The following is a 72,089-nucleotide window of genomic DNA, read 5'->3' on the forward strand; positions in this document are numbered from 1 at the left end:
TGGTAGGGAAAACGCATTCAATTCTTTCTCTCTCAACTCTCCCCAGAATCAAAGAATCGAGGCTTATTGGTCGATTTTGCAACGTGACAGAATTGGATGGTTGAGGAAGTTTTTAAACGATATTATAGATTTAGATTTATTTTCAAATTTAGATCCTGTTCAAGTTGACTGTATCAGATTTTTCTTCATGAATCTTATTCGTCAATATCTTCAATCTATTCCAAAAGTGGAAACGGTTCTGCCACAGGTAGACCCGATTCTCTTTACTACCTTCCACATCTTCGAGGAAAACAGAATTATTCTGGTCAAGTGGATACTGACGATATACTTTAAGCGTACATATTTTCGTGAACAGAATCTTTCGCGAGATTGAAAAACGTAAAATTATACTTTTGAAAAACGTAAATCTGCAACTTTGAAAAACGTAAATTTGCACTTTTTGAAAAACGTAATATTATACATTTGAAAAACGTAAATTTGCACTTTTTGAAAAGCGTAAAAATGTATTTTTGAAAAACGGAAAACTTCACTTTGAAAAGCGTAAAGGTGGGTTTTTCATTGTCAAACTATATATTTATTTTTGCAACATACGGCACGTCATAATTTTAGACGTACAAACTTTCGCAAGCAGAAACTTTCGCGAAATTTACGACTTTTACTTTCGCGAATTTAAGGAAAATAAATAATAACTTTCGCGAATTGGGTGATAAAAATGAAGATTTTCACACGGAAAATAGCTCAAAAGTGACAAATGCTTCTTGATTTCGATTGAAAACTGGTATTATATGACTTCAATGGGGATTTTAAGGCAAACAAATGCCAAAACTAGTACTTTTCATTTTGATTTCGAAGTTTTACAGATTTCGCGAATCGCCTTTTTCAGAATTTTCAAAGGCAATTACTTTCGCGAAAATTCTCGAAAGTTTCTGCTTGCGAAAGTTTGTACGTCTAAAATTATGACGTGCCGTATGTTGCAAAAATAAATATATAGTTTGACAATGAAAAACCCACCTTTACGCTTTTCAAAGTGAAGTTTTCCGTTTTTCAAAAATACATTTTTACGCTTTTCAAAAAGTGCAAATTTACGTTTTTCAAATGTATAATATTACGTTTTTCAAAAAGTGCAAATTTACGTTTTTCAAAATTGTAGATTTACGTTTTTCAAAAGTATAATTTTACGTTTTTCAAATAGTGGAAATTTACGTTTTTCAAAGTTGCAGATTTACGTTTTTCAAAAGTATAATTTTACGTTTTTCAAAAAGTGCAAATTTACGTTTCTCAAAAGTGCAGATTTACGTTTTTCAAAAAAACAGGGATTGGGGGTCCACCGTTTGTCGTATCCCGATTTTTAGTATTAGAAAAAGCAGACCAGACATTGCTTCATGACATTAGGACATGTTGCAATTTATCGCCGGTCTGTATTTTTATCGTTGCACGTTGTTAAGCGTATTTTATATTGTTGACATAGATGATAGAGCACATGGCTTTCAAAAAAATTATTTCAACATGGCTCACACTGACAAACAAAGTATTGCTGATTTTTTCAACTATCTTTATCATTTAACAGAGGAGAGTGACAGAAGATTTAGTGAAGCTAACATAGAGGTGTGTAATTTATTAATGAAGGGTAAGTTATCGACTGTTCTAAATGCCCTAAACCTCCTTAGTGTGGCCAAAGAAAATGGATTTCAAGACTTGAATCACATTGGTTACGATTGTATACCCTCTTTGTACGATGCAGTAAGTGTACTATTAGCAGAATGGAGTGAAATGCTAACTAGAAAAAGAGATGAAGATTCACCTGCCGACTTCTCTTCATATCAATCTGAATTAAAACACTTGAAAAATAAAGGACGTCCAGCATATGATATCAATATTGAAACTGTGTTGAACCTGCAAAGCCTCTGTTTTAACTGGAAAGATATCGCAAATTTGATTGGAGTTCACCGGTCAACACTGTGGAGATTCCTCAATACCAATCATCCAGAAATTCTTGCCAACAAATACACCGATATTTCTGATAATGATCTGGACTGTATAATTTCTTCGTTAAAGAAAGAACACCCTTTAGCAGGGGAGAGAATGATCATTGGTATTTTGAGGTCAAAGAATATAAGGTTGCAACGTATCAAGATCAGAAACAGTATCCACAGGGTCGATCCTGTCAACACTGCTATAAGATGGATAAAAAAAATCCGAGATGGGCATATTCAGTTGCAGGACCTAATGCCCTTTGGCACAATGACAGTCTCCACAAATTAATTCACTGGAAGTTTGTTGTACATGCCTGTATTGATGGATATTCCAGGTTGATAACTTACCTCAAGTGTGCCCCCGATAATCTTTCAAGTACTGTTCTCGAAACATTCTTACATGCAACAAAAAAGTATGGTGTTCCAGCTAGAATGAGGGGTGATCATGGTGGTGAAAGCTCAGTGTAGTGTAGCTCAATACATGAGAACAGTTAAAGACTCTCATTCAGCATACATTCAAGGTCCTTCAGTACACAATCGACGCATTGAAAGACTTCACTATGATACCACCCATTGTGTCCTTAGTCATTACATTTCTTTATTTAGATTCATGGAAGAAAATGAAATCCTTGACAGATGTAATGATCTTGACTTATACTGCTTACACAAGGTGTTTTTACCTAGAATTCAGTCATCTCTTGATCAATTTGCCAATGGTTGGAATCACCATCAAATCTCAACGGAAAGAAACAAATCTCCATTTCAATTATTTACATGTGGAATGATGGACAAGAAAAACAAAGATCAGCCTGGCGTATCAGCCTACTTAAATGACAATATGTATGGTGCTCAGCTGATTTCAAATTCCTCAGAATTTCTTAATGATGAAGCTGTTGAAATTGAAGAAATTGATGTACCGCAAAGTGTCTTGGATTTTCAATGGGGTTTTGATTTTTTGCAATGTTTATCCAAAGAACTATTGAACAGTGGAGCACGATTTTAAAAGATTATTATTACAATTTTATAAATAATTAAAAATAATACATAAATAATTCTGAATCATTAAAAAAAAGAAGCACTTCGAAGAAACCAGATGATTACTCTAGGGTACCTAATAGCCAGGGGCTTAAGGAGGGATGATACCTTCCAAAAAAAGTGAAGAAGGGGGGGATAAGAAATTTTCATTAAAAAGGGGGGGATAGCAAGGAGGGGGGATCGGTTAAGAAGGGGGCTTACGTATATTGTAGATATTTTTTCCAGCGTTGTTATGAAATTTGGTCTACATGAAAGGAAGTTTTTCTGTTTGAGTATCGGATCACACTATACACTATATATTTTCGAAAATTTAGCCCAAAACCCTAGGGGGATAGGCATTTTTAAAGGTTGGGGGGTTGCCAAGAAGGGGATCAGACCCTTTCCGCACTATGCCCCCCACTTATTCGAAACCCCCGGCTATTAGGTACCCGAGAGTACTGGCCTAAGTTTGAGAAATAAAGATAGGTTAAATAATTGTTTAACATTGGTAAGATTTCTCTTTGATTATTGAATAGTCCATTGCTAGGGCAAATTCTCTCCTAGGACTGACAGTGATATCCAATTCAATTCTTTGCAATATTTGTTTAGGTATACAGGTTGAGTTTAATCCATAGACCATGATTATGGCACCTTTAAAAGTTTACATTTGCAGGATGCAGAATGAGGAGGCAGAATGGCAAGAGGTTGAGTTCAAGGGGGGGTTATCAAAATGGGTTAAAAATATATTTGAAGGTGCCAGATCAGCTACCAGTATCTCAATGGCAGATCTTAAGAGCATCCTCGGTGAATTGGAAAGTTTAAAAAAGAGTCTATCAGTGAAACTGGTACAAAACCCTTCTAGTGGGATTTGTTTTTGGTTATTGTAAAATGTCCAGTCATTTTGCCTTATTTTTACACCCAGGTTGTTTCTTGTAGCCTTACCCTTTCTTTTGAACCTTTAAATTTAGCAAAAAGGCACAGGTTTTGCACTTTTATCCGCAGGAGCCTGCGGAGTACCTCGTTTCTCTTTAAAGATAATAATGATTTCCTCGTTTCAGAAATGTAATGATAACAGCCCCTGAAATCATGTTCCGCCGCCGCCTGCGGAATCGCGGATATTCGCGGATATCCTGCGGATTTTCTCGTTTCAGAAATGTAATGATAACAGCCTCTGAAATCATGTTCCACCGCCGCCTGCGGAATCGCGGATATTCGCGGATATCCTGCGGATTTCCTCGTTTCAGAAATGTAATGATAACAGCTCCTGAAATCATGTTCCGCCGCCGCCTGCGGAATCGCGGATATTCGCGGATATCCTGCGGATTTCCTCGTTTCAGAAATGTAACGATAGCAGCCCCTGAAATCATGTTCCGCCGCCGCCTGCGGAATCGCGGATATTCGTGGATATCCTGCGGATTTCCTTGTTTCAGAAATGTAATGATAACAGCCCCTGAAATCATGTTCCGCCGCCGCCTGCGGAATCGCGGATATTCGCGGATATCCTGCGGATTTCCTCGTTTCAGAAATGTAATGATAACAGCCCCTGAAATCATGTTCCGCCGCCGCCTGCGGAATCGCGGATATTCGTGGATATCCTGCGGATTTCCTCGTTTTAGAAATGTAATGATAACAGCCCCTGAAATCATGTTCCGCCGCCGCCTGCGGAATCACGGATATTCGCGGATATCCTGCGGATTTCCTCGTTTCAGAAATGTAATGATAACAGCCTCTGAAATCATGTTCCGCCGCCGCCTGCGGAATCGCGGATATTCGCGAATATCCTGCGGATTTCCTCGTTTCAGAAATGTAATGATAACAGCCCCTGAAATATGTTCCGCCGCCGCCTCATGCCAAAAATCTTGATATTCTTTCAAATTTGAATTTGTACAGAAATTATTTGAATGAAGGTAAGCCTTTTTTGATGTTATAACTTCTTGATACGAAATTTTTCTAATTAAAAATTGCATAAATTTATCATCCTTCATTATCCTTACTCCAGATATGAATTATAGAAAAGATTTAATACAACTTAAGTTATATTTCCAAGTAATCTTTTAATGTTTTTTCATAACAAGATATACTGATCAAAGCTATTTTTATAAATCATAAATCACAAACATTCAATAAATAAATAAACTCTACAAAACCAACGTACAGTACAACCGAAAGTTTAAAGTTTCAGAATGCATACAACTAAACTGGAAAAGAATAGAAAAAAGGAAACCTAAAAAACACAAAAATTCTTAAAAACTTTAATTAGAAGGTCTCATTTCAAAATAAACCATTGTTCAAATGACATATCTAATTTATCATAAACATATTTATAAATCAATATTTAACAGTCTATATTTCTTTCTGAGGTTCTCCTTATCGGGACATGTTTCATCGTCCAACGAATAACGTTTGAATGATTTCGATTGAGGGGACACTCTTCCAAATCCCAGATACTCTATAGTCCGGCAACAAATTTCTTTCCAATATGTGACCCAGACTCGTTGTTTATTTGAGGGTATACTTTATCCCTGGATATGTGTGCAAGAGGAATTGATTTGTCTCGTAAAACTCTTTTCACTTGCTTGTGGAATGGCTTTAAGAAATCAATCGTCATGTTTTCACCTTCAGGTACTGGCTGTGATCGAATAATTTCGTTAGGATGTGTTGTCTTGGAGGTACTTTTTGTAGGCAGAAGAGCAAATGACGTCTTTACTGATAGATCTACGATATTTTGTGCCATTTCCCAATCCTGTTGAGTCACAACATTTTCGTGGACGTGTGAACTATCGTTTAGTTTGGCGAGTGAGTTTCTTAAATTGTTGATTATCGCGGAGATTCTCATCGTCAAACCCAAAGACTTGCTCTTAACACTCAACTTACATTCCTCAAAGCGATCACTTTTATGATATTCTAGGATCTCTAACTGGTAATTATCATACAGCTTAGATGCCTCTTCATCCAATGTATAGGTATTGATCTTACCAAAGTTATAATTGTAGATGTACTGGAGCAATTTTTCCATGTCGACAATTTGTACATTTTTGGATAGATACTCCTTCTTCTCGGCCATGTTGATGAAAACTTCATCAGGAAGAGCAATCAAAAATCTTTGCATAAACCCGTCATGATTACTATTATGCAAAAACTGGACTGCATAGTATGGCTGGGTGAACGCAATCAAATTAAATCTTGGGTCGGACATTTGGGTGCTTCCGCATGTTTTAGTGTCCTTCTGCCAGTCCGTAGCTAAAAGAGAAAGTATAAGATCAACTTGTTATGGAAAAGATAAAATATTTAAGGCGCAAAATCCGTGTTATAACATCATCCATTTTAGACTATTACCTTCAAAAAATCATAGAGATGAAATTGATTTCAGATATCTACAAATAATTATCGCTTCAATGGAATTAAACACAGTTTACATGGTTTAAAAGATTGCTTACCTGAAAACAAAGAAAGAAATCTTGATCTTTCACTGGAGCCGGAAATTCTCTTGTCTATAGAGTCGTTGAATGATGCAAATTCATCGTGGGACGCCAGAATACAGCTGTTATTCTCACGAAGGCGTTTGAGAAGACCGTCCATCGTCCCTGAGTCGAATGTGTGTGTGTGGTCACAAGATTGGTTTTGTACGTTGGATAATAGATTCATGACCGTTTTTAAAGCAGACGATTTATTCGTTCCGGAACGGCCAATTACGAGTCCATATAAAAGTACCGGTTCGCTATGAATACCCTCATATTGTACTACCGAATGCTGCATACAATACGATACTGCGGTTAGTAGCGGGATTGAAATGTATGAATTTGGTACACCTTGAATCATACACTGATGATTGATCCATTTCGAAATGTCAACGGGGAAGGACGGCTTGTCACTTCTGAGCTTCCATGCGGAGAGTAATATTTTCTCGTAAACGTCATTTTCGATTGGAGGGTATTTCGACATCCTGTAAAAATGTTAAAAGAAATTATTAAGAATAGCAATGATGTTGCAAAACAACAAAACATTCAAACAAACAATTATACAAAGAAAAAGAAAATGGCAAGATGAAGACAAAGCCTAGAGTCAGGTGTGGTACCAAGAGTAAGCACTCTCTGGCGCCCGCGAGCCACCCGTCATCTTTACCAAAGAAGAAATAGTGTTGATCAGACACTATTTCGTACATAAAAAACAGAGAAGAGGGATTAAAATAAAACAAATTGTAAACAAAAAAGTTTAAAATTTCTGACCATACAGTGAGGTACAGCAGAAAGAAAGAGAAAATGACGTCAATTAACGAAGACACTCCATTGAGAGTGGAAAATAAAGTGACGTCATTTTCTATCATTTTAAATGTCGGTTGCATTATTTTGAAGTTCATTTAAAAAAAAGTGTGTACAAGATGAAGATCAGCAATAATATATTATACAATATTCTTAGTTTTAATGAGAAAGTTCCCATGAGAACTCCTCATCGCTTTCAATTAATATTAGAATACACTCACCTTTTATGGAGTATGTATGGGCAAGACCAAAAGAGTGGCTTGATAGACATACTAGATGTTGAACCTGATGTCTTTTTTTCACTATGTGAATCAATGTTATCAAAAATTATCGAGAAATCGCATTTGTTATTGGGACAATTAATCAAGGTGGTGGACTATGATTTGATTTTTATACCTACCAAAGACTATTGTTGTGGAAAACTGGTAAAAATCGATGGTAGACACTTTTCATCAGCCACAATATATACTGAAGATGGTGTATTGATAGCACGATCATTTAGAGGTTATTGCAAATGTGGCAAGATATTTCACCACGGCTACGAAGAAAATAAAAAAGGTGATACCAGAATTTACGATGATAATTGGCAGTACTCCATGGTCAGTAGTGTTACAGGATTTTCAAAGAAGGTGTTGCATACCACCGATATGCAGATTTCTATTGGAGTGGTTTCGTTTGAAAGTGCATCGTCTATATACAACAATGTCAATGATGTTAAAGAAAAACCTTTAATGCCTGACAGGTAAATGTTACTTTTTAAATGCCTGCCATGTAATACTTTATTTACACCTCTCATAGAATTGAGCAATTTGTAATAACATGGTGAATTATGCGTTTTGTCACGGTTCTCAATTTTTGATTTATTCCACTATTTAGGCTTGAAACTGGATGGTTTGTATATGAAGCATCGACTTATATTAAAGAGTTCAATACTTGGCCACGAAAACCTAAGACTAAGGAATTCGACTTGGAGAAATTTTGTGCAGATAATTACGAACAAATTCGTAGAATCGTTGACTCCAAATGGTTGAAGCATGTTTGTAATGAGACAGGATGTAAGGAACGTCTCATAGTGATAGATGGGAATGAAAAATGTTACCGAATGATTTGATCTGCGAAGAAAGAAAGAGTAGAATCCGCTAAAGGTGAGGTAAATTCTTACAAGGTTTGCATTAAAAATCCAAAAAGAGGCAACCAATACACTAAGGCATCGAAATATTGCGAATTACATCAAAATGGGGAATCAACTGTACTTGACGATGTTGTATTAGATTTACGTCCTCGCACTCGGTTATTTTGTAAGACCTTTCATGAAACTGTGACGTCCAATGAAGGTTGCAAAAAGGAAGAAAGTATCGATAGGTTTTATGATCGCACAGCAGGCTTGTTTTATGTTTTCCGATCGTGTGGGATAAGACTTTCACACTGGGAAATGTATACACATGAAAGTTTGAGTAGTGTTTTTACGTATCTCGTCGATCTATTTGGCAATGAGCCTTCGGATCATATTTCTGGTGTTGTTTATGATCGTGCGTGCGACTTACATCCGTTCATTCATCGATTGGCAACCGAAGGTAATCAACACGCAAAAGTTTACGAATTACTCAATTATGTCGTGGACATTTTTCATGCTGAGAAACATACCCAACCTAAGTGTGTTCTTGGAAATGAGCAGTGCTTTTATCATCCGCACCTTGAGAAATTTGAACATTTTCGTAAAATGAACACAGAGATTGCCGAACAATCATTTGCAAGGATAAATCCATTTAAATATATCACGAGAAAAATGTCTTACGCAAAACGACTAATATGTTTTTGAAATTTATAGACGATAATTCTAATGAATTTAGGGTTATGAATTGTTCTATCTGAACACATGATTCCAGCTGGTTTTTGATTTTATAATTTCCGTTTAATTAAAATGTAAAATTTTTTATTATTGTTAATAGATTTAAATTTTTGATAGTAATTTTTAAGAAATTGAAATTGTCAAATAATTAGTTGAAAGAATTTTATTAACTCGAATTTCTTCAGTTTGAGTATGAATTTAAATATCTGAAGAATGGAGGTATTTAGAATTGCAAGTTATGATTTTACCTCGGCCGGGCATTTTTGGAGCATAATACGCTGGTGGCGAAAAAGCATCATGTAATCTGTCAAGGATATCAGGCGGATGATGATTTTAATAGACGTTAGAATTTAAGGATATCCGCCGGACTTCCGCGATTCCGCAGGCGGCGGCGGAAGATGATTTTAATAGACGTTAGAATTTAAGGATATCCGCCGGACTTCCGCGATTCCGCAGGCGGCGGCGGAAGATGATTTTAATAGACGTTAGAATTTAAGGATATCCGCCGGACTTCAGCGATTCCGCAGGCGGCGGCGGAAGATGATTTTAATAGACGTTAGAATTTAAGGATATCCGCCGGACTTCCGCGATTCCGCAGGCGGCGGCGGAAGATGATTTTAATAGACGTTAGAATTTAAGGATATCCGCCGGACTTCCGCGATTCTGCAGGCGGCGGCTGATTTAAGTACTTATGTATCTATTCCGTAATAATGAATGGAATGATAGTATCATTCGAGGATATGTTAATTTCCGCCGGATCCTGCGGAGAGGAATGAAAAATCTGTGCCCTATCACCAATTAATAACCAATTACCCTACAATTCCTTTTCAAATGAAGTGTAAACTTTAAAGGTGTCATCATGGATTGAACTCAAATTGTATACCTAAACAAAAATTGCAAAGAATTGAATTGGATGTCACTGTTAAAATCCTAGGATAGAATTTGCCCTGGTACTGTAATGGACTATACAATAATCAAGGAGAAATCTTACCAATAATGTCAACAATTCTTAAACCTGTATTTCTCAAACTTAGGCCAGTAATCATCTGGTTTCTTCGAAGTGCTTCTTTTTTTCAATAATTCATAATTATTTGATAATACTTTAATATCGTGCTCCAATGTTCAATAGTTCTTTGGATAAACATTGCAAAAAATCTTTTGCAATACAACCCTTTGCAACAGTTTTCTCAAAATTCTCATTCTTTCCTGTATTGATCTTAGTGGTGAATAGATATTCCAACGCTTTCTTGGCATTTGGTAGAACATCCAAAGGTTATCTTTCCAACATCTCAAACTTAACACAGGTATTACAATCTTTACATTCATCTGTCCACTCATGTGGCTTGTGTGATGCTCTTTGCAATTGAAAAACCTTTTATTCCTATGTGTTTGTTTTGATTTTTTACTTGGCAATTTCTGGCTTGATAAAATATCTTTTGCTCTTGTTCGAAGTACCTCAGCATCTCTATCCTTGTCTACGTTCATAATCCTACTCTCTAAAGGAACTAAACATTTTTTGAGGTCATGCTTTTTTTGTCTCCAAGAACTACACAACACAGTATAACTTCGAAAAAATATAATTTCCACTCTCAATGTCTTTCCTAATTTGTATAAAAACTTCTTTTAAAAACGTATAATTTGTTTAAAATGAACCCCCACTTTACACATGTTTTTGACGTCATATCGTTCATATTTTCTATGAATTTTGTGTATTTTCATCAACTTTAAAGCTTCATATTTCGCGAACAAGAAATAATAGGAAGATAGTAAAATCATTTTTGATTTCAGGAAGGATTCAGTTTTACATATACTAAATTTGGGGTTTTCAGCTTATTCCAATAAAAAGTTCAATTTTTTCAAGCGACTCTAAAATCATTTTCACTCGCTTGTTTTTGAAAGTTCAAACATAGTTTTACTCCGCTCAAAAATGGCTTTTTAATGAATTCTGTCTCTTGGTTATACCATTTGTGGATAAAAAGTTATTGCTACACTAAAAAAGTTAAAAGTTCTCTATCAACTAAAAGTAAGAGCTTTTCCAATTACTTTCTGAACGTGTTTACGTCAAAGAGATGGCTCGACCTATTCCCCTAACAAAATACGCATTGCTTTAAAAAGATTAGATTTTCTGTAAACATAAATGGCTATATCTTTCGATAGAGAAGTTTTTAGAGAAAAATATTTTCAGAGGTCATTCCTTTTATGTATGTGATGTTATTTAGGCATTTTCAAAAAAATGTTTAGTTCCCCTTTAAATAAACCTGAAAATATCTTTATATCATGAAAACAGTTACATTCAATTAACCAGAATTATGCCAAAGTTGAACTACTAACTACATGAAATATTAGTCATAATCAAGATTTTATTCGAATTTCTTGGGAATTATGCAATTTAGTCCAAATCTGGTCCAAGATATGGTCATAACTTTTTTTAGCTTTATTTCTGACCTCTACTACTTATGTTTTTTGGAATCAGCATTAAATCTCTGATAATTTGATATGCCACATGACTATGTTTTAAGAAAGTTGGTGTTAGGCTATTTTCGGTCCGGGGTCGCGCTGAGTACCCCACAGAAATGGGGCCCCCAAAATTTTTGATTTTTTTCTTCTTTTTATATAATTTGGCAGCTTTTATACATATGCCACTAAATTCTTTCTAATTTTCTTTTTCTAAGTCCCCTCCCTATATACTACACACAGATTTTGTGTCTATATCACAAATCTTAAGTGTTTGTTGTATAGCTACTGGTTGTGCCACAAAAAAGTTTCACTCTTTAAAGTTATTTCTCTCGACTTCTTTAAATTTTTGACAAACAAAATCTTTTGCATTACAAAGAGGGAAGATTAAATTAAAATTTGATGGGTCATTTTATCAAATTTGGTTTCACTGGATCAAAAATTATATGTCAAACTATAGTAAATAAAAAATGTTCTTTCAAAATGGCTCAAAAACGTCCAAATTCGACCTATCAAATTAATGAGAAGTTATGCACCATATATCCAAAACCCTTTGCTTAATTAAAGTAATTAAAACAATTATATTAACTAAAACAATTATTGATTGTTGAAATTGGTGGAAGCTCTTAAAAGTGTCAATTCTATACTTTTTTGACGTCAAAAAAGGACAAAAGCGTTGCAGAAGTGTCACATTTGATGTCTTTGACATCATTTTTCTCAAGTTAGGTTGAGAAATCAACTATGTTCGCTTATGAGTCCTCTATATTGTTTTTCCAGAGCTTTCTGTTAGTATAAGTGGTTACATAATTTAATTTGTTTTATTTTTCGTCAATTTTCTGGGGTTTGCAGGGCTTAGAGCTTTGTCTGGGAAAAGTGACTTCATGTTATATCTCGGGACCCAAATGCAGAAAGAAATGGCACCATATTTTTTGTTCTATTGTTTAGACCTTCTATCATCATTATCAATCAAAAATTTAGCTCTACCCCTTTTCTACAAACGAAGCTAAAAACTCTTACAATTCCACCTACACTATTATTTTTTATAGAAATTTGATAGGTCTAATTTGGACGTTTTTGAGCACTTTTTGAAAGCAAACTTTTTATTCAGGCCAACATAATTTCAATCTTCTCTCTTTCCAATGCAAAGGACTTTGTCAGTCAAAAACTTATAAACTCAAGTTACTTTTAAGAGTGAAACTTTTTTGTGGCCCACCCAGTAGTTCAATTTAAGTTTTATTGTTTATTCAATTTATGACTTACAAAAGAAAAGAATCTTAAAAAGTTTTAAAGAAAAATTTGTCGTCAAAAAATTTGGCAATTGCCAATTTTTGTTAATTTTGGCAGGTATTTAAATTGGCGCTCGATCGATTTTGAAAATTTTGACGAATATTTAATTTAGCAAATTTTGCTTAAAAACCGCCAAATCTGCTAATATTAATACACGCTAAGGTAGTCTTTTTTTAAACACATCGCTCTATTGAATAATTGAAGTACTTGAAATACAATAACATAAATAACTTTTCAGTTTTAGCTATATAGTATAATATATCGTTCTATCAAGAGATTGGGTGGCAGAACAGCATATGCATTTCTGAAATTCCCACTTCTTTTCCACTCTTTTTCCTCTTCCTTGACTGTAAAATGTGTGTGGCAGACACAGGGTGGGATTTGGCAGTCCACTCCAGTTAAATTTCTTCAGTGGTACTTCTACAATGTTCGTGGCAGGAACCATGTCAAGGGTGTGGCGACTTTGGCGAGTGGACTGTACTTACTTTTTCATTTTGATAATTTAACTTTTTGAGCAGGTTCTCAAATTGCTTTTTTCGTTGTTTTTTATTTAGTATGCGCGTGTTTTTTATTTTAAGGAACACATTTTTTATCCTTATCTGTACGGTGGTGTCTCATGAACACTGCTAGGCCTACCTGCATAACCCTATTTCCATCATATAGGAGGATATTTTCGTAAATGGCCAAAATCCTATGTAGGTTGAAAACTGAAGAACAGATTCTGTGTTTCCTAGAAAATCTACTTTTTACTCATATTGAGTTAACTTCTTCTTATGGTCATTATAAGATCAAAGTTTTGACGAGAATGGATCTCTATTTCATCATTTTCTGTTTCCTTTTCCTGCCTGATTAACCTATCTGTGAATATTCATTCTGTTTGTCTGTCTTGTTCTTTCGTTTCGCATATTTGTTTGTCTGTCTTGTTCTTTTTTGGTTACCCATTTTGAATAGTTCGAAATTTTTTGTACTTCTAGACTGAATTACTAGAATTTCTTTTCTATCATGACAATTTATGTAAAATAGCCTCTTCAACACATTCACGCATGCTTATTGTGAGGGTTTGTTCATGAGGCATTCCATGATCCAATTCTTCATACTATTTTTATTTTTCATTAGATCAATATTATAAGTAAACAATGTCAAGAAGTGAAGAGGTTCGAAGTATCATCAACTCGAACAATTTAACGCAATACTCTGACAAAAATCAAAATAAAGAGTACAAATCAGCATCTGTTTAAAACAAAAAATCAACTAAAGGCCGCAAAAGCAAAGGAGACAAAGAAAAGAAAGAATATGGTTACAAAGTAACCATTTTTGATGGACTCAAAAAGCGCATGACAAATAAAGATGTTGTTAATTTAAAAGACCTGACAAAATTAGCTTCTGGAGACATAACAATAAATGAAGATCTCACTGAATCTGAAATCAGAAGAGAGATTTTGTCTGTCGGAAAAGAAACAATTTTAAATGACATCAAAGATACCATACAATTTGATTATTTGAAGCGAGAGGGAAAAACAAATGATTTCAAGAAACACTAGCATTCAGATCGATTTAAATACAATTTCACTGGAATTAAAACATACTTGGGAAGGGACAGCAAGAACATTTATATAATTTTAATAAATAAAATCTCAAAGAAAGGTACTTCAACAAAAAAGCTCCTTCAAACAAATAATAATACTGTGTGTATTGCATCTTCAAGTGAAGATGGCTTTAGTAGTGATGACAGTTCTGGTTTTACAAGAGTTCTTACAAACAAGGTTAGTATTATTATTATCAGGTGTATTAAAATTATTTGGTCTTACAAAGAGACATTTATGTCACTATATTGGAACATTTAAAATGGAACCCTGTCCCCCTGGGCTTAATATTCTCTTCTTGTGAAATTCTAAAAAAATACCCTCAATAATATTTAGATCAGTTTAGGTGCTTTTCTTGCCAATCTTGATGAATACATGAACAAAATATCTTTTTTTTATAGGATCAATCAAATACTCGTTCAGTGAAAAGAAAACAACATTTTGGAGATGCACCGTTACCTTGTGCGAAGAAATCCAATTCAATTGATGGTGGCACTTTGCTTGATTTTTTTATGGAAAAATGTTATTCTTACTTCTCACGTATGTCATTTGTTGTTATTTCAAATATGAAAATTTACATAATTTTGTGCCTTTTGATGGAGCTAAACACTCACTAAGACAAGAAGAACTAATAATTTTCATGATCTGAATAAATTCCTGAAAATTCTATTAAAATAAAAGTAAGTTGCACCTTCTTTAGTAAAAAGAAATAGACTAAAGTTCTCTGATTGACACTAAAAAGCACGAAAATAGCGAAAAACAGCTTATTTTAGAGTCAATCAGTTGAGGACTTTGTATTATGTCTTTTGATTGACTAAATATTTTTGAAAGATTCTTTCACATTGATGATGTTCTAAGATCAAGGAATCACCCCTGAGAAAATGGTAATTATAGAACAATTGTACCAGAAGTTGATTTTCTTCTTAATTTTTCATTTTCATTTTTGAAATTTTTTGGAATTTTTTTAATCCATAATATTCTACTCATTGATATCTTTACAACGAGCATAAAATCGCTATCTAATTCAAATTCTATCAAAAGTTACAGCCTTTTTTAACTCCGTTGTCAATTATTTTGAGACAGACTTTAGTTCAACTTTTTTTATTTGTCGCGCAGTCTTTACGTCACTTTTGAACAATGGAATTGCTTCTTTTTTCGATTGACCAATGACGTGCCGTCAAGTTAGAAAATCTGTCGTTCATGTCCCACAAAACTGGACACCAGCCTTGAGTTTCTTCTTAAAAAAGTTATCAACTTTCTTTAACTTTTTCTAGAACACTTTAACTTAAAAATCACGGAAACTTTCTGTCTAATAATTTATTTTCTTTTTTAATTATTACGCACGGAGCGAGCGTTAGCGAGCGGAGTGCGACTCTTTTGGCAAACGCATGCGCGTAAGCAAAATTTACAAAATTTCAATGATATGCGGGTGCTAAAAATGGAAATTCACCTTTTTTTTCGTCTAGCCGCTATTCCACCATGTTTAGCCTCTGGAATGTTTCAACTTTGAAAATTTCGTGAAAATTAGCGTTTTTTGAGAAGAAGTCGTTGCAGTGTCAATCTTTCGCAAATTTAAAAACCCATTTTCCCTTGGAAAAAATTGACGTTTTTTGTTTTTTTGGGACCCTTGGGGCATAAGGTACCTGTTGACCGCAAAAATTCCAAAATTTGCGAATTGACCGTTGATAACATTAGGGGTAAAGGGACCCAATGACGTCACGGGTTTGGGAAAAACTTCAAAATGCGATATCTCGAGTTTGAAGAGGAGTTGGGAGGTCGTTGACCCCTCATTCTATCGGGAATTTTATGGGGAATGAGATGAGAGGGTTTATAAGGCCTGAGCAGGACTTTTAAATTTGGCTGAATTTTTAGCCATTTTCAGCTGATGACGTAATCAAAATAGAAAACCTGCGATATCTCGAGTTTGAAACGGAGTTGGGAGGTCGTTGACCCCTCATTAGATCGAGAACTTTATGGGGAATGAAATCAAAAGGTTTATAAGGCATAAGTAGGACTCTAAAATTTGGCTGAGTTTTTAGCCATTTTCAGCTGATGACGTCATCAAAACAAAGAAATGCGATAACTCGAGATTGGAAAGGAATTGGGAGGTCGTTGACCCCTCATTCTATCGGGGATTTTATGGTGAATAAGATGGGAGGGTTTATAAGGCTTGAGTACGATTTTTAAATTTGGCTGAATCTTTAGCCATTTTCAGTTGATGACGTCATCAAAACAAAAAAATGCGATAACTCGAGATTGGAAAGGAGTTTGGAAATGGCTAACCCCTCTTTGGATCGAAAAATTTATCAAGAATGCAATGAGAGAGGGGTGTTATGAGGCCTTAGGACGACTTTAAATAGAAATTGGTTAACATTTGGGTAAGCAGCGTGAAAAAAATCAAAACAAAACAGCCGAAAAGAACTGAACTCTCGGAATAAATAATGGAAAAACGTAAAAAAACTATTTTTTGATGAGCTCTTACTCCATTCTTTCAAAAAAGTCACAGTCAGTGAAATTAAAACTGATGAAATACATAGAAATTATTACAAAACTACTCGACACACACGTGACACGATCCAAAGCAAATAAATTCAGCTTTCGCCACTTTCGTTCGTTTCGTGAGAACTGTCGTATAATTTGTAACCCGGTATATACTTATGTGAGTTGCCTACTCGGCGCACTTTGTACTTATGCAAGTGTTTATACTTGAAAGACCAGTTCATGATTATACTTTATACAACATGGTCCATACCGAACTGGATTGAACTCGTTTTTTAAAATTTTACAAATTGGAATGCCACTTGGGGCATTTGTGTTTTGGTTGTTGGAAGAGATACAGAAAACATACAACAACAACAAATAAGAAAAACAAATTTTGATTATTTGATTATTTGGTTATTGAGTTATTGATTTAAAATGGCTGAGAAAAATTCAAAGAGACAGCGTGCTGGACTTGTCTCGTATGTTAAGAAATTATTAGAAGGAGATATCAAAGAGATTATGACTACTGAACAGTCAAAGTTAGTGAATGACAAAATTGAATATCTCGTTGTTTTGAAAAACACTGTCAAAGAAAAATTGAAAAGTATCATGGAGTTATACCAAGAAATTGCAGATGAAGAAACCGAGGATGATGATTACAATTTGATTATGAATGACGCATTGGATTACGAAGTCAAAACAAACTACGAAATACGTAAGATTGAGAATTTTGTTACCAAATTTTCTAGGGGAAAGAGCACTGGTGGGGGGTCTTCAAATGTCGAGCTTTCTACTCCTGTAAGTTCTGTCCAATCTGTCGCAAAAGCAAAAACAAACGTGAAACTTCCGACTTTGAAAATCAAACAATTTTCTGGGAATCCTGCTGATTACCAGTCATTCATAGAATCGTTTAACGTTGCTGTTCACAATGAAAAAAGCATCCCAGATGTACAAAAACTTAATTATTTGTTGGGTTACCTCGAAGGAGAGGCAGAAAATTTATTGAAGGGATTTCATTTATCGAGCGAAAACTATTCAAAAGCTCTAGAACTGTTAAAAGAGCGTTTCGGCAACAAAGAAAAACTTATATCGTTTCATATGGGGAAAATTATTGAACTTGAATCGGTATCTAATATCAATGATTTGAAAGCTCTACGAAACCTTTACGACACCGTTGAAACTCAGCTACGAAATTTAGAAACCTTTGAAATGAAAAATGAAGAATATGGGCCACTTTTGATCCCACTTTTGATGAATAAGATGCCTGGAGAAATGCAACTTATTATCTCAAGAAACATTTCGAATGAACAAAAATTTGATTTATTAACACTTTTAAAAACATTCAAAAATGAGCTTGTAGCTCGCGAAAAAATCTCTTCAAGTTGTTTACAAGAGAGTAAATTTACTGGAAGTTCATTGTTAGGTCACACACAAAGATCTAATCGTCATGACAACGCCTCCTCAAAAAATCTCTCTACGAAGACAAGTGAGCGAAAACAATGCATCTTTTGTAAACGAAATCACAAAGAACAATATTGTGATATAGTAGAGAATAAAGAAATCAGAAAGTCTATAATAATAAAGGAAAGACGTTGCTTTTGTTGCTTCAAGATCGGCCATTCATCAAAACAATGTCGAACGAATATGAAATGTTTTGTGTGTAAAGGAAAACACCACGTCTCGATTTGTACAAACAATGAACAGGATAAAAACATTGAAACTCTCACGAAAGAAAAAGAGAAAGACAGTTCAAATAAAAAGGAGGGAAACGATGAAAGTGTTTCGTGTGTAGCTGGGTCAAAGAATAATAATGTATTTTTACAAACTGCTACTGCTACCGTTTCGAGTAAAACGAAAGAACAGAAAATGAGAATTCTTTTTGATTTGGGGTCACAGATTACGTATATTACACCGAAAGCTGCTGAAAGACTCGAGCTAAATGAACCCATCGCGACTAAAGATATATGTATTAAAAGTTTTAATGATAACTCTACAAACAAAACTCTGAACGTTTTCGAAGTTACCGTGAAAGGAAAAAATTGTGAAATTCCAGTGACTGCTTTGTGCAACGAAATTTGCCACCCACTGAAGAATCAGAATATTGAAAGTGTTTATGAAATTCCTGAGTTTGCTTCGTTAGATTTTGCAGATTCGAATCCAAAGAACTCTCCGTTAGTCGTTGACATGCTGATTGGTGCTGATAATTATTGGAGATTTTTCAACGACCACAAAGTCAAAAATTCCAAAGGAACTTTGGTTGCTATTGATACAAAGCTAGGCTATGTTTTGTCCGGCTCTATTAACAACAATCCGTTAGAGTCAAACGTTTTGACCACGCATGTTCTGGAGTGCCAGTATGAGATACGCGAACCGAACACAGATTTACAAAAAACTTTGAACAAATTTTGGGACTGTGAAAATGTCCAAGAATCGAATGACGAAATTAAATCTACTGCTATTGAAAATTTCGAAAATGATATTTCTTTTAATGATGAGGCTAAACGTTATAAGGTCTCCCTACCATTTCTCGAACAGTACGAAATTTTGAATGATAATTTTGAAACCAGTAAACGTCGACTCAGATCAGTGCTTCTGAAACATTTCAAATCGAATGAGGAACTTTTGAAAACTTATGATACAATTATCAAAGAACAGATTGAATTAGGTGTGATTGAAGAAGTTCCAACTTCATCCGCCCCAGAGAACGCGTTTTATTTACCGCATCGACCAGTGTGTAGAGACGACCGTATAACTACAAAGGTCAGAATGGTTTTCGATGCTAGCTCTACAACTTACGGTCCTTCTTTAAATGACTGTTTGGATCCAGGACCTTCGCTCACGACGTCATTATTTGGCATTCTACTCCGTTTTCGTGCCAAGAACATTGGTTTAGTTGCAGACATCGAGAAAGCTTTTTGGCAAATCATGTTGAATGAGAAAGATCGTGATTTTGTTCGTTTTTTATGGTTGAAAGACACCAATGATATTGATTTTCAGAACTTTGATAACAATCAACTCGTTACTTATCGTATTTGTCGCGTTTTATTTGGAGTTACTTCTTCACCGTTTCTATTAAATGGAACACTGAGATACCATATTAATAAGATAAAAGATACGTCAGTTCGTGACCTGCTACTCCGCTCCTTACACGTCGACGACCTTACGACAAGTCTAGACACTGAAGCTGAAGCCTGTGAATTTTATACGTCCTGTAAAGAACATTTTGCTGAAGCCAATTTCAATCTTCGTAAAGCTCAATCGAACTGTGAATCGCTCGAACGAAATCTGAAAAAACTTTTTACAGGAGAGAATCAAGTCCTCGACAAATGTGACCTCACTAAAGTGCTCGGCCTCCCTTGGAACAAAGGTAATGATAAGTTCTTTCTTAATTTCCAAAACTCTTTACACTCAGCTGAATTTTCGTTACCTACAAAGAGAAATGTTATTCAATTTACGTCGTCAATTTTCGATCCTCTCGGACTTATAAATCCTCTTATCGTGAAATTGAAAATTTTATTCCAAGATATTTGTATTTCCAACACTGATTGGGATGAGACTATTCCCACTGAATTAATTTCTGTCTGGCAGCAAATTTTACTTGATTTGAAGGAAATTAAAGATATTAGTTTTCTGAGACCGTATTGTTATACTACAAATGATGATCCGGTCGTTTCTCGTGAACTTCATGGATTCAGTGATGCTTCAAAAAGAGCATATGGTTGTTGTGTTTATCTAAGAACTGAATTTGATTCTGGTCTTGTAAGCACATCGTTAGTTACAGGCAAATCTCGTATTGCACCCATAAAGGGTAGTACTGTCCCCAAATTAGAACTGTGTGGGGCTCAAATTTTAACTATCATCATCAATCAAGTGAAGTCTGAACTGAAAGATACACTTTTTATTGAGAAAATTTATGCTTGGATAGACTCCACCGTCGCTTACTGTTGGCTCAAAAACGAAAATAAAGTTTACAAACAATTTGTTCAAAATCGAGTAAATGAGATAAGAGGGAAATCAAAAACTTTTGTTTGGAAACTAATTGACACTTTACAAAATTCTGCTGATGATGTAACCCGGGGTTTATTGTTATCTCAAATTGTACAAAATAAGAGGTGATTGAATGGCCCCGAATTTTTATCTCTCTCACAAGAACACTGGCCAGACCTAAAGCCAGGTGATAACTTTTCGAAACAAAATGAACATTCTACTACAGAAACTGTTAATCTGTTTGTTGGAACTGAATTTGAATTCTCTGACCTTGATGATGAAGAGAAAGTTACTTGTTTAGCTACTAACACTGCATTTAATCTCGTTTTATTTAACAGTTACAATATTGTTCGTGAGTATCCTGATCCAGATTCGTGTGAAATACCACAATCTGATGAAAGTCATACAATTTTTAGTGATGGGGTCGAGGTCCCGAATTTACTGGGAATCCTCGATCCAAGAAGATTCGGTTCGTTATCCCGTTTATTTCGGGTGACGGCCAAAGTTTTAAAATTCGTGAGAAACTTAAAACATAGTGTTCAAAACACTAGGCACGATGCCGAAGAATCAATCAATCATCTAGTGAACGCAAAGAAGCTGTGGATCCTTGAAGTACAAAAAGAATACCAATCACCGCGATACGAACAATTGAAACGAAGTCTGGACGTTTTTACAGACGCTAATGGTATTTTACGATGCAAAGGACGGCTAGGAAACGCACCCCTTCCGTTCGACACGAAATTTCCAATTCTTATACCACGTGATTCGAGATTAGCTGAACTGATTGTACTCGAATGTCACCAAACCGTTGGACATAACAAAACGAAAGATACCTTAAACGAAATTCGCTCACAATATTGGATTCCAAAAGGCAGACAACTCGTCAAGAAACTGATAAACTCGTGTTTAGTTTGTCGATTATTCGAGGGTAAGCGATGTATTTACCCTGACCAACCCAAGTTACCATCAGAACGTGTCGATCAAAGTTACGCGTTTGAGAATATCGGTATAGACTACGCTGGTCCGGTATTCGTTCGAAACAATTTTGGTGATCAGAAAACTCTTTACAAATCGTGGATTGCTTTGATAACTTGTTACTCTACGCGAGCTGTATACCTTGATCTCGCTACAAGCTACGATTCAGACGCTCTAATTCGTATTTTAGAACGTTTCTTCAACAGATATAACGCTCCGAAAGTTATTAACTCTGATAATGGTTCGAATTTCACCTCTAATGCTACACAAGATTTTGCAAAATCTCGTTTTATCCGTTGGAAATTTAACATTGAGGCTGCTCCCTGGAGTGGTGGAGTGTTCGAGAGACTGGTTCAGTCTACCAAACGTGTCTTACGCAAATCTCTAAGAAAGGAGATACTGACGTGTGATGAACTTTCCACACTACTTAAACGTATTGAGAATATTCTAAACAATCGTCCGTTAACGCATATTTATGATTCCGAAATCACACAGCCATTGACCCCAAACCATCTGATTTACGGGAGGAAGATTGAGACTTCCGTAAAGAACACGGACGAGAACGAGAACGACAATGAAATAAACTGTGGCGCTATAAAGCGTGCCTTGTCATACTTTTGGGAACAATGGAAAAGTGAATACCTAACAAGTCTACGCGAGAGGAATGTTAAACCCAATCGCAACATGAGAACTGAAACTCTAAATGTTGGAGACGTTTGTCTCATTGATGACCAAGGACCAAGGGTCAAATGGAAGATGGGAAAGATCGAAGAACTCATCAAAGGTAAAGACGATAAAGTACGTGGCGCTGTCGTTAAGACAATGAATGGACAGTTAAAGCGCCCTATCAATAAACTCGTTATTATTCACAGTAACAAAACTGATGAACTTGATTATGCGGGTATCACTTTTGTGCCCAACGCATTAGAAGATATACCGTCCTCTTAAATCGTGTTTTGTTTATATTTTGATAGATTTATGACATTTATTTGATATTTTTAGGGTCTCTCACTTCTGTGGGGGAGTGTCGTATAATTTGTAACCCGGTATATACTTATGTGAGTTGCCTACTCGGCGCACTTTGTACTTATGCACGTGTTTATACTTGAAAGACCAGTTCATGATTATACTTTATACAACAAGAACCAAACAGTTCTTTTTATCAATGCATGCCATAAAAACTTGAAATTCTTTAATACTTGTCAAGAATATTTTCCTTAACAAAACAAGGGAATTTCAATGTCTTTGATTAAACCAGGTAACCAAAGAGGGATTTTTGTAAAAAATCCCTTGTGTCTCTCTCAATCCTCCACAAAACTGTGTCTTTGACTTTTCAGCATCAACACTGGGCGAAATTAGAGCTTTCCATTTTGGAAAGATGTTGGAATGTTTATCTTTAACATCTTTCCTCAATTAGCGAAAGACCATTTTTACAATTTTGTGGAAATTTGTTGAAAGATCTCATTTCTTCATATTTCAAATTTTGGAAATTTCATCTTCACTATCTTTCCAAAAATTTGAAAGATGATATTTCTATGATCGTGGAAACTCGCTGAAAGGCGGTCTTTCTTCACTTTTCCACTTTTCAAAAATATGACTTTTACTAAATTTCCTAATTTTAGGAAGAGTGAAAATACCAATCTATGGAAAGTTGTTAAAAGTAGATTTTTTCCAATTTTCCAATTTTCGAAAATATGACTTTTACTAAATTTCCTAATTTTAGGAAGAATAGTGGAATTTCCAATCTATGGAAAGTTGTTTTCTTCACTTTCAAATTTTCAAAAATATTTACTATCCCTGGAACCGGATCAAACGATTCAATTAAGCAACCCTACTTATTCCTAATATCCCTTAATTAAAAGCTTCACTTTTTTGGCATAATCTATTCTAGGCATATCAGAAAATGAAAATTTGTCAACCCACTTTTCAAAGTCTAAATGTGTGCGCGCGCTTTTTTGGTTATGGCGCGTTGGCCATCTTGAATATTAATGAGTAACATAAGATTTCTGGGGGTCAAGAATAACTTGTAAAAATATCCTTTTTTCAACTACGTTCCATTCATGATTTATTTTCAGAATATATAAAAGTCTAAAATAAATTTAAAATCTCTATGCACCTAGCAAAGTGTAAAGATTGTGCTAAACGTGCTAAATAATTAAAAACGACTTTAAGTTGTTCGGTTGTAACCCCCGGTTTTCATTTTCGTCTACAAATTCATAACATTGGATAAAATAAGTCTTTCAAAATTCTGGTTGATGAAAGCAGGAAGCAAGCCAAACCAAGTTGTTGGAAGAAGACTGAAGCAAGACCTGATTTCTCCCCTAAGCCTTTGTAAGTACCAAATTTAGCTACTTTTCAGAGTTTAGCCACTTGAATATTAGAACTGAAAATGTCCTTTTTGTCTTAGCTGGAATAGTTTTTCTGAGACACTCTTTCACATGATGCTTTCTTTCTGGCACTTTTTCAGCAGTCTGTCACTTTTTTCTGAGAGATGCCTCTGGCAATATCACATTAATGCCTTTTCAGGGGACTGTGACTAGATATTTTCTTTCTTTGATTGTTGTTTCAAGTGAATGTATTGCAACAATAAATACTGTATTTCTAAAATTCTAAAGAAACAGACCGGAGAAAGCCAACAGACCTATACATGTTTTACAAGACTTTTGTAAAGTTTATTCAAATTAAATAAATAGATATAGAAATAGGTTCAATGGAAACTTGAATAGCCGTCCTTTATTGGGGGGGTTGTACTTTTACGGTGTGACGGGACGGGGTTGGCCATTTTTAAGTCGAAAAAAAAGAAGGGAAAACGGTATTTTAAAATAAGACGGTGACGGTATTTGGCCTTATTTTTTTGTCATTAGCCGGTATATTTGAACTTGTACAAACCGGTGTGACGGTGTTATTATTTTTTTCAATTTTCAAGATTCCGGGATTTAGCAAAAATTTAGACGTGAAAACGGGTTACGACATAAGTTGGCGCCCCAAAATGGTATACCAAATGGCACACCAAATGGCATAGCGAATTTATCTATGTATCTACGCATCCATGTATCTATGTATCTATGTATCTATATATCTACATATCCATGTATCTATATATCTACGTATCTATGTTTCTACATATCCATGTATCTATCTGTCTATGTACCTATGTATTTATGTATCTATATATCTACATATCTACGCATCCATGTATCTACATATCAACGTATCTATGTATCTATGTATCTACATATCTACGCATCTATGTATCTACATATCTACGCATCTATGTATCTACATATCTACGCATCTATGTATCTACATATCCACGTATCTATGTATCTACATATCTACGCATCCATGTATCCTTGTATCTATGTATCTACGCATCTATGTATCTATATATCTACATATCCATGTATCTATGTATCTATATATCTACATATCTATGTATCTACATATCTACGCATCCATGTATCTATGTATCTATGTATCTACATATCTACATATCCATGTATCTATATATCTATGGATCAACATATCCACGTATCTATGTATCTACATATCTACGCATTCATGTATCTATGTATCTACATATCTACGCATCCATGTATCTATGTATCTATATATGTACATATCCATGTATTTATATATCTATGTATCTACATATCCATGATTGTATCTATGTATCTATGTATCTATATATCTACATATTTATGCATCCATGTATCTACATATCCATGTATCTATGTATGTGTAGATAATATAGATACATAGATACATGGATGCGTAGATACATAAATACATAGGTACATAGATACATAGATACATAAATACATAGGTACATAGATACATAGATACATAGATACATAGATACATGGATATGTATACATAGATACGTATATATATAGATACGTATATATATATAGATATATAGATTTATAGATACATGGATATGTAGATATATAGATACATAGATACATGGATGCGTAGATACATAGATAAATTCGCTATGCCATTTGGTGTGCCATTTGCGGTGCCATTTTGGTATGCCATTTTGGGGCGCCAACTTATGTCGTAACCCCGTGAAAACGGTATTTCGAACCCCTACAACCTAATTTTTCCTTCCAACCTACCCATCTTCAAAATCTAGGGTTTGGGGATTGACAAACCAACCTTTTTTAAGTCCAGCCTGGTCCATTTGTTATGAAAGGGTTGTGCTCCATATTTTTTTTCAAGATTTACAGAACAGCACAAAGAAGTATGAAATCTATATATTGCATCAAATTGTCTCTTGAAAATTGTAATTAAAACAAATTAGCTAAACTAAAATGAGAATGAATTAAATTTTTGGTTGTTTTGGTTTTTTCATAATGATAGAAATAATTGTTAACTCTGATTACACAAAATGTTAGGCATTTTAAATGGGATGGATAAAAGAATAAAAAAGTTTCAGCTTTAAATGCTTTTAGCTTTTTTACAGCTGGGATTAGATAATTCTTTAATTCAAGCTGGTGTGTAAATATTCTTTACTCTTCCTCACCTCAGGTCACAACGTTCGACAATGTGTTGTTGTGAACATGGATAAAATCATTGTCATTGTTCTGCAATATATTTTATATTGTAAGTATTTATTTTTCTTCAAATTTCTTTTGTATTCAACACAATTAAAATCAGAGAGTATCCTAATTAGTTTAACTAATAAGAGCATTACAAACTGAATTCGTACTAGAAACTCTTCTCCTTCAGGCATCAGGGAGATGCAAGCAACAACTTGACTGCTGGTATCATGTACCAAAGTTGATAGTTTCTAAGATTTCTGGCAGACTTGATAAATTAAATGTTTATGTATTTACTTATTTTGTTCAGGAGAGATGGTCCAATCAAAGTGTTGTAGGATGCTGTGATTTTCAATATCGATTAAATCGACTTATGAATTTATCCCAGCCATTCAAATGATTGCTGCATACCAATTTTTATAGCTATATAGTGGAAGCTGACTTTTGAACAATTATCAAATGAATTTGATGTACTTGGTATCCTCCTTGGAATATATACAGTTTACCATTATTTCTAGTTTTTCATTTAATTTGAAATCAATGGAAATTAGATTATCTTGGCAAGAGTTTTTTATATTATTTATTTATTAGTTTTTAGATCCTCAAAATGATTCATCATTATACTCTAAAGCTTTTTAAGAGTGTCCAGGCAAGATTGGCAATGATTTTTTTTTGCAACCTTAGAGTTTTCTAAACATTTTAGAAAAAATAACCCTCAAGATATGAAGTTAAAATCTGGTTTATGGTAGCTGAATTTAATTTCTCAAGCTTTCTCCCTCGCCATTATAAGATTCGCAAGACTCAAATATTTGCAAACTTTTAAAAATCATGCTGAGCCTCCGAATATTTTTCAGTTAGAATTTTCTGTCTTCCATTTTTAAAATAAACAAGGCTTAAAATTATTCTTGGGCTCTTGAAATTTGAAATTATTAGTTCTTGTTTCCTTCGACTCTTTTTCTCACGTTTGAGACAATACTTGATAGTTGAATAGAGAAAATTTGAGGCTTTCCTGGATTTATGTAATTCTTATGAAAAAAACTGTGTACTCTAGATTTTATTTCCATATCACATGCATGATTAAGTGGCTTTTAACTTATCGATGTAAAAGCATATAATTATGAAATATTTTACTCTTAGATTAGTAGCATTAAATGCAAGAAACGCAACTTGTCACTAATTATATAACTTCTAATTTCTTGTGGGAATTAGAGCTTTCAGCTGTTTGGAAAGAACTTCAGATTTCAAACCTTTGTAACTTTCCATTATTGTTGAAAGATCAAATCCCCAATAGCTTGGAAGATTTAGAAATAACGTAAATTCCATGTTTTTACAACCTTTAGAAAAAAGAATTTTCAAATGCTTGAAGATAGCCTAACTAAATTTCCAATCAATGTGAAAATATAAAATTTTTGAACAGTATGGAAAGATGTGGAAGATTGATATTTCCTCGTATTTCCACTTTTTCGAAATATGGACTTTCTAATTGTTGGAAAGTTAGAAAGATGATATTGTGGAAAGATAGAAAGGTAACCTTACAAACTTTCCAATCGGTGTGGAAAGATGAAATTTTTGATCAGTTGAAAGATGTAGAAAGTTGACATTTACGTATTTCCACCATTTTGAAAAGTGAAATTTCTAATAGTTGGAAAGTTGGAGTAATGATCTTTCCACTGATTGGAAAGTTAGAAAGATGACCTTGTGGAAAGATAGAAAGGTAACCTTATTAACTTTCCAATGGATGTGGAAAGACCATCATTCCACTCATTGGAAAGATGTGGAATTGTCACATTTCCACGCCTTTCCACACATTGGAAATCTCTTTTTTCGCCCAGTGCAATTCTTCAACAATCAACACTTCATTACTTCGAAAATTCGACACGTTTACAGCTTGACGATAGTTGAAAGTCGAAAAGCTCGCCCCAATTAGTTCCTGTTGCAAAAATGTTGTTTCAGACTATTTAATTTATTTTACAGTAATATATTTCTCAGGTCTATCGACCTCTATGAAATAATCATGCTTAACATTTTACAATTTTACAGTTGTAGGCGCACGGTGGGCCTCTTAACCAGTCGTCTTTACAATATTTCATTTTCAGTAACGGGTTTGTTACAGATCTTCTTAAAGTAGAGTTTTGTCCGAGGACTTCCTCTAACCTTATATATCCAGCTGCCATCCTTTTGTAATTCTGTTTTCTCCTTTGCCTTCCTATGCCACTCTTTGATGGTTTCGCGTTCTTTCTTCGAAAAATCGTCGGATACTCTAAATTCGTCTTTCTCTAATTTGTGGACTGATGCCAGAATATGACGTTTCTCTTCTTCGTTCTTTAGCACGACTTTCAAGGGTCGCCATCTTTTTGTTTTGAACATTTCGTCCTTCCGAGCTCCTATTCTTTCTGCGCTGGCGATGTTTACCTTTAATCCCATTTGGTTTTGTACAACTTCTTCAACATAATCCTTATCACCTACACGTTGTTCTTCTAGGTCTTCATGTTTGTTCTCTCCGAGGTTGTGAACAATGATATTGTACTTTGTTAAGTTTAACCATCTTTCTTCTTCTTTCTCTTCTTTGATGAAATTCTTGATCGTTACCTCTTGTTTCTTTAGCTCATCTTTAGTAATGCTAGCGTATGTCTGTTGTTGCTTTGATTCTATATCGTGGTCTTTTTTCTTTAGCTCATCTTTAGCGATGCTAGCGTATGTCTGCTGTTGTTTGGATCCTTTAACGACATCATCTTTGTTTACAAGATCGTCGATCTTCTTCTCCAGTCTATCCAGTCTAGCGAAAACACATTGCTCATCTTGATCTTTCTCTTTACCTCCAGTATTTGTTGCCTTGTTATTGGTCGTTCTTTGTTTACTTGTTTTGAACTTCTCTAATAATATTGGCGTGACCGTGATGCATTTCGCACATTCGAATCTCCTTGCTTTGTACTGAAGGCAAATCTGTACTTGGTAGGCTGGAAGCTCCGAACAGGCATAATGAACAAATCTTTGACACTTCCTACACTGCAAGACATCGTTATCCCGTATTATTTCATTTATAAAGCATTCATTTGGGGTGCAGGATCCATATTTTGATGAAATTTCCGTGTTAAGATTTTCAGAAGTTTTCGCCATTTTGTTGCATTGTCACTATTAATGGCTTATAAACCAGTATGCATTTTCTCATCTATGCATCGAAACAAAAACATCGAAAAGTGTTATCAATCTGATAGAGAAACGCAATAATGAAGAATTTCTTCTCAATCGAAAAATACAATACATCTTCTTTTTCTGTGTATAGTAATGTATAATCATTTCACATCTCTGAAAAAGCTGCTGCATTTATTTTGAAGCTTCTGGATGACAAACTTTTTCTTTATTTTGATGTGCATAATTTCAGCGGGAACTTCAGTCGAATGTTTTTGTTCGAATCTTAAATTCGAATCTAACAAGATTTTCGAACAAAAACATTCGAAATTATCTAGCCCTATTCGTACTAGGGGGGGGGCTCTTTCTGTTCGGAGGTCAAACTATTGCTAATAGCTCCTGAAATAATAGAGCTTTTGCCGTGAAATTTTCTGTAAATTCCTAACTTTTATTTAACTTCAAAATAATAAAAAATTTGACACCTAAATATTTTCACACCTTGAGCATGATGACTTTTCTGACAGTAAGGTGTCACAAAAATTGACACTTTTCCAATACAAATTTATTTTCATTGTCAAATATATCGTTTAAACCTTAATTTATTGAATATTTAGGATAAAATAAGCATTTTAAACTCAGGCAACTTTTTTCTAAAGCCTTTGTTAGAATACAATAGCTATTTATAAGAACAAAGGAAATTTTCGGTTTTTGCTCACTTTGGGCATGATGAGTGACGTCATCAAAAAATTTTTTTGTCAAAAGTTACCTTACGTCACAATGATTTTGTGTGCCAAATTTCATCCAAAAAGACCCACTAGATCAAAAGTTAAGGGGTGGTACAGGAAAAGCCCCCCCCTAGTTCTGAACCGCCCCTAAAAGCCTAGTATGAATAGGGCTAGAGACCCGGAAGTTATTTTTCACTCGATTTTTCATTTTTTAACTTTGGAATTTTTGCTTTCTTTAGCTTTCCGAGTTATTTTTGATTTTCTAACTCGGGAAATTGTGCTTCCTTTAACTATCCGAGTTATTTTTCTTTTTTAACTTTCTGTAAATAGACTAAATCTATTAAATTTTACGTTGAATAAAAAGGCTCGCCTCGCTCGTAAATTATTTCTCGTATTGCACTCAAAGTCATGCGATAACTATTACTTATTGAGTCTTCATTGGATTGGTAATCATCGATAGATAGAGGGCGCGTTCACACTGGAAAGTTTACTTAATTAAATCTATCAAAGTTAAACAAAGAGATTTACGATGGATGAATACACTGGTTTATTACAGTTCTTTGTAGGTTCACGAGATCTATTATAACACGGTAATTGATTTTGCTTAAGGCTTCTCATTGGTTGATTTTTTATTGAGAGTTTCGTATTTCACCTGTGATTGGTTGATATTGGTATCCATACATCACTTGAAATCCGCAAACATATTTGTTCTAATGGTTTTACTCAATAACTGCATTCATCTTGCACATCAACAACACCGTTTGCACTATTTCTAATTTTTTCCTCAGTTCATTCGTTTTTGAAATCGTAAAACTTTTTGTTCACTGCGCGCATTCTTTGTTTATGCTTCCTTAATAAAATCTTTTGTTTTAAGGGAAGCCTCTACCCTACCCTTAAGACAATAGAGCTTACGACTCTTAATTAAGGAAGATCGATTAAAAATTACAATACTACGCGTTCGACTCTTTGTTAAATGCACGTTCTGTATTGTAGTCAACAAAAGATTCTCCTAACTACATTTTTATTAAGGAAGGTCTGTAGTGTGAACACGACCAGAATCTATCGGATCAATTAGAAACCGATTTTATTTCAGTAAAGTTAAAAATTTATTACCCTTTCGCGATGACGACATTTAGGGCTAAAATGACGTCCTCGTCACAAGATTCACAGTATTTTGAGTTTTGATTTGATCCGTTTTAAGTTGTAATTTTTAGATTTATGAAATTTTGGATTTTCGGAATTTGTTTGGGGTTTGGGATTTTCGGAAAAAGAGTACGTACGATATTCTTTTGAGCAGCGGATTGATAGCCTTCACCTCTTCTTACATAACTAGTGTGGGCTTGAGGCGTCTATAGAATCATTTCGCTTTGCGAACACGAGACTCGTTCTCCGTGCGTAACCCCTTTTACGATTGATTTTTCTTATTGCATTAAAATTGAAAACCTGAAAATTCTTTTTAAGTAGATAGTAAATTTCTTCATTTTTTGCTCAAAAATAAATGTTTTCATTACGGCTGAGTGACTATGAAAAAACTCCAACAATTTTATTTCACGGAAAGTGTAAACCGTAGGCATAGTTTCTAGAGGGGTCAAGTAGCAAGCAAGACCCCCCTTAAGTGGCAACCCCCCCCCTTTACGTAAATCAGGAAAAATATAAATACCCCCCTCTCCCCTTATGAAATATTCCTCCGAGTGTAGGGTTTAAAGTTGCATTGTAAACAGTGTCCTCCCCGATATATTAGATAAGATTGGTAGAATACAAGTGCAACACTTCAGCATTCATCACTGATAGGAAATTGTGCCGCAGGCAAAATTTTTTAAATTTTCCATAAAATTACTGAAAATTACCTGTTTGTTTGTTTTTATTTACTTGTAATGTGTGTGATATTATATATTTTATCTGTTCTGTATTATACATGGCGCAAACTGCGAAAGGTCGGCAAAACAATATGGTTTAATTTTGACCTTTAAAAATCATCATATCTTGACAAATTACCTTTAGAATGATATTTTTGACGATTTTTCAAAGTGCTACATTAATATTATTATTCTGATTTACATTGATTATAGTTGACTTGTCATCCTAACCTGTGACCTATAACCTGTAACATGTGTTTAACACTAACTGTTCATTTAATGAAACAACATCAAGCGTGTTGAGGTTCTTAAGAAAAGGGAGACTTATTTATATGGATTTTATGGACAGGAACCTTGAAACTTTTTTTGATATTTACATTTTTATAGGTGTACCAGTTGATCCAAAACTTTATTAACTGGTTGAAGTAAAAGCCGGTCAATACAAGAAAATGCGCTATTTTGATTGGTTCTCTAGCGGTCAATATAATACGGTAAAGACAACTTCAGTGCTTTGGTCAAACTGACGATGATTTAGAAAAGGGAAATTTGTTTTATAGAAAAGTTTCGTCAGTTTGAACGTGATTTAAAAAACCGACGTTGCAATGACTTCTCATAAGAAAGTGACGTCAGAATAAATCAAAGAAAATATTGCATTGGGTAAAAAAAGAAACGAAAAAATCATGGAAAATGAGTGGAAAATGCATTTTTTATGGCGAGAAACACACAAAGAATGTTCGCCAGTTAATAAACACAATAATGTAACTGTTTTCTCGGTCAATACATAAAATATTGACCTTATCCTGCGCACAGACCTCGCAAGCTCGGTCTGTACTTCGGCTGCGGTCAATATTTTACCGTATTGACCTCCAAACCAGTTATTATTGTATTGAGAAATCTTGAACAAGTTTGTATTTTGCTTAAACATATCGATGAGTTCAATTGTGCTGTTTGCAGAGTATTGACAAACAAATCAACCAATTTAAGTGGTGCTGAACGTGAATTGTGTCAAGTAAGTGAATTATATACACTCCCAAATGTACTACTTGATTCAAGACAATTGCAATACTCTTTTGCTCCAAATTGCAAGAGAGGTCATTTTCCATTTTTTAGGGAAATCTAATTAAAATATTTGAAATTTCTTTGAAAACTCGTTTTAAAACGTCTTCAGCTAGAGCAACATGTTTAAAATACTTTAATGCACCTCCTACTACCTTGGGACTTTTTTTATCTCTCCCTATTTGATTAGACCGCCTACAATTATGCACAAAAGAGTACATCATCACAAACCCTTGCCTAAGGTTTATACCTTGTAGCTTATATATTATACTTTTTAGGGCCTACATTATGAAAAATGAGACATATTTTGAAATAAAGTCTTAAATTCGTTGGAAATTTGATTTGACAAGTGACATAACGAAATACCTCCTTACAACCAGTGTTACAAATTTTTTACACTGGCCTAGAAAGCAGCAAAATAATTTTAAGCAACTTGGTTTAGCAAATTAGCCCTGAAACTAAAAGCAATCAGAAATACCTTAAGAGGCGTTTCAAAGGCTTTATTTGGTAATAAATATAATGTGTACTGTAAAGTATAACCTAATTTGAGGTGAAAAGTCAAAACTAGTTATTTTTGGCTCAAAATTCAAAACCAGCTTCTAGGCTGACAGCAGCTGAAAGAGCAAAAACTAACATAAAAGGGGTTGCGGAACGACCGTTCCGTTTTCGCAAAGCGAAGAAATTTCGACACTAAACAAATTATTTTTATAAGTCAAACTTTTATTGATAATGTTTTCCAACTTAACTCTTTCTTTTTTATAAGAATTTCATAAGAACAATACGAGGCTCAAAAATTAAATACGCCGGGTTTTGAGCAATTCAAAAACAATTTCAGGCTCAAAGTGCAAAAAAGGACAGCCAAACCTTTAAAAAAATTTACTGGTTCTTATAAAAAATAGTGCAAGTGACAAAAAAGAACACACATGTTTCTTGTGCAATGGCTGAATGACCAACAACAAAGATATTACTTTAGGCTTTAGGCTGGTAGTTTATCTGAATAAATTGAAAGACTTTTATCCAATCTTTTTGTGACTTTTTGAAACAATTACTTAGCTCTCTATAAAACTTTTACAAAGACAAATTTATCAACAATTCAAAAATTATATTATACATTTCCCTTCAAAATTTAAAAGAAAATAGTGCGTAGTTTGAAAGATGATCTTGAGCTTTTCAGCCATTAGAACCTAGTATACAATCTCTCAAAATGTGCTACCTCTTTATGATATCATTCACTTCAAATGTAGTATCAATTTTCCGAAATAGAATCAGCAGCCTAGCAATAATTTCCAGTAACTTATCAAGACTAGTGAGATTTTTTGCGTGATGAAATTCTCCTTCACCTGAACCCTGAAGCCAGAAGAGATGAAAATAATTATAGTTAGAGTAAAATGAAATAAACACACGACCCATATGAATAAAAATAAGCCTGTGGAAAGAAAACATGGCCATGTGATATCCATGAAACACATGGGTCATGGCCGAGAAAAAAACATTTTGTTTTGTGAGATGAAATCCAATTTATACAAAAAAGTCAACACAAAGAAAAAGTACTAATATAACATTCCAAAGGTAGTTGAAACTATAAATGTGAAAAAAGATTTACCTTTCAATGGGCCATAATCAGTCCAAAAGTTAATGCATGCACCTTAAAAACCGAAGAGATTCGTTGGTTTTCAGGGCCATCTTTGTTGTTTTGAAATTAAAAATTCATTGGTTGATTTTGTCGAAGATCAAAGGACCCAAAATTCTTGATTGAAGCAAGCAAAAGCCCTGGTCATAGGTCATATGAAATAAGTTTAACCTATCCTATGGATAGATACATAGATGGTAAAACTGTTTGCAGAGATGCAGCTTTATAATTTTGCTAATTTGGAAGCACATTTAGCTAGGCTTAACCTTTGAAGGAAAGGTCCAAGGCTCGAAGTAACGATTTCAAGTGGGTCGGACAAAATGTCCGATCAGGGTGGTTGCTTTAGCTTGAAAATTATGATTTTTGGGTCGGACAATGTCCGATGTCCGACCGTTATTTCGAGCCCTGAAGGTTCTTCACAGAATCAAGAATTAAGTGTCTTGGGGAGCACATTTTATGTAAAATTTGAGGCCAAAAAAGTAGTTTTGCACAATCTTTTCAAGATTACCGTAAGTTGGTCTAATCTCGACATCCGTCTTCTAATTTCGACACCCTTCTTTAGAGATAGGAATAATATGAAAGTCGGAATCTGTGATTGAAAAAAGATTTATCCTCCCTTACCACTAAGCAAATAAAATAATTTCGACCTTTTTTTAATTTTTCAGCTCTAGAAAAGGGTGTCGAATTTAGAGGAGGGATGTCGACATGAGACCAAGTTACGGTATCAGGGATTTAGAGTTTAGGAAGACATTTTAGCTTGACCCAATCTTTGAAGGAAAGGTCAGGAGGTTTAGTTCTTGGTCAAACTTTGCACTATACAAAGGATATATACTTTTCCTGTTCCTAAATCAAGAATCAAATATCTTCGAGAACTCATTATGTGTAAAAAATTCAGTCAAAATTGTGTTTTAGCCCTCTTAACAAAATTAAGGTGGTCAGCAGAGTTAGAAGTGGTCTTTGAGTGAATTTCTAGCCTCTATAAGTTATTTAAATCAAAATTATGTTTTGCTACCTAATTGCTGGGTGCAATGGAATGTCTTCACATCAGCTCTAGTCCAAAAATTGATAAAAAAAGCATTTTGGCCCAAAAATGCACCTTCAACAACTTTTTTCACGCAAAATGGGATACATTAAAATTCAATCCCTGAAAAAACTCCAAAATTCCAACTTTGGGCTGCCATTTTAAATAATCAGAGGTTGATGTTTACCATTTTTTGTTTTCCAGCAGTACACTGAGACTGATGATACTTTTGATGATACTTTAACATGTTTAACAACCTGGTTTTGAGCCATGTTTTTTTAACAACTGGCTATCTGTATGTTATTATTTTTACATTTTCCTGTTAAAAGTTGTGGATTTTTTCAGATTATTAAGTTGAAAATATTATTTCTGTTATCATTCAAGCACAATTTGAGGTCATTTGCCTGTTTAGCCAAATTTGTGATTTTTTGTTAGCTGAGACCGTTCAACTTTGAAATTTCAAACGGCCATAAATTTTAACTACTTGGAGTTAGACTGTAAAAATTTCACAGGATGCTCAGTTCATAAATTGGGACAAAATATATCAAAATGAGCCAATTTTAAAAAAAATTCCTCACTCTGTCTGATTCTTACAGACAATGGCTCTTAAGTGAAATGAAAACATGGAAAAACTTCCACAGATTAAATGAATGAGTTCTTTTGTAAAGAATAAAAATTTTGGATTTTCGAAAACAGTTCTCCTCACCCAGTCTCCAATTTTCTTGAAAAAAATCCCCTTCCCTTTTGAAAAGAGAGGGGGAGGACAATAAGATATAAATTCTTTATAAGAAGAAGTGCGTATTGTATAAAAAAAATTTTTGACGTTACTTTGAAATTGTCAAAAAGATGAGAAATTATTGCATGGTGAAGAGAAAAATCATTTATGTTTGAGTCGGACCTTTATCTTGCCTTTATTTTCTACCTGAAGACAAGAGACTTTGTGAAAAAACTGGTATCTTGTAATCTGATATTGTTGTATCAAATGAAAAAAAAATCAAAATATGAGACAAGATCATATAAAAACACTTCCAAGACACTTGAGCCCAATCTTGAAAATAAACACTTCTTCAAGTAGAGGTTTGCATTTGCAAAGTGTTTGTGTGCGATATTGCTTATTCAATTTCATGGGATACTTGTCATCATCACAAGTAAGAATTTATGTGTTTAAAAAATATTGACTTTAATTTCATATTTTCGTTAGCAGCCACCGACCAAATAATCATTCCCCATCTGTCAAAAATGCTAAACTCTTCAAACATGGCTGGATTTTTCACGAAGAGCATTTCTCAAATCATTGGAAGTAGCTATTATAACAAAGCACCGGAAGCCGGCTCTCAATACATTTTGGGAACGTCTCCTCCAGATGGTTCAATGGAGTTGTACATTTTGGACAACAAGCTACAAGTTTGTTCATGTCCTAGGGAAAAGATACCACTGCTCTGTCACTCAATCATTCAGATGGCCTTATTGCCAGACTCAAGGTGAGTAGGTGTTCTTTACATTTGAATTTAGAAAATAATTTCCTTTTTTTATTATTTTTTATCTTTTGATACTGAATGTCAAAGTCTCAGTATTGGGATATTCCAGATATAGTCTGTATACCCCCTATGTTGAGAGGGTGTGAAGTCCAGGATGGTCTGGAAAATAAAAAATCCAGGTGCGGTTTTTTGAGTGTACAACTCCAGAGTAGTCAGTAAAATGAGGTGGAAAGTCTAGGGTGGTCAGCAAAACGGGGTTTCAAATCCAGGGTGGCCACCTTTCCAAAGAAAGACCTTAAAACATAGAGGTTACAACTTTTTTCTGAGTAGCCCATCATATGAATATTGTACCTGGATAATTTTTTAACATTCCTTGTGCTAATAATGTAAACATTATTATTTTTTGTTTTCTTTCAGCCCAAGCTTTTTCAGTGTCACAGAAGCAGAGAATATGACTCTGATTTTGACTGAAGAGGATTTCAAACGTAAGAAAATGTCTTTTTAATCGAATTCTAAATTGTAGCCAAAAATTGGAACTCTATAACGTTATTTAGAGAAATCTGTTTTTCAGACATTTTATGGTTGGGTCATTTAAATGTAAAGTTTCACTTTGGTTTTGATAATCTTTTTTGTCTAGACTTGTTCATTCTGATTACATTAACAACTGTTGTTTGGAAAAACTTTTTAAATTTGATTAACGGTAGACTTTTATGAGGCAACAATGATAATGTGATTAAGTAACAGGTTGTCACATTTGACAACATCTGATAACACTTTCATTTGTTTTGATTCAAAGAAACAGCTTTTTTTTAAGTTATTTCATAAAGAAAGCTTTCCTGCCCTATCAAGTCATATTTTTATATGAAATTTTATATACATCATCAAAAAAATGATTTTTTTAAGGAAGTGTTCCTTTCATGTCTGTATATAGCCTAGAAGCTAGTACTAAAATTATATCCCAACAAAATTATCAACTAAGTAAAATAGCTTTCATATTTACGACTGTTTTGATAAAATAAAGGTGTTTTATTTCAGCTCTTTCAGTTCTTACTTTACCTAACCTAGTTCATATCATTCATCACCATCAAAGAACAAAATGAAACCCAATAAAACTTAGCTCTAGTTTAGACGGCCGACTTTCTGCCCTGCCTGTTCCAATTATTAGAGTAGGCAAAAAAATGGACAAAAAGTTGGTAGTTAAAATCTTTGCTTTAAAAAAGTTGAAAGAAGACATTGCATTGAAGTCAAAAGAGGGCTATGCATTGACTTTATATAGCCAACTTTCTGTCAACTTTAATTCACAATTAGAATAGTCAGGGCAAAGAGTGGGCCGTCTAAACTAAATCTTTTTGATTTAATCTTTTCCCTCTGTAGAATTACCGGAAAATGTTGAGCTGGAGACTTCTGGTCAGGTGTGGAGAGTTCTCACTGTTTCTGTTGGTGCTCTTGGCTCCTTCAATGAAATCATGGGTGTCAGTAAGATTGCAAAATCCGCCATCGGACCATTAGCTGACCATAATGTTTCTGTACTATGTCTGTCAACCTATCAATCTGACTATATCTTGGTAATAATCCAATTTTTCATACTGTTAGTTTTCGGTACCTGAAAATTTTTTTTAGTTATTAGGGTTGACAATTTTTTGCTACTCAAATTGTATAACCTTAAATATCAGGGCTTTCATAGAGTTAATTTCCAACTGCATTGTTTTTACGTTCCATGACTAGAACCTCTATAACTCGAATGAACTGAAATCTGATATCTTCCTAGTTATAAATACTGACCCTACTGGATCTTAATTTGAAGCTATCATTGGTCATTTTAATATTGATTTAATCCTTTATAATTACTAGGTGCAAGAATCTCAACTGAACGAAGCCATTCAATGTTTGAGCTCATACTTCAAAATATTCAATGAAGATCATCAACGTGTTAGCGAATCAAAAGCGACCACACCCCTCTCCCCAACACCCAGTAAGGTTTTAGTAGAGTTTATGAAATCTGGTGCTTCATGTTGTAAAAATACTAAAGGAGCGTTTTTTATTTTTATAGGGGGTAAAAAGTTATTCGAAAATTTCCAGGGGTAAAAGACTGATTTTGGTTTGTCCATCGTCACTTTGAGGTATAAAAATAAGGGTTTTTTTGCAATTTTTGCCATTTTCCTGGGGTATCTAAACATTTTCAAGAAATTCTTTTCGACTTGAAAAGGTTCGTCCACCCCTTGTATGGATTTTTAATGGAACAGCCCATTGTGTTGTTCTCTTTGAGATCTTGACCATGGGATTAAATCCCATCAACTCAACTCAACATCTTCAATAAAAGTTTGAAAAAATAATTTATTAGTGTCGAAATTTCTTCGCTTTGCGAAAACGGAACGGTCGTTCCGCAACTCCTTTCTCTAGATCTGGGCGTGTGGCGTAAAAAGTTTGTATATGCACGAAATTTTCAAAAAAAATCGTCCGGTGACATATCGACTTTGCTTCGTGTTGGATGGGATCAATTTTCTGTAGCACTATTAAAAGTATCTGTTTTGTAAAAGTATTTATTGCAATAGAATATGATTGATATCAAAAGTATTATAAAGGCTTAATGTATATTATTATTCTGATTTACATTGATTATAGTTGACTTGTCATCCTAACCTGTGACCTATAACCTGTAACCTGTGTTTAACACTAACTGTTCATTTAATGAAACAACATCAAGCGTGTTGAGGTTCTTAAGAAAAGGGAGACTTATTTATATGGATTTTATGGACAGGAACCTTGAAACTTTTTTTGATATTTACATTTTTATAGGTGTACCAGTTGATCCAAAACTTTATTAACTGGTTGAAGTAAAAGCCGGTCAATACAAGAAAATGCGCTATTTTGATTGGTTCTCTAGCGGTCAATATAATACGGTAAAGACAACTTCAGTGCTTTGGTCAAACTGACGATGATTTTGAAAAGGGAAATTTGTTTTATAGAAAAGTTTCGTCAGTTTGAACGTGATTTAAAAAACCGACGTTGCAATGACTTCTCATAAGAAAGTGACGTCAGAATAAATCAAAGAAAATATTGCATTGGGTAAAAAAAGAAACGAAAAAATCATGGAAAATGAGTGGAAAATGCATTTTTTATGGCGAGAAACACACAAAGAATGTTCGCCAGTTAATAAACACAATAATGTAACTGTTTTCTCGGTCAATACATAAAATATTGACCTTATCCTGCGCACAGACCTCGCAAGCTCGGTCTGTACTTCGGCTGCGGTCAATATTTTACCGTATTGACCTCCAAACCAGTTATTATTGTATTGAGAAATCTTGAACAAGTTTGTATTTTGCTTAAACATATCGATGAGTTCAATTGTGCTGTTTGCAGAGTATTGACAAACAAATCAACCAATTTAAGTGGTGCTGAACGTGAATTGTGTCAAGTAAGTGAATTATATACACTCCCAAATGTACTACTTGATTCAAGACAATTGCAATACTCTTTTGCTCCAAATTGCAAGAGAGGTCATCTTCCATTTTTTAGGGAAATCTAATTAAAATATTTGAAATTTCTTTGAAAACTCGTTTTAAAACGTCTTCAGCTAGAGCAACATGTTTAAAATACTTTAATGCACCTCCTACTACCTTGGGACTTTTTTTTATCTCTCCCTATTTGATTAGACCGCCTACAATTATGCACAAAAGAGTACATCATCACAAACCCTTGCCTAAGGTTTATACCTTGTAGCTTATATATTATACTTTTTAGGGCCTACATTATGAAAAATGAGACATATTTTGAAATAAAGTCTTAAATTCGTTGGAAATTTGATTTGACAAGTGACATAACAAAATACCTCCTTACAACCAGTGTTACAAATTTTTTACACTGGCCTAGAAAGCAGCAAAATAATTTTAAGCAACTTGGTTTAGCAAATTAGCCCTGAAACTAAAAGCAATCAGAAATACCTTAAGAGGCGTCGTTTAAAAGGCTTTATTTGGTAATAAATATAATGTGTACTGTAAAGTATAACCTAATTTGAGGTGAAAAGTCAAAACTAGTTATTTTTGGCTCAAAATTCAAAACCAGCTTCTAGGCTGACAGCAGCTGAAAGAGCAAAAACTAACTGAATTTTCATAGTTCGAACCCTTAAGAAAGGGGGGGGGGTGACACCTCTCGGAAATCCCAGAAAGGGGGGATCGGAAATTTTCAATTAAAAGGGGGGGGGGTAGCAAGATGGGGGGTATGGACAAATTTCTGATTAGTGAATTAGTTTTTTGTACTTAAGAATTAAAAAAAAAAAAAAATTACCACCAAAAAACTGAAAATTTTCAACTGCGGCGCTGTTTTGACTCTGATTTTTACATTTTCTTGCTAGTTAATATAATTAATTGGGGTGTCAAGTTCAGGTACCTTGGACTTTGTAAAGACGGGCAAAATACTTGGGGGGTTGACCATTTCTAAAAAAGGGGGGAATCATTTAAAAAGGGGGGGATGAGACCCCTTTCCGAACTATGATTTTGTCAATCATTAAAAAGTAAGTCCTTTTTTACGTGTTTTTTTTGGCTTTTCGAAAAACGATTTTTAACTTCAGTACTAGACCAAATTCAAAAATTTACAACTCAAAATTTAAGTTTTAAACTATCCTCTTTTTAATAGAATTGATTTTAAATTCAAGTAAGAATTTGTTCGGTATCAATGGGTAGCCAAATGTCCAAAGTTTTCTCTTGAGTCACCTGGTAGATCCTTTTTATTTTAGGTTATGCTCATAATTATGGAAGACGAGAATGACGACGAAGATGGAAGAAAACTTACAATGGCATTGGATGACCTGTTTGTTGAACTTGAATTGGATGCTTCCAACAGCATAGCTGAAATTTTTCAAAGAATACTTGGAACTTTATTAAGTCTGCAACGTGAGGTAATTGCCAGAATTTGATGTGAGACTATTATTGAGAACTTTTGAACCAGAGAAATATATGTGATAGATGTATTTGACAAGTGACAAAAATTTTGCTTAATAGAAAAGCTTTACCTTCTTGCAAGGCTTTTCCTTTATTAAAGGTTTGTTAAGGTAGTGGTCTGGTCAATAAATACCCAACATTTTCAAAGCCTTAGCCCCCTATGGGAAATTTGATTCCATATCAAAATTACTGTTTACAGATATGGCAGGATTGTTTTCTCAAAATCATGGATGGAAGTTTGCCGGAGAGGTTTTTTGCTGGAAATTTTAGCAAAGAAAGACAGCTTAAAGGTAAAATTCTCTACTACTTACCTAATTTTTAAGGTTTAAGGGTACGTAAGGTCACCAATTCAAATTAATCTCACAATCGTAGCCTTACCTTCGAGAAATCTTTCTATCCGGTTTGGCTATTTAAATCTAATACAACTCTATTGATTAGAATTTTCGGTTATTGATAAAAATGTTAAATCTACTTGATATAGTTTTTTTTATAGATCTTGAGGCTCAATTCTTCAGACCAGACTTAGCTCGCTGTAGTTCTTTTCAAGATGTTTTTGAAAAATTTGCAAGGAAAAAATTGGTCCCGACACCTGAGTGTTACAAAGAAAATACAACAGAAGGTAGGTTTGATCCTTGTGCGACAGGCAATAAATGTTCAATCTTTTTTGTATGCCATTTCTTAAAAAGAGATGATCATAGTGTCCCCCTTGAGATTTTGAAAAATTCTGGCCCCCCCCCCTTTTTTAAATCCCCACCCTAGAGTTCGAAAAATTTCTTTGCCTGCCCTTTTCGAAAGATTTTTCGAAGCCTGGGAGTCCCCAATTTCATGTATTTTTTACCCAAAATTGACATTTTTGGAAAAGAAATTGAGCTTTTTCTTTGAAAAATGTATGTTTTTACAATGTATAAAATATGCTATATTTTACTGATTTGAAGCCTTGTTATGCCGTCCGGTGATGTCTTAAAAACAGGACTGCAAAGCTATCGGTAAAGAACCAATCCGTTACTCCTGGTACAAAGATGGAAAAATCCTACTGACGCGTCGCGTTGATTCGTCACTTGTCACCGATCGTCATGATTTGATTCTGAAAGATCTGGTGCCATCAGACTCTGCTACTTATACGTGTAAAGTTGAAAATAACTTTAAAATTATTCAGCATAATTTTACGCTCACTGTACAAGGTAAGTCGATCATTTAGTTTGTGGTCTGTTCGGAACAAGCAGTTTTATGATCTTATTTTTTTTAAAGAATAATGTCTCCAATTTGCCAGATGAAGATACGTATGCAATGATTGCATAAATTTAAAAAAAATCAAGACAATTACGCTTAGGTTTGCAAACATCCGTGCCTCGTAGTCTTATGAGAAACATTTTCGTAGCATCGTATGCTTTTCTGTGTGAAAGGATACACCTGGTAGGTTAATATTGATCAGCTTTATTTGGCTTTATTCTAAATCTTAGTTTTTTGACTCATGCTCGATTTTGTGTTGATTGCTATTCCAAGTGAAACCGAATACGAACTTTTTTTTTGGGGGGGGTGATATATTTGATGAGAGCAAGGAATTTATGTGAAAAAGCTTCATAAAAAGCAAAGGACTTTAAAATTTGAGCGCTTTAATTAAATCTTCATTTTTCCTCTTCCTGGCAATTGTCCAGGTAGGGCCGACCCAATAAAAAACAACGAGTAGAACATAAGAGGCGATTGGTTTTTCGGTTCATTTATTGAATAGAATGGAATAAGTGTTTCCCTTTAGGATATCACATCGATTAAGTATAACAAAACCTAATGTATCCGGAAAAACTCTTTTTTTCTCTCTTTATCTCATCAACGAACGACAAAAAATGAACTAACAAATGACTCTTATACGCGCAATAATACATACATAGTTGTGATACACTGTGACAAATTTCAAAAATAAACTCGTGGTTATTATAGAATTGTAGAAGCGAAATGAGGAGAAATTCAACTTTGTTTGTGTGTGAGTGGAAGGGAAAAGACTCTCAAATCGAATATATCCTTTTGTCTTGTTTTTATTCTTATCAACTATTTCCTATCCGTCGATTGGGCTTTTTTGTTGAAATTGTCACCATACTTTCATTGAATGTTTTTGTTGCGACGGGAATCTTATTTTTGATATCGTTTCCAACGGACATATCAAGATTTAGAGACAAAAGCAATGTTCTGTTCATCAAAGGAGAAATTATCACATTATTGACCTGTTTGATTTCAATGCTACATACAGGAACAGATAATTCAAACTGAGCAACGATTTTGCATTGGAATCAAATTTTAAAGTTATATTATTGGATTCTTGTTGGTTTTGGTGACTTCGATGATTTAAGTTTAATCTCAAAACTCATTTTGATTGGATCATTTTGGTGTTTATGAGATATAATGGATTTAATGTTTGTTGTTGTGCTTTTGTTTTGCTTTCATTCGATCACTTTTGGTATTGAGGATTTAATTTTCGATCGAAGTAAGAACCTTGTTTGGCTCACTTTTACTTGCTACCATGTGAGAACCATACTCAAGGGAATCAGTCTAATTAGGCTGACATGGTTTTCACACGGTAGCAAAAATCTTTCCTCCATTCCTCTTTCAGAGAAGACGCGCACTAGTCCATACCTTGAGAAAGGCGAGATAAAACGCCACTATTCCTTGCTACGAATTGATAAGTGATACTCTGCCCGACTTCCGCTGGCTTCGATGGAAAGGGAAGGAAAATCATACGGTCTTAAACACAATCGCTACTGGTACCAGCAAATTCAATAAATCAGTTGTTGAAGTTCTACAAGCTGCAAGATATAAACAAGTCTCCAAGAAATCGCATCGTTCAAACGATCAAGCACCACTGTATGGCGTTGAATTTGTATTTTCGAATATTACGGAAGCCGACGAAGGATTCTATACTTGCCTATTAACCAACCATATTGGTCATGACTACAAGACTATGTACTTGACATTTAAGAAATCAAGTAGGTTTAGATTTTCACTGTCATGTCTTTACTGTCATGTCTTTTTTACCAGCCCCGTACTAATAGTACTGATTACTTTAGAAGCTTAACGTAAATATGCAAACTCCTGCTTTTCTCTTCACTAAAAGCTTCCAAATAATTGCTCTGAAGTAACATTTCGATCCATGCCAAATATTAAAATTCTAAAGCAAGTTTTAGCCTTTGAGTTGAGACTATATATTTCATATTTTGCAGGTTTTGATATTGTTGTTATTCAGTGGTACTGTACAGCCTGTACTCTTTACTTGTTGTAACTTCTCTTATATTCCTTCTTTCTTCAGACACGATAGAGATGACACAACCAGAGATAGAAGAATCTTCAACAGCTGGCAATGAAACCATGATGATCATCATTGCAGTTCTGGGAATTCTCGTCTTCATCTCATTGCTTGTATTAGCATGGCTTTTCTTCAAGTCTTACTTTAAAGGCAAGAAAGGAATTTGAACTTTCGATTTGCACATTGAGTGGTAACTTTTATAAAGAATAAACAGAAGATCCTTATCTGTAATTTCACTAACATCTTGAAAAATCTTTATACTTATTTTGGCGCACCTGGTAATATATGAAGATCTTTGAAGAATCAATTTCAATCAGTTCCAACTACCAATTCCTACTTTTCCTCGTATTATTTTTCTCAAAAGACATACACAACCAACATTTGAAAGTATATTCACACCCTGAAGGAACAATGCTCATCGATAATATATTAACCATTACCTCATTCTCCGTAACAGGTGGACACAAGAACGACACACCATTGGGTGACTTGAAAATCAACATTGATCCACCAGACAAGAACCCCAGAGCTTTGAGATTAAGGAATTTCTCAAGTGGAGGATCTGGAGCGATGATTCCTTTGTTGAATGGTGTCAGAAGCAACTCAGAATCAAGAGCATTATATGGTGACTTAGATGGTTGGTTTTATTCATTTTCCTATTTTGTTTGGAAAATAAATTCGATATTTAAAGAATTAAGAACATGACAAAGTATATGTGTTACCAAAATATGGATAGAACTTAAATTAAGTCATAGATCTCCGTACAAGAATTAATTACTGACAAATGGAATATAATATTTGAAAAACATGAACTTTAAACTAGGACTACTATTTGAGTTAATTAAACTTTTGATTAGTTTTCAACCATACATGTTTCCAATACTTCCAATGAGTATTTGTTTTTCTATTTACCGATGTTTTTGAGATACCTTTCGATCCTGAATGGGAAGTGGACAGGAATTTGTTCGTCATCACAGAGACCCTTGGAGAAGGTGCATTTGGTGTCGTTGTGAAGGCTACATCATCTGGTTTTAGTACGTGGAGAAGAACAACATACTACAGTTGCCATCAAAATGTTAAAAGGTAAGATTTCAAGGTCTACAGGCAGGAACAGGATCATTTGACAATGGGTTTTTACCTTAGGTTAGAGATTTTTTTTGATTTGTTATTAGTTTGTACAATGTAGATTTCCTGTGGTTCGCATATCGCTTTTTGAAGGTTGTTTCTGTGAGACCGATGTAAATTTTTGGTGGTAAATTCTCGTCGTATGTTGTCAGTGTGGCTTCGTAAACAGTGTTTTTAGCTAAGCAGTTACCGTTCATGGGGCATTGATTTTTGACGATGCACATAACTTTTTTAAATAGAAGATAATCTAAAAAATTTCAAGTTTCTTTAACAATATGTCAAAAAATAACAAAATATAAAAATACTGTAATAAAATATAAAAATGTCTTTAATAATACCAATATATATTATATATATAGTCTAGAAGTATAAAACCTTCAACTACTCAAAATGGAAACAATAAAGACAAACCACAAAACAAAAAGACAATACAAATACAACAAAAATCTAGAATGAACATTCACAGAAAATCAATCAGGTTGGAGTAGAAAAGGAAAATATGATGACATAGAAATCCGTCAATGTAAAACTAGTGATCTAAAATGACTTTAAGGAAGAAAGTAACTCAATATGACCAGACGATGTCAATCGAACGGAATCGAACGAAAATTCCAATCGAATCAATCGAACGCAATCGAACGCAATCGAATGATTGCGATTCGATTGCCGAACGCAATCGAATATCAATCGAACGTAAAATTCTGGGTAAAATTCGATTGATTCGATTGATATTCGATTACGTTCGATTGATATTCGATTACGTTCGATTGATGTTCGATTACGTTCGACTGCATTCGACGGGTGGTCGATTAAATTAGATTCCAATTTACCTCAATTCCTTTCAATTTCGAGCGCCTCTTATTAGGGAGGTTAAGTATCGCGCGATACGATAGATAAATCAACGCAACGAACGGGCTTTAACACACAACTTGCAGTAAACATGTGGGCCTGCATGATCTGCATTTTCTAGAATCCAGGCTAAAATGATTCATATCATCTCGTTTAACTATTCAAATGTTGAACGAGAATCAATGTTAATCAACAGAATCAATTAGTCGAACCAGTCGAATGCATAAGCCAACCGAACGTAGTTGAATCAATCGAATCAATCGAATACATTAGTCAATCGAACGCAATCGAATCAATCGAATCAATCGAATCCAGGCACTAATCGAACGCAATCGAATCAATCGAGAAAATCGCGGTAATATTCGATTGGCATTCGATTGCGTTCGGCAATCGAATTTCAATCATTCGATTGCGTTCGATTGCGTTCAATTGATTCGGCGTTCGATTCGTTCGATTGACATCGTCTGGATATGAGTTAAGATGGAATGAAGTAACTCAATATGAGTCAAAAATATTTCAAGAAAACACATATATATATATTATAATATATATATATTAAAAACTTTACTTATAAATTTATAAAAATTTGGAGTTTAAAAACTCTTTACACCTTTTTAACTTTTAGAAATTATAGCCAAAACTTTGTGGAGGCGCCACAATGAGCCTGGTTTAAAACTTAAGCCACGAGCATCAACGCAAATGCTTGCCCCAAACATTGCAAGCAAACCACGGCCTAGTAATGAAGACATGATGGAGAGACATACTGCTCGAGCAAAACTTACATTCTCCATGAAACAATAAGTAAAAATATTTTTTATAATTTTAAACTCGTCTATTGATAAAAACTTTTTAAAAACGTTCAAAAATTCAACACAACGTAGCGGAGCAAAAACCTTGTCCCAAAAGTCTTACTAACTAAATAAATTTCTAACATTTGGAAATTTTATCGATCAAATACCTTAAGGGTACAAATTTTTGCAGGAATTTTTGTGCTGTTTTATAATATAATACTGTTTCTCTACAACAATAAAAGGCCCATAATATCCGCAAAAATGTGTAACCTAAATAAAGGTAAGCCAAGAAGTCTTGTAAATCACTTCTGGTATTGTGTGGCAAACTGTGATGGTGACGAGTTCAAACTTAAATCAGTTTGGTTGAGAGCGTTGCATCATATCTGCAATGATCATTTTTATTGTGACCACGGAGAAATTGAGCTCGAAGAGGGAAAAGAATGGCTCGACCCAAACAGCAAGGCATTTGAAACCCTCCGTGAAAAGTTGTTTGGGGAAATATGGTCGAAGCAGCTCCATTACTACTAGACGATGTTATCGTCTGTTACAGTGATAATAAAGGCGGGAAAAATGGCGGTATGGCGTTATGGCGGTATACGGAAGAAAATCGGCGGGAGAGTTTCGAAGAAACGGACGATACCAATTTGGCGCACCTTCACTCAAACGATTTTGCCTGACTGACCTCTGAGAGAGGTCAGCGGGTTTTCGAGATTTTCCGTTTGCGTTTTTTGTTCGAACTGAGTGCAAACAGTGCAAACAGCTAAACGTTTGAGAAAGATGGCTGATGAAATTTCACTCCAGATTGTTTTTATGAGATTTATTTTCATGGTGGAGAACAATTATTTCTACTTTTATTAGTCTTTTTTATGCATGAATTTTTGTGTACAGTATATAAGTCTTTAGTGTGTCAGTAGGGATTAGATTCCTCAAGATTTGCTTTTGGAAAAATCTTTTTGAATATGAACAACAACCTGACTGACTTTCCCCTCAAGATTCCATTTAAATCAGGTATGTTTTCCATTCTTTCCATTCCTTAAAATTTTCAGCTTGTGCTTTTATGTGGTTTATGTGCACGAGCTCTCACTCTATTCTCGACTACTTTATACGATTATACCTCAAACTACTTTTTGATTTTTGATTGAAAATACTTTCCTTCATGATCTTTTACCAGAGATAGTAAAGAGAGGCGTTTAGGATATTTTATCTAATATTTGTTTCCGTCTTATTTTTTTTTTTTTTTTTAACATTTTGAATATGATAATTTCACTGTTTTTGGGTACTTTCTCCTTTTCAGAGTTTACACATTGCGTCACACTTTTCAGTATTAATATTCTCAGTCTCGACATACTGTATTAATAGACTTCACATACATGTATACTCTTAGTCTTGTTTACATTAATTTTAAGATAACCTTTTGAAGTATCTATCGATCACAGCGTGGTTTTTCTGCGGGTATAACCTTTCATATTTAGTTTAATATATTCTCTATTAGTTCTATTTTATGTTTGCCTCAGTTATTTTTCATACTGTGTTATGCCTCGTGTTTTTCCTTACTATCATTTACTCATGCCTTTCCAACATTGGAAAGTACATACACCTCTCAATCAAAACGAGATCTAACATCGTAATTTCTACTTTCATAGCGAATTTAACTCCTCATTCAAATAATTAATTTTCAAGTGCTTTTTCATAGCCAAATTCAATACGTTCGTAAACTATGCCAGCATGCCTTTTATTTAACTTATAATTTATTTATTATTTTAGATTTATAACAGGACCAAAGGTAATATCAGATACTTGTAACTGTTTGCGTAATCCTGTATAAATATTCAATAAAAACTAAAAAAACTAAAAAACATGTATATTTTTTCATGTTTGTTTCTAATCTAGTATTTTATTTTCCCCAGTTTCTAGGAATAGAACCTTTTAGAATTGGTGTTACAAATTCTAATTCTTCTTATTTATTGGGTGTTCAGATTGCCACTTCAATGGACATGGACAAGCTTCTTTGAGATTTTTCTCGAAAAGTAAAAAGAGGGTGTTCTTAGGTTAGGTAGGGGCAATTAATTGAACCAGAACGTAGTTTATATTCAGTTAATTCCAGATGTACGAGTACATGAAAAACAAAACGTTTAAAAGTCATCATAATTTTTTGGCAAATTCACGGTGTGAAATGTTGAAATTTTTCATGAATTGCACCTATTCACTGCAAATTCATGATATGTGCCATTCCAAGGTCTTCTGACATTACATCATGTATATACCCAATAGGTGATTCGTTGTAAGTGACGTAAAATAAGTCAATACGTCACTTTCAACCAATCAGCTGTGGACGACAATGGTGCATATCAAGAGTTAACCAAAAATGTTTTTGTGAAATCACCAAAAAGGTTTTGGTAATAAGTTTCCCTACTGCTTATATACCTTTTTATAAAATTATCTCGTGTTATTTTGTGAAATTTGTGAAATTTGTGAAATTGAACCAGTAGAACGTGGTTGGGAAATTGTTCTGTACGTTATATGAAGAATAAAACCAGTCAAAACAATCAAAAATGGTACTGCCAAATGCAAGCTGTAAATACTCATGTTGCTACCCCAAAATGTAAAAATTGTACTTACACATTCTCAAGCAATTGTTATTCCTTTACTATTCTACTACAGGTCAAGACATTCAGCGACAAAATTTTTTAGCATAATCTTGGGTTGCGGGAATTAAAATATTTCATATAATTTTTTGACTTATATTTTTTTATAAATAACTTCAGATTGAATGAATATCTCAAACAAAATTTGGTGAATTGTGTAGCAAAGGAATGTTTATATCATGTAAAAAAATTCCAGAATTATGCCAATTTTAGCAATTTTTTAACAAGAAATTTGGCTGTTTGAAAAAAGAAACTGTCTGACTGTCAGGAAAACTTTGCTTCGAATTCCCATGAAGCCCCCGGCTAAGCCCAAGGGAAACATTGCTTGCTGGGCTCGCCTTCTCGGCTGCCGTAATCTTGGCACGCAGTAAAAATGGTAGAAGTGTAGCGAGTGGAATTCTAGCGAGTGGAAATACAAGCGAATCGAATAGAATGGACCGAATGGAATGGCAATTTTTTATATATTGCAATTAATTGAAATAAATTAATTGGATATGGATTGATTCCCACAATTAATTTGGCCAATTCTAAAGTATTGAGTATTCAAGATTTGATCATTGATTGACTGTTTTTTCTTCATCAATCAATTGGGCCATTCAAGAATTTGTTTGAAACTGCTCTGGGCTGGGTGGGGCGACATGATATAGGATTTCATTCCGAGGCAAAAGTGTGCAAAATTTCCAAGGTGAGAGAAGGAAATGTATGAATTTCCAAGGCAATTGAATTAGAAACGGCAAAAAAAAAGTGGAATTTCCGATGCATTTTGCGAAAGTACATGGATTTTCATTGGAATTTCCAACCACCACTGGAAAAAAAATCTGCAGAGACGACCTAGACGGGGGTTCAGTTATCATCAGTTTGGGTTAGGATTGGAGCTCAAGAGTCGCAATATAAGGCCGTAAATTACACGCTATAGGTAAGTATTTGTGAATGACAACTTTTTGCCGTGTCTCATTGCCATTCATTAATCATTGGCACAAGCGGTTAGGCATAGGGTTTGTAAACCAAGGTTGCTTGCATTTGGTGGTTCGAGCCGGGTCAGAGACCTATTTCACCAGTATATACGGGCAAATTTCAGAAAAATACTTAGAAAACAGTTAGAAACACTACAGAAAGTCAGAAAATCAGGATAGTAGATAGAAAAGTAGAAAATAGGGTGAAAATAAGAGAGGATCTGGTGGATGATATCGTTTGCCAAACGGTGGTAGGGGCTAAACCATTTTTGCTTGATTGATTTTTCAAAAAATACTGAGGGCTAGCTTGGGCGGCCAAAAAATGCTCTGTTCGCGTCACAACAGGTGTTAAAAATGAATGCGGGCGAACGGGCAATTGAAAAAATTACTGGTTTTTTTTAAATCACATCAGTCATTCAGGGTCGGGTGGTGATGCGAGCGTCAGAGCAATTGAGAAAAAAAGCAGAAAAAAGCTCTACTTTAAAAGAACAAATTGTTTTTCCCGGATTTTTTTCCGCATCTCTGCGCCGGAAAATCAGCGGAAAATATGATGCAGTCGGGTTACGTGAATAGAACAATTTTTCAATGACCGCCTTGCTAAGGGAGCTAAGTATTGTGTAATAAAACTGAGGGCAGAGATGATAGGTTACATGTATTTTAAAATATGTTTAAAAATTTTGCTTTTGGGAAGGATTTAGCCCTCTTGAAAATTTCTTTTGCCTGCGCCGCAATAATTTTATTGAAAATTTTCATGAAAAATTTCTTTGATATTTTGCTTTGTGAAGGTGGGGGCTATGTTTCTAGAATTTAGCCAGGAGCTATTTTCCTTAGCCACCCCTGAAAAATGCTGGGGGCTGGACCCCTCTGCACACTATGGCTATCTAGATCGATTGTGATCAATAATATCATTTTTCTGCCCAATAACAATCAATCGATATATCGATAAGCAATCGAGTCTTCTTCCTTGAAATGATTAGCAATTGTCAATGGATCATCAACGAGCGAAATCAATTGACATCTATTCTACACTGAACAAAACTGTCAGGTGTTTGTCTGGTGTGTTACCCTGATGTGAAGTCGGGTAACTTGCATAGCCATTAAAATGACTGACCAATCAAAGCAGCAAAATTTCAAAACAAATTAACTATGCAGCTTCGCTCGTAGCTCTGCTCTAGCATTTTGTTTTTATTTAACTTTGTATTTTTAATGAGCAGCAGCCAGGTCATTCATTTGAGGGCTATGCATGTTAGCCTCCATTGATGAAAGTTACCCGATCTCACAGTATAATGCCAAAAATCTTGACACTAAACTTTTCTTAAGCATTTTGTCACAACCCTCTGACTCTGGGACAATTGATTTACGACCTGTCTAGTGATTGGATTCACCAGTGGTAGATTGTTTTCTCATTCGACACTAGACATTTCCTGTCAGGGTCCCTTAGTATGGAATGGGATGTATTGGGAAAATGTGGCAATAAAGTGTATGAGTGTTTTTTTAATTTTGAAATATTCAGTTCCAAATTAATTGCTCTGAAGACTTGGTGTCTCTAGATTCAGAGGCTTCATCCTAGCTGTCTCTTTACAGCATTGAGCATGATTACTTTGCCCTTACCCAGTACACACAGGATAAATAATTTGTCTGTAGCTAAATATAGCTGTGGTTGTAAAAGTGATTTCCAGCAGAATCCATAAAGCAAGCTAACAATAGATATAATGGTTCAGAATAGACAGACAGCATTTTCACCCCCCCTATGTTTTGGTAGGGGGTGTGTGTGGTCTTCAAATTCTCATACAACCCAGTCACTGGGCGAAAAAAGAGATTTCCAGTGTGTGGAAAGGCGTGGAAATGTGACAATTCCACATCTTTCCAATGAGTGGAATGATGGTCTTTCCACATCCATTGGAAAGTTAATAAGGTTACCTTTCTATCTTTCCACAAGGTCATCTTTCTAACTTTCCAATCAGTGGAAAGATCATTACTCCAACTTTCCAACTATTAGAAACTTCACTTTTCAAACTGGTGGAAATACGTAAATGTCAACTTTCTACATCTTTCAACTGATCAAAAATTTCATCTTTCCACATCGATTGGAAAGTTTGTAAGGTTACCTTTCTATCTTTCTACAATATCATCTTTCTAACTTTCCAACAATTAGAAAGTCCATATTTCGAAAAAGTGGAAATACGAGGAAATATCAATCTTCCACATCTTTCCATACTGTTCAAAAATTTCATATTTTCACATTGATTGGAAATTTAGTTAGGCTATCTTCAAGCATTTGAAAATTCTTTTTTCTAAAGGTTGTAAAAACGTGGAATTTACGTTATTTCTAAATCTTCCAAGCTATTGGGGATTTGATCTTTCAACAATAATGGAAAGTTACAAAGGTTTGAAATCTGTAATTCTTTCCAAACAGCTGAAAGCTCTAATTCCCACAAGAAATTAGAAGTTATATAATTAGTGACAAGTTGTGTTTCTTGCTATTAATGCTACTAATTTGAGAGTAAAATTTTGACTAATAAAATATTTCATAATTATATGCTTTTACATCGATAAGTTAAAAGCCACTTAATCATGCATGTGATATGGAAATAAAATCTAAAGTACACAGTTTTCATAAGAATTACATAAATCCGGGAAAGCCTCAAATTTTTCAATTTTTGGAATATCTTTCATTTAATCATCAAAATTTTCTCTATTCAACTACCAAGTATTGTCTCAAGCGTGAGAAAAAGAGGAAGGAAACAAGAACTAATAATTTCAAATTTCAAAAGCCCAAGAATAATTTTAAGCCTTGTTTATTTTATAAATGGAAGACAAATAAATTTTAACTGAAAAATATTTTGAGCCTCAGCATGATTTTTAAAAGTTTGCAAATATTTGAGTCTTGCGATTCTTATAAAAAAATTAATCTAATCACAAATAATAATTTGAAAGAATTAAAAATGGTGAGGAAGAAAGCTTGAGAAATCAAATTCAGCTACCATAAACCAGATTTTAACTTTATATATTGAGGGTTATTTTTTTCTAAAATGTTTAGAAAACTCTAAGGTTGCAAAAAAAAATCATTGTCAATCTTGCCTGGACACTCTTAAAAAGCTTTAGAGTATAATGATGAATCATTTTGATGATCTAAAAAACTAATAAATAAATAATAAATAATATAAAAAACTCTTACCAAGATAATCTAATTTCCATTGATTTCAAATTAAATGAAAAACTAAAAATAATGCTAAACTGTATATATTCCAAAGAGGAAACTTGAATAAAAACATGAAGCACAAGCAAAACCAAGTTTACATCAAATTCATTTGATAATTGTTCAAAAGTCAGCTTCCACTATATAGCTATAAAAATTGGTATGCAGCAATCATTTGAATAATGGCTGGGATAAATTCATAAGTCGATTTAATCGATATTGAAAATCACAGCATCCTACAACACTTTGATTGGACCATCTCTCCTGAACAAAATAAGAAAATACAAAAGCATTTAATTCATCAAGTCTGCCAGAAGTCTTAGAAACTATCAACTTTGGTACATGATACCAGCAGTCAAGTTGTTGCTTGCATCTCCCTGATGCCTGAAGGAGAAAAGTTTCTAGTACGAATTCAGTTTGTAATGCTCTTATTAGTTAAACTTAGGATACTCTCTGATTTTAATTGTGTTGAATACAAAAGAAATTTGAAGAAAAATACATACTTACAATATCAAATTTATTGCAGAACAATGACAATGATTTTATCCATGTTCACATCAACACATTGTCGAACGTTGTGACCTGAGGTGAGGAAGAGTAAAGCATATTTACACACCAGCTTGAATTAAAGAATTATCTAATCTCAGCTGTAAAAAAGCTAAAAGCATTTAAAGCTGAAACTTTTTTATTCTTCTATCCATCCCATTTAAAATGCCTAACATTTTGTGTAATCAGAGAACAATTATTTCTATCATTATGAAAAAACCAAAACCAAAAATTTAATTCATTCTCACTTTAGTTTAGCTAATTTGTTTTAATTACAATTTTCAAGAGACAATTTGATGCAATATAAATATAGATTTGATACTTCTTTGTGCTGTTCTGTAAATCTTGAAAAAATATATGGAGCACAACCCTTTCATAGCAAATGGACCAGGCTGGACTTAAAAAGGTTGGTTTGTCAATCCCCAAACCCTAGATTTTGAAGATGGGTAGGTTGGAAGGAAAAATTATTTTTTTCTCAAGGTTTAGTTCCTAGTTTAGTTGTTCCCTTCTTAGCCTCAATTGGACTGCATAATTCCACAAAAATGTTAGAAAACTGCTGAAAATCATATCCTGAATGCAACATATCAAGTGCAAAAAAAGGGGGGTTTGTCAGTTAGTAGGGGTTCGAAATACCGTTTTCACGTCTAAATTTTTGCTGAATCCCGGAATCTCGAAAATTGAAAAAAATAATAACACCGTCACACCGGTTTGTACAAGTTCAAATACCGGCTAATGACAAAAAAATAAGGCCAAATATCGTCACCGTCTAATTTTAAAATACCGTTTTCCCTTCTTTTTTTCGACTTAAAAATGGCCAACCCCCGTCACACCGTAAAAATACAACCCCCCCCCCCCAATAAAGGACGGCTATTCAAGTTTCCATTGAACCTATTTCTATATCTATTTATTTAATTTGAATAAACTTTACAAAAGTCTCGTAAAACATGTCTAGGTCTGTTTCTTTAGAATTTTAGAAATACAGTATTTATTGTTGCAATACATTCACTAGAAACAACAATCATAGAAAGAAAATATCTAGTCACAGTCCCCTGAAAAGGCATTAATGTGATATTGCCAGAGGCATCTCTCAGAAAAAAGTGACAGACTGCTGAAAAAGTGCCAAAGAAAGCATCATGTGAAAGAGTCTCAGAAAAACTATTCCAGCTAAGACAAAAAGGACATTTTCAGTTCTAATATTCAAGTGGCTAAACTCTGAAAAGTAGCTAAATTTGGTACTTACAAAGGCTTAGGGGAGAAATCTCCTCTTCTTCCAACAACTTGGTTTGGCTTGCTTCCTGCTTTCTGCTTTCATCAAACAGAATTTTGAAAGACTTATTTTTTCCAATGTTTTGAATTTGTAGACGAAAATGAAAACCGGGGGTTACAACCGAACAACTCAAAGTGGTTTTTAATTATTTAGCACATGTTTAGCACAATCTTTACACTTTGCTAGGTGTATAGATATTTTGAATTTATTTTAGACTTTTATATATTCTGAAAATAAATCATGAATTTAAACGTAGTTGAAAAAAGGATATTTTTACAAGTTATTCTTGACCCCCAGAAATCTTATGTTTTTCATTAATATTCAAAATGGCCAACGCGCCATAACCAAAAAAGCGCGCGCACACATTTAGACTTTGAAAACCGTGGGTTGACAAATTTTGATTTTCTGATATGCCTTAAAAAATGACACTATTTTATACAGAATTAGATTATGCCAAAAAAGTGATGCTTTTAATTAAGGGATAATAGGAATAAGTAGGGTTGCTTAATTGAATCGTTTGATTCGGTTCCGGGGATAGTAAATATTTTTAAAAATTTGAAAGTGAAGAAAACAACTTTCCATAGATTGGAAATTCCACTCTTCTTCCTAAAATTGGGAAAGTTAGTAATAGTCATATTTTTGAAAATTGTAAAGATGGAAAAAATCATCTTTTAACAAATTTCCATAGATTGGAAATCTCATTCTTCTTAAAATTAGGAAATTTAGTAAAAGTCATATTTTCGAAAATTGGAAAATTGGAAAAAATCTACTTTTAACAACTTTCCATAGATTGGAATTTTCACTCTTCCTAAAATTAGGAAATTTAGTAAAAGTCATATTTTTGAAAATTGGAAAAGTGAAGAAAGACCGCCTTTCAACGAGTTTCCACGATCATAGAAATATCATCTTTCAAATTTTTGGAAAGATAGTGAAGATGAAATTTCCAAAATTGGAAATATGAAGAAATGAGATCTTTCAACAAATTTCCACAAAATTGTAAAAATGGTCTTTCGCTAATTGAGGAAAGATGTTAAAGATGAACATTCCAACATCTTTCCAAAATGGAAAGCTCTAATTTCGCCCAGTGAGTGAAAACTTCAAGCACTTTTTCTTGGCCGTTATACAGTCAAAATAATTGAATTGAGTTTTAAAACTCAATACTTGACTGCAACCCTGTAAGAGAAGGGGTTTGAAAAAGTCTAAATTATTAGATGTTTATATAAAATGAATTTGTCAGTGTTTTTTTGTTTGTTCCTTTGGTTTTTACAATTTTTTTCTTTGAAAAGAAAAATAGATTTCAGCTCGAATAGCTTTCAGTTCAAATAGCATAGCGTGGTTTAAACCACCCAGAAAACTGTGGATTGATAGGGGGTGTTCAGAAGTTTGTCAATTCTTCAAACCATTCAATTCTGAATCAGCAAGTCTTTTTGATTTGAAATTTTGGACAAGGGTATAGGATTTTATGTCATGTATATATATCTTTCTCTTGTTCTTTAGATTAACATTCATAGTTACTATAAATAAACATATGAATAAGACATTCTTCATGTTAATCTTATTCTAATGGATGAATTGCAATGTCCAATCCCTGGTTGTAACTACAAGACACCAGCGGGATCATCAGAGAATGTCGCATGCACCCTTCTTTCTGCACACAGCACGATTCATAGGGGTGGTCGCACACCTGTCACCCCTGGACCAAAGTTGGATCGGCCCAAAGTGGATAGCGGCCTCAACCAGGAGGATTGGAACTTATTTATTCACCGCTGGGATGCATTTGTGAATGGATCGGGTCTTGACCCAAATGATTGCTCGACTCAACTGTTCCAATGTGCCAGCCAGGCACTTGGAGATAGTCTTCTTCGCTCGAATCCGGGAATTATGAATCGTCCCACTAATGAACTTTTGGCGCTAATGAGATCACTTGCCGTTGTTGCTGTTGCCACTTGTGTCACCAGGACCGAGCTGATGAACATGACTCAACAGCGTGATGAACAATTTCGTATATTTGCCTCTCGTGTCAGAGAAAAGGCAGTGACTTGTAATTATAAGACGAAATGTACCTGCAATAACACTGTTGATTTCACGGATTCTATTATTAGAGATATTTTGATAGCGGGTATTGTAGATTCTGATATTCGTCGAGAGATACTAGGTGTGAAAGACATACTAGATACACCTATCAATGACATTATCGCACTTGTTGAAAGCAAGGAGATGGCACGCGATGCGCTTCCCCTGCCAGTTGGGAGTGTATCACCCTCTTCCTATCGTCGCAACAGGTCGAAACAAGTCGAAACACCTCAGACCGACATTCCTGTTCCTTGCCCTGGATGCCAGAAGCCATTTCTGCGTTTCAGTGAAGGTCGAAATGGTCGCAATAAGAAAGCTCACAAGCTCTGCATCGAATGTTACCGTATCGAACGTCGCCAAGATAAAACCAATTCCAATCTGCCGACCAAGCCAGACGCATCAAATACTGCCGGTGTTGATACCATGTTTAGTCAAGTATCAGGAATCACCACTGCGAGATCAGATCCCACTTCTGTTGCTGACCAAAATGCAATTGCTTCACCTCACAGTATATTTACCAAGGGCCAGTGGCGGAAGTCGAAGTTCAAAAATCACCCTAGGGTAGAACTCTTATTATCTGTTCTGTCATCTGATTATAAACAGTTCAGTAAAAGATGCCCTAACGTTGCTCCTACCAAAATCACAGCACTGGCCGATACCGGTACTCAGTCTTGTCTTTGGTCGCTGAAAGAATTCGAGTCACTTGGCTTCACGAAAAATGATTTGATTCCCGTTAACATCAACCTCATGGCTGCAAACAAGTCACCCATAACCGTTGAAGGAGCTGCTTGCGTTCGATTAGAGGGTGTCGCATCAGACGGCTCCAATCAGTCCTGCTCCACTATGGTTTATATCAGTCGTCAGGCACAGGGATTCTACCTTTCGCTGGAGAACATGATGGAACTGGGTATAGTTCCAAGAGACTTTCCTTCCATTAAACTGTTGTAATCGATCGATCAAGTTGGTCACACCACGAGCACCGTTGATATCGATTCCATCAAGGAAAAGAGTTGCTCCTGTCGTACTCGCACACCCGTTCCTGAAATGCCCAAAGAGTTACCGTTCGATTGCGTGCCTGAGAACAATGACAAGATGAAAAAGTGGATTCTAGAACATTTCGCTTCTTCCACTTTTAACACCTGCCCTCATCAGACCCTCGAGAAAATAGAGGGGCCACCTGTTGAAATCCACTTGAAGGAGAACGCAGTTCCTAAAGCCGTTCAAACTCCTGCAAGTATCCCAATCCATTGGCAAGACCAAGTGCACAAGGACCTTTTGAGAGACGAGGCACTTGGCGTTATCGAAAAAGTGCCATATGGTGAACCAGTGACATGGTGCCACCGCATGGTCGTCACACGAAAACATGACGGCTCCCCCAGGAGGACTGTTGATTTATCTTCTCTGAACAAACATTGCCAACGAGAAACTTTCCCCACTGCATCTCCATTCCAGGCTGCTAGACGTGTACCACCCAACACCTGGAAGACCGTAAATGACGCATGGAACGGCTTCCATAGCGTCCCTCTTCGCGAGTCAGACAAGCATCTAACCACGTTCATTACACCCTACGGTCGTTGGAGGTATCGTGCTACAACCCAAGGGTTCTCCGGGTCCGGTGACGGATACAACCGCCGATTTGATCAGATATTATCGGACTTTGAAAGGAAGGAGTGTGTCACTGACGACGTTCTTCATCATGACGCATCTCTCAGGGAACATTGGTGGAGAACCTTAGAAATGCTTACCACGTCTGGTAGAGCAGGAATTACGATGAACCCAGACAAGTTTCAATTTACCCAACGTACTGTGGACTTTGCAGGTTTCCGAATTACAGATACGTCCATTGAACCACTCCCGAAATACACTGATGCAATACGTAATTTTCCGACACCGAAGTCAATCACCGACATCCGCAGCTGGTTCGGTCTTGTAAACCAAGTGTCAAATTACGCCCAATTACGTGATTATATGGAACCCTTCAGTCCACGTGTACAATTTCAGTGGTCTCCCGAGCTCGATCTTGCTTTCCGACAATCCAAGGAGTCAATCATCCAAGCCATAAACGAAGGTGTTACTATTTTCGACCCAGCCCGCAAGACCTGTATCCGTCCAGACTGGTCCCGTAAAGGTATCGGCTATTTCCTCTATCAACAACATTGTGAATGTCCAACCGATACACCAGATTGCTGCAAACTAGGATGGCGGATTGTTCTTGCAGGATCTCGTTTCTTGTCAACAACGCAACAACGCTACGCACCTGTCGAAGGTGAGGCATTAGCTGTCGCTTGGTCGCTCGAACAGTCCAAGTATTTCACACAGGGCTGCCCCTCGCTTATCGTTGTAACCGACCATGAGCCTTTGGTAAAAATCCTCGGAGATCGAACGCTCGACGAGATTACGAACGATAGAATTTTTCGGCTGAAACAGCGAACACTGCCATGGTCCTTCAAGATTTATCATCTACCAGGGAAAACGAACCTTGCATCCGACGCCACGTCACGCTATCCATCGGCTGTCATTGGATTATTGACTTTTGCTGACCAGGTAGAAGATGCCATTAATGCGGCCATTCGTGCTGATACCAACGCTACCTTCCACATGAGCTGGGACCAGATCATTGTTGAGACAGCTAAAGATCCATCGCTTTCCCTCCTGCTGAAGCACATACAGTCTGGCTTCGGCGAAATCCAACCTGATGAAATTGCCACAATATCCGAGTACTGGCGATATCGTGAGTCCCTCTACATAATGGATGATGTATTGCTTTATCAAGATCGGGTTGTTGTTCCACCATCTCTTCGCGAAACCGTCCTTTCGATACTTCACTCAGCACACCAAGGAGTATCTGCCATGTCATCCAGAGCTCAATCCACTGTCTTCTGGCCCGGTATGTCAAAAGATATCAATGCAACACGTGCCAACTGTACCCAATGCAATCGAAATGCTCCATCCCAAGTGGCCATGCCTGCAGCCCCACCATCGACACCGTCCACTCCATTCGAGATGATATTCGCTGACTTCTTCTCTTATGCTGGTTCCCACTATTTACTCGCCGGAGATCGACTATCTGGATGGGTTGAAGTTTATCGTTCGCTACACGGTAGCAATAAATCTGGTGCCAAGGGACTCATCACTGCGTTACGCTCTCTTTTCGCCACATTCGGTGTACCTGAGGAGCTATCGAGTGATGGCGGCCCAGAATTCTCCGCACATGAAAATGAATTGTTCTTGAAGAAGTGGGGAGTGAGTCACCGTATTTCATCGGCTTACTTTCCCCAGTCCAACGGTCGCGCAGAGGTAGCGGTTAAGAAGTGCAAACGTCTTCTCATGGAGAATATCGACCCGAACGGTTCTCTTGACAACGATCGTTTCCTACGTGCTCTCTTTCAGATGAGGAACACACCCGACACTGACTGCAAGATCAGCCCCGCCGAAATCATCTTTGATAAGCCGTTAGGTGACGCTTTCTCCTTCGTAAATCGTCTCCCGATGTACACCAACCCCTCCATCCGTCCAACATGGCGCGACGCTTGGAACAAGAAAGAAGAGGCGATGCTCACTCGGTTTTCACGGTCATCAGAACGCTTGAACCGATTTTCCCGCCAACTACGACCGTTGCTCGTTGGCGACTACGTCCTGATCCAGAATCAGCATGGAAACCATCCTACAAAATGGGATAGATCGGGTGTCGTCGTCGAGGTTAAAGATCACGACCAATACGTTGTCAAGGTTGATGGTTCCCGTCGTGTCACTCTACGAAACCGTCGATTTCTACGCAAATTTACACCGATCACTTCGACCATCGCTCGACCCACAACGCCTATGAGGGTCGACGTCCCGCCATTACGTCAACCATTGCATCGAACCTCCGAGGTACCTGTCCCGATCACGGCAGGAACCACAACTTCTGACGTACCACTTTCCACGTCTATTGAAGGTGACCAAGATTTATCACCAACGATTGTGAGTGATTCACCACCCTCTAATATTCAAACCGAGGGTGATAGGAGAACTGTAACTCCAACCAACGGGGATTCAGTCGCATTGTCTCGTCCCCGTCGTGCAACAAGACCACCCGCAAGATATGAACCAGAGAGTGGAACCTGGTCTTGAACTATATTGATGTTTTGGTTATTTACGCGAGTTATATTTGTTTGTTATTACGAACGATCCTTTGCGATCTGATACGTTAACGTTCATGATTTACTCGCTAGCTTTGTTTCATTTCTAAGGGACACTCCCTGTTGCTTGACATCTTGCACGTCATTACTGACAGTTTGCCTAGTTTACCCGGCGAACGGGAGGAACAATGACATGATATGTGTTATTTTTTTTTCTTATGTTGACATCATCTTACATGGTCTCCACGGGTGTTGATCTCATCTTATATGCTTTCAAAATGGGGGGGGGGATATAGGATTTTATGTCATGTATATATATCTTTCTCTTGTTCTTTAGATTAACATTCATAGTTACTATAAATAAACATATGAATTAGTCATTCTTCATAGGGGATAAGCCATAAAGGGTTTACTTTTTAGAGAGTTTCTAACGTATTATTTTTTCAACTCTAGAACAACCAACTCTCATAATTATAAAAACTATGCAGTGTGCTTTTTTTCAAGGTCCACTCACCGTTAAATAATATAATTGTTATGCTACTCTTACAAATATTTTAGATAATACTCAAAGATGCCAAATTTAACTTATAATCACCATGGAAAAAAGAAGTTGCTAGGTTCTACAAACCTTTTGTACAAACCGACATCAATAAAACCAGTCCAGGAAGATTGAAAAGAAAAAATCTTTTAATTCTCTTGAAAATGTGTCTATTGTATAGTCAAATAGACTGTTGGCATTGAGTGAATGAATCCAATTAGCATCAAGAAAAGGAGGATCGTATTATATTTTAAAAATTTTTGTCCACTGATGATGTCACGCAGTTACGCCTCTGGAGACTAATAACATTATCCCAGAAACATTTCTTTTTGAAGATTGATAGAACGTGTGAATCTGTGTGGATTATATTGTTGCTGTAATGCTACAACAAAATACCAGTATATGAAAAAGAACAGTTCAATGTGGAATGTCTGGTTGTTGCCTGATTCACATAATGGAATGATGACAAACATTTGTCTGTCTCTGCCCCTCCATTTATAAATTTACCAACCCTTTACTTTTAGAAAAAGTTTTTGTGTTATGACAGTACAGTGTACAAAATCTACAGAGAATATTTTTAGGCTACTCAGAATAGTGGGGTTTTCTTTATGAAGAAATAAAATAAATGTAACAAAACTTTAAAATTTAGATGATAGAAAAACATATCATCCCATGCTTCAATTATATTTGTTCCTAGCATTCACTTTATCTAAATCTAAAACGTTATTTTTATTCATTTGTATTATTTGTAGTTATTTATTCCTTGTCAATCAATAAATTAGTCTTGATAAAAGCTAACATGTTGTATACATATTATCCAAAGAGTTCTTTTTGAATCAGATCTAAGATAAAGTCAACAAGGAATTATGGAATCTAGTAATACATCTGCACATGCATCTGTTGTCAAAATTGTGAGAAAAAGAAAAGGTAGAAATGGACCAGGATGGAAGAAAAATGTAAGCAATTTTTCTGTCTGTTCTTTACTCAAAAAATACTGAATTTGATTAACCCTCTCCATTTTTCAAATATCTTTGTGAGAAATTAAAGAATGGTTTAAACAAACTGGCGTTTTCATACAAATTACAAATCATATTTTCTGTATTTTATCATGAGAAATATTTCAGTTCACCTTATGTGCGGCTTTTTTAGATCCACAACGTTATTCTCATCTACAGATAGAATACATAGAGGATCCAAACCAACGTCGGGCAAAGGAAATTGCTAAAATCAACACAATTTCAAGAAATGTACAGTATATATAATTTTTGTATTTACAAGTATTGCTGCTATTAGCACTGACCTTAAGATTCCGAGTAGAATAAGCGATTAATCACAAAGGAGATAATACGTTTTTTTATCTTTTTCAGATGAAGGAAGCTGGGACCCTCGCGAAGATGCCAGTTTGCAGTTTTTGGTATTCCGCACACGATAGGAAAATAAATGCAGAATGTAAATATCCACAATATTATCATCCGTCAATAATGATCATGAGGAAGTGTTGACTAAATCATGAATTTATGGTTTTCATGCCAATTTGCCATTTTTTAAATTTGTAGCCAAGAGCAACAACAACATTTTAAGCCTTTAATAATAAGCCTGTTATAATACAAAAATGCATTGGAAAAGCTTTTTTTGATGTCAGCAATAATCTTCTTGATAGCTAGCAAGTCATGCAAAAATCAGTTTAACACTAAGTTTTTAAATTAGTGTGTTTTTTTCAAATTCTCTTACTTATTACGTTGCAGGCTCAGTGAAAGGACTTGAAAGCTTCATCAACGACCCCGTTGTCATTGAAAAGTTCAAAGATGTCGTAAAAGCAATGCCCATTGAAGAAGGCTAGTTTTTTAACCATTTCATTCATTTTATTTGACTATCTTTATTATTCAGGATTTTGATTATATTTCATTGCAATATCTTACTGAAACATAAGTAAAGTTTGACTATCATTCCATAGATTTTCCTATTCTCTCATTAGAAGAAGAAACTTGTGAAGATGTTGGGAAAGAATTCGCTCTTGATTTGCCTCTAGATTACGAGAGCTTAGGGATGCTCAAGAAAAGATAGCTCGTTCGAGAGATCGTGAAATTCGATTGTGGTATTTATTTGATCTCCTTTATCAATGTGAATTATTGATTTGCTTACGAATGTTAATCAGCAACTCTTTCAATATAAACATTTAAGATGAAGTTATTGATCATAGAGAAAATCGAGAATACTTATATGAAGTAGAATTCTCATAATTTTTAGCTTCAGTAGGACTGGCATTATTATCAAAAAATTCGTATTCATAATTTTATTAAAATTACCAGAATCTACCGCTACACGTTTGACATGGTCGGATGATATCAAACCGTCTTGGTGGCCGCTGGACTTGCCCTTTGTTTCGCCAGATGTTGAAAAGAACAAACCCACCGTCCATGATCTGGACAAGGTACTTCGATAGTTTCATGACGTCGAGGCTAAAGAAACAATGGTTGGTATATTGTCTACTCATAATTTTCAGAAACTCTGTTTAAAAGTTGTTACTCTTTTTCTCAAATGAAAAGGTGAAAAATTAGCGAAGGTTTTTAAAGGATGAAATGCATTTATTTTCCGTAAAATTGTTTCTTCTGGTGATTACATATTAAATGAATGGTCAAATTTATATGAACATTGTATCAACTTGTTACATTTAAATCTATTTCTTCAAAAGGAGGTATTAGCTAAGGAAACAATGCCCAATGCAACCATTATTGAATCCCTTGGTCATGTGCGCAAGAAAAAACTATGGTGATGCTGCGCGGTTGGTTCAAGGTCAGATGGAAAGAGCCAATTCTCGCATTAGGAGCCAAAAATATATCTCTAAGGTAAAATGATTTCCAAACTGATTTCATTACTTTGTTGTCTTTAAAAAAAATTTCTTACATTTGTAGTATGTTTGATGAGTTTCATTATTGCATTATATTGCGATGTTGTGATTTATAATACAGTACTTTTATTCAGGACACCCTGTATTCCCTAAACTGCCAAAATTCGAGATTCGCAACATGCCTAGATGAGAAAACAAATCGTTTTAAATTAACCTAGCTTTATTTTATTTTTTAGGTACAAGAGTCGTTTAACAGAGCTAAAAGAGCTGAGAGAACCCATCTATCATGTCAACTTAGTTAAATGGCTCTCTTGGTTGATTTTCGGGTCTGTTGATCAAGAGAAGCTCATTTTAAAGTTGGGTACAATAGCCACTATCTTATCAAAGGAGAGGTTGATTGAATATGTAAGACTGCAAGAATTTCTTTTTTCAAACTAATTCAATTCGTTTGCCTCGTTAAAACAAGTTTTTGTTTGAAGATTCCAAGTATGTTAGTTAGTCCATCTTTTTTCAGATTGAACACGGTCGTTTACCGATACCGGCGGAAGAGTTCCGGCAGTTATTTAAGAGCTCTTCAAAGGAGGCTTTGGAGCAAAGAATTGTGGATGATGCATCTGCAAACAAGTTAGGTAAGATCATCGAACAGAGGTTTTTCATAGTAACTTCATAGCAATTGATATGACTGGTACTGATATGAAAAAAAGATATTACTTTCAACATTTTCTCCATAAGACAAACCTTCGAAATACACTGACAAAAACGACAAACGTGACACAACATTGACTTGGACAAAAAATTTATAACATAACAAACACAACAACTGAACGACGCTTTATTGATAATCTGTAAGTAAGTTTAATCTTTCTTTGTTTATAATAATATAAATTGGAACCCAAGTGAATTCGGAAAATCGGCCTTCATTGTGAAATTTTTATTTAATCAATCCGAAAAAAATCCAAACTAAAATTTAATGCCTGTAAAACTTTCGATTCAATTTCGATTTTGCTTTTATGTCATTTCGATACTAAGTTTCCCCCTTTTTTAGATATTTTACATGTATGTGCGCTTGGGAGATATTTCGATTGGAAAATCAATCTATTCATCGATGGTCAATCTCGCGTTTCCTTTTTCGATGGAAACGAGGAACTGAACTTATGGGTGGACGAAGAAAAGTTTTATGCACTTTCACAAACCAAAGGTGATCCCTTTTCTAAAAAGGAAATAAATTAAGTTAGGCTGTCAATACTTTCTAAATTTTGAAGCTACTTAATTACTTTGCATGATGCTAAAAATTTAATCTCGCTTTAAATTGAAATAATATTTCCTTTCAAGGGCCTATTGCATTGGATTGCGAACAACACAACCCATTTTGCCTTTTGCAAGACACAGATATTATCAAATGCCCGCACTGCCTTTCGGAGTACCATTCCGCGTGTCGAACGACTGGCTGACTGCGGTTGCATTCATGCGGATGAAGTAGAGAAACGGTTAGTTGGAAATAATTCTAAAGTAATTCACGCAATCTTTTTATTTTAACAACTTTTAACCCAGAAAAACACTAAAATGTCAATGTTCGCCTTTTTATTCTTCCAAATTAATGGTTTTAAATTAATCTCGTATCTTCCATTCATAGAAAATTTGTTTTTTGAAGCATTATCGTTTATCTTCCACCCTGATAAAGCGTACTTTTATCGTAGGGTCAAGTCGATTCTTAAGGAGAAGAATATACAATCCCTCTGGACAAAATATTTACCAGACATCCAGGTAAAGCCACTGTCTGTTTTTGTATTTAAACCGGTGTGATCATTTTCACATTACCTACAGGTTATCTTTTTTAAAACTGTGGTGATAATGTCTAACTAAAGGGACATATATTTGGTATAAGAGTCTTTGGGAAATAACTATCTTGGCTATTAGATCTAGTTGCAATAGTTTTAATTTATGGAACTATCTAAGTTTAATTTGTTGGTATTGTCGGTCGAGCAATTGGGGTGTGATGATGTTTCAGCTTTTGCTGAGATTATGTTGAGGGTAGTGTTTTGATCCATGAGAGATTTTCAAACTTTTCTTAGATTTAAAGTATTTTTATAACACTTTAATAATGCGATCTGTGAACTTTTTTTCTTGATTGCTTTAGAAACTGGTTAAAAAATCGATGCTCCGACAGATGTGAATAGGAGATTGAAAATACTAAAGGCCGGCGCAAATGAAGCCAACATTTGATCCAACATTCGAAATTTTCAATGTTGGATCGAATGTTGGCTTCATTTGCGCGCATTGAAAATTTCCAACTTTTTAAGAAATTTTGAGAATTCTAATGTTGGATGATGTTGGGTGAAGTTTGCTCGCGATCAAACTTTTCTTGCAACATTTTTGACAAAATGTTGCCGATAATTAATGTTGGGTCCATTTGCGCGAGTTTTGACCCAACATTTGATTAAAACCTCCGTGATGAGTGCAAAACAACGACTGAGGGATATATTCGAACGTTCGAATGTTCGAAATCGAACGTTTATGACAGTTTTCGAACGTTCGAATTTGCGAGAATATTTTGGGTGTGTCATCAAAAATGTTTCAAATCAGTTCAAAACAAAAAGAGAGAGTTTACAAGAAAAAGCAGCGATGAGTTTGACTGGAGAGCAACCTGCTGAAATAAATGATGCTGGTGAACCTAAGAGAGAGAGTCTGGAGAAAAAGAAGAAGAAAGCTCTCAAGGAGAAAGAGCGGCTTGCCAAGATGCCAAAAAGATTTTCTGAGATTCGACGGCCTCTACTGTGTCTGTAATTGTAAATTCGTTTTTCTTCGTTCAACCCTTGCTGGGGAAAAGGCTTCATCACAAATGGCCTTAGTGCAAATGCATCGTCTCCCAAAAAAACGTGCGGGACACTTTCCCCTGAAGAGCCTAATTTTTCTCCATTAGGAAGATCGACTGTTCCATCTTGAACCCCTTTCATTAGCGAAGTCCGATTCCAAATACCCGAATCATTTGCTCTCCCCGGGGTTCCTGCATCTGCATAAAGACATTCGTAATTGGGACCAGCAACAGCCAAAAGAATAATAGAATGGGTATGCTTATAATTATAATACCGCTATCCTTTATTTTTTGGTTTTATAATTCGAATGTGTTTTCCGTCCACGGCGCCTAGAGCATGGGGATAGTTCCATCTTTCTTCAAAACATTTTGCAATCTTGGACCATTGGTCTTTGTTTTCAGGAGGCATCAGGAACTCGGGCTCTAATCGTTCTACGATAGCATTACAGCAGCCCTTGATGATATATGAAACGGCATTTGCACAGATTCTGAATTGAAAGCTCAGAGACTCTAAGCTTTCTCCAGTGGCCAAATATCGTAGGGTCAAAGAAAGTCGTTCATCAGCGTTGATAGGTCTTGTTCCACCAGATCTTTCTCTGGGTGAAGTAAGATCCGAGATCTTACTGAGAACGAACTGAAAGTCACGTACGTCCATCCTAAACATATCTCTGAACCCTATATGATCCTCCAAAATGAGCTCTTGAACAATGTTACTAAAATAGCCCTTTTCCTTGCGCCGTTTCAACCATTGTCTTGTTTTCCCTCTTCTTGGTTTCTCATCATCAGAGTCAACCAGCTCACTCAAGAGCACAACTGCCGTGAAGTCTTCCACCGTTGCCGCCATTATGGCAAAGAAAATGAAAATGAAAATGAAAGTGAAAATGTTGGACGTTCACCTCAAATGACTTTTCATGCAACATTCCAAAGTTTGTGACGTCATTCGTTCTTTCAACATTTGACGCAACATTTAACAAAAAATGTTGGTTTGAATGTTGGCTTCATTTGCGCCGGCCTTAACTGATCAATGCGTAAGTAGTGTCTAAAGAATTAAGAAATCATTTAGTTGGCCTTCCAGTAAGTACGGAGTTAAACGTCTTGCAACATCCTTGTTCTAGTGAGTAAATTTCGCGACTGGCCTTCAAAGAAACAAACTTTCACAGTAGAAAATAAGCCCTGTAAAAATGTTTATCAATAGATTCTTCGAGTTTTAAAAGACTTTTCTCGAGAAAACTAAGTTGTTTTCGAAATTTATTTTCTATCAAGCGTAGTAAGTCTAGCATTGACTTAGCGAATGAGAGAAGAGAGAGAAGCTGACCCTCTGATATCATCGGACTGCGAGCCTTATCCCGGGATAGTTTTCTACTCCTAGATAGGGGAATCACAGCGCGACAGCGCTTACCAGACATTGTACTCTGTGCTCGCGACACATCAGAGTCGTGCTTTATCGATGATGATACTCGCACAGTACGGGAGAACCTTGCGTTCTCGCAGGTACTGAACATATGAGTACCATCACCACACCACACTCAATGTCCAGCATATCTCCCCATACTCATAGGGTTGACCCTTTCCAAGTGAATCGCAGCACCAAGTGGGAATCGTACCCTGACCTCCAGCACGGAAGTCAAGAACAATTATCACAACACTACTGCGCCCCTTAGCGAATAGGGAGAATAAAAGAATTAGTAACACACAACAAAAATAGACCTTAATACATGGGATTCACCCATAACCAGCATTGATTTCTTCAAATTAAATGAAAAAAATACTTCTTCTTTTCTTTTGTAGAAAGTGCTTATCATACAGAAGATAAGTTCGATACCGACGATCAAAAGGGGCCAAGAAGAACTTTTTTTGCCTGAGGTAAATATCCAAACAGTTTGATTAATATTGGACGAAAATTCACCATAACGTCGTTCTGGGGTAACAAAGCTAACACGTTGGTAGTTACTACGGTGGTAGTAATACCCCCTTTACCCCCTTTACTCATTCAAAGTGAACAAAAATGAATTCTTTAATTGCCCTAAAAACTTAAAGATGGCAAAAAGACTACTTTAGGCGTACAAACTTTCGCGAACACAAACTTTCGCGATTTTCGCGAATTTTGGCCCTTTTCGCAAAAGTTAATGTCTTTAAAAATTCTAGGAAGAGCCATTTGCGAAAGTTTATGCTCGAGGAAAATTCTTGATAAAATAAAAAATCTCTAAAACTTCAAATTTTGAATAAAATGTAACTTTTATGGCACTTTTTAGCTTGCTAAAAGACTAGTAAGTCAAAGGGCAAATGTTTCAAGCCAATCCAAGAAGTATTTGCCCCTCTAAGCCTTTTTTTTCATGTGAAAATTCTCAATTTTACGTCTTGATTCGCGAAAGTTTATCCTCGCGAAAAATATTTTTCCGTTAAATTCGCGAAAGTAAATGTCGTGAATTTCGCGATTTTTTGTCTTCGCGAAAGTTTCTGCTCGCGAAAGTTTGTACGCCTAAAGTACAAAACTTTAGTTACAAATGTATATGTGTTTATACACGAGGAGTGTCATATTAATTGCACCGTTTTTTATTTAATTTGTCAGTACTATTAAACTTCTGCTAAATAAATCAATGTTTTACAGTGAAGTCTATATAACTCAATCACGCACGGGTAACGCAACTTTGTGCCCTACCTACCCTCTACGATGCATCTTTTTTGAAGCATGTCGATCACATCCAGATACTTTGAAAATGATAATTAACTTTTCCCATTTACAAAATCCATACAATAGGAACATTTATACAATAATTTTTTATTTTATT

The 72,089-nt window shown here is 35.1% G+C and overlaps 4 protein-coding genes and 2 long non-coding RNA genes across 7 annotated transcripts; 4 read left to right on the top strand and 2 right to left on the bottom strand.

Annotated features, from left to right (window-relative positions):
* Positions 1-17,335: 17,335 nt before the first annotated feature.
* On the top strand, positions 17,336-22,810 carry LOC136813561 (uncharacterized). Its single transcript, XM_067070066.1, has 2 exons — positions 17,336-21,012; positions 21,226-22,810. Exons 1-2 carry the CDS (start codon positions 17,336-17,338, stop codon positions 22,808-22,810), a joined length of 5,262 nt encoding a protein of 1,753 aa, XP_066926167.1.
* A 1,273-nt stretch (positions 22,811-24,083) lies between these two features.
* On the top strand, positions 24,084-27,061 carry LOC136813531 (uncharacterized). 2 transcript variants are annotated; one of them, XR_010847488.1, is made up of 3 exons: positions 24,084-24,193; positions 26,396-26,474; positions 26,717-27,061. It is a non-coding gene; the product is annotated as an uncharacterized lncRNA (long non-coding RNA). The 2 variants fall into 2 exon arrangements; XR_010847487.1 differs by having other exon boundaries at positions 24,085-24,193; positions 26,396-26,470.
* A 9,929-nt stretch (positions 27,062-36,990) lies between these two features.
* LOC136813563 (cytosolic arginine sensor for mTORC1 subunit 1-like) lies at positions 36,991-40,126 on the top strand. The gene is made up of 5 exons (XM_067070067.1): positions 36,991-37,304; positions 37,719-37,786; positions 38,676-38,866; positions 39,153-39,273; positions 40,098-40,126. The coding sequence occupies exons 1-5, from the start codon at positions 37,063-37,065 to the stop codon at positions 40,124-40,126; spliced, it is 651 nt and encodes a 216-aa protein (XP_066926168.1). The 5' UTR covers positions 36,991-37,062.
* Positions 40,127-43,205: 3,079 nt separating this feature from the next.
* On the top strand, positions 43,206-45,700 carry LOC136813564 (fibroblast growth factor receptor homolog 1-like; the record flags this gene model as incomplete). Its single annotated transcript, XM_067070068.1, has 3 exons — positions 43,206-43,422; positions 44,956-45,216; positions 45,537-45,700. Coding segments are annotated over 3 exons (642 nt in total), but the record flags the coding sequence as incomplete, so codon positions are not given.
* An 8,653-nt stretch (positions 45,701-54,353) lies between these two features.
* Positions 54,354-56,949, bottom strand: LOC136813548 (uncharacterized). The gene is made up of 3 exons (XR_010847494.1): positions 56,882-56,949; positions 55,603-55,677; positions 54,354-55,359 (listed from the first exon to the last, which is right to left on the bottom strand). It is a non-coding gene; the product is annotated as an uncharacterized lncRNA (long non-coding RNA).
* A 12,628-nt stretch (positions 56,950-69,577) lies between these two features.
* On the bottom strand, positions 69,578-70,144 carry LOC136813565 (uncharacterized). The gene has a single exon (XM_067070070.1). The coding sequence runs from the start codon at positions 70,142-70,144 to the stop codon at positions 69,578-69,580; it is 567 nt and encodes a 188-aa protein (XP_066926171.1).
* Positions 70,145-72,089: the final 1,945 nt, after the last annotated feature.

Source organism: Clytia hemisphaerica, unplaced genomic scaffold (assembly GCF_902728285.1).
Source record: "Clytia hemisphaerica strain Z4C2 unplaced genomic scaffold, Clytia hemisphaerica genome assembly, whole genome shotgun sequence".
Classification (NCBI taxonomy): domain Eukaryota; kingdom Metazoa; phylum Cnidaria; class Hydrozoa; order Leptothecata; family Clytiidae; genus Clytia; species Clytia hemisphaerica.

Coding starts and splice junctions, on each gene's coding strand:
- LOC136813561 (XM_067070066.1), top strand. CDS start 17,336: ATGGCTGAGAAAAATTCAAAGAGACAGCGTGCTGGACTTGTCTCGTAT. Junction 21,013..21,225: donor CAAATTGTACAAAATAAGAG/GTGATTGAATGG, acceptor TTTATTTAACAG/TTACAATATTGTTCGTGAGT.
- LOC136813563 (XM_067070067.1), top strand. CDS start 37,063: ATGCTAAACTCTTCAAACATGGCTGGATTTTTCACGAAGAGCATTTCT. Junction 37,787..38,675: donor GACTGAAGAGGATTTCAAAC/GTAAGAAAATGT, acceptor TTCCCTCTGTAG/AATTACCGGAAAATGTTGAG. Junction 39,274..40,097: donor ACCCCTCTCCCCAACACCCA/GTAAGGTTTTAG, acceptor ACATTTTTATAG/GTGTACCAGTTGATCCAAAA.
- LOC136813565 (XM_067070070.1), bottom strand. CDS start 70,144: ATGGCGGCAACGGTGGAAGACTTCACGGCAGTTGTGCTCTTGAGTGAG.